Source organism: Callospermophilus lateralis, chromosome 5, assembly GCF_048772815.1.
Source record: "Callospermophilus lateralis isolate mCalLat2 chromosome 5, mCalLat2.hap1, whole genome shotgun sequence".
Classification (NCBI taxonomy): Eukaryota; Metazoa; Chordata; class Mammalia; order Rodentia; family Sciuridae; genus Callospermophilus; species Callospermophilus lateralis.
This window is the reverse complement of record NC_135309.1, coordinates 125390219-125462307: the sequence shown is the minus strand read 5'-3', so window position 1 is coordinate 125462307 and position 72089 is coordinate 125390219. Positions and strand designations below refer to the sequence as shown.

Here is a 72089-nt window from a genome sequence, read left to right as displayed (position 1 = left end):
AAAATACCCACTTTTAATGTTTTTGTTATACAAGTGGACCCAGATTTGTGATTAAAACTCGTCAGGAAAGCATGTGAAAAAGTGGTATGAATCATTACTGATTTCCTGCCTTGCCCCTTTCCAAAGAAACTCATCCTCCCTGTCCCCAAGTGAAAACACATAAAAAGTTGACAACTATAAAACCATGAAAAAAAAAAAAAAAACGGCAATTTGTTTTGGGGGGTTGTTTTTGTTTTGTTTTGTTTGTTTCAAATCTCATTTACAAAGACTTCTTACCTAAATGCTCATGTCACTGAAGTCCTTCCTGGAGGTACAACAGTGATTCATAGTTCAATATTGCTAGAGATAATTTTAGAAAGAGCTGCTTTTGTGTGAAACCTTTTGGTAGCTTTAACTAGAGTCTGGATTAAGAAAATAAAAGAATCAAGGATCTCAAGAGTTTTGTTTTTTTTTTTTTTTTTTTTTTACCTAAATTGCTATGGACCTACTGTTTGATGAAATCCAAGGGTATCTCAAGTAAAAAACGGTTTCAAAATTAATTAATTAATTTTAAAAAATAAAATTCACATAGTGTTGAAAGACAGCCCCCTTTTCAAGTCTTTGTAGTCAGGAATTCTTCCCAAATTAAGAGTCATCCTTTTGTCTTTCTGTGTGTGTGTTTTTTTTTTCTTTCTTCCATGTGCTCTGGGAATAGGGTATTGAATTCATTTTTCCCTGTCCCTTTAATAAAGTATCAGTACTAGCTATGAGCAATAGTGTGAAGGAAATGTCTGTCTTTGGCTTCTCTGTTCTTCCTTTTTGATATCTCCTTCTTCAACTTTATTCTCCCAGGAATCTAATATCTCATGCCAGGTCCTGTATTTGTTATCTATTACAATTTTCCCAAAACTCAGTGACTTAAGACAATAAGCACTTCTTATCTCACACAGTCTCTGTGGACCAGGAGTTTGGATGCGGTTTGGTTTGGTGATTCTACCTGGCAGACAAGACGTCAGTGGAGATTACAATCATCTGATGGCTTCCCTGAGGCAGAAGAATCCACTTCCAACATGGTTCCACACCTGCTAGTGCTGATTGTATGACTGGTGCTACTTGATTCTGTATGGCCACTTGAGTGTGTACACAGCATGGCAGCAGGGTTCCCCCAGGACGTTTGAGCAGAGGGCTCTCCTAGAGTGGGTAAGGCAGAAGACTGTGTGTCTTTGTGACCTAGCTTTGGGTCTTTTCCAGAATGTCCTATTTCTTACACAAGTAACCCTTATTCAAAGTGGGAGGGACAACACAGGGTGACTAACACAAAGCAAGAACCACTGAGGACCATCCTAGAGGTTACCACAGGCCCCAACTGCTAAAGCTTTACCCATGGCCTTCCTGCCTTCATCCTGGTCCTTCCCTCCAGATGGCCTCTCCAACAAAAGCAAATCTTTTATGAGCTTATTCTCTTCCATCTTTGTTCTTTACCAAGGGCAGCCATGCTAATCTAAGTTCATTTTCATTGATGGGTTTAGAGAATGTTGCAGGAGAAAGTGAAGCTTCAAGCACATATTCCATCAGAGACCAAGAGTCAAGTCCATGACTAAGCACTAACTCCAGGGGAGGACACATCAGGTACTCTGCAAGCCCATGGGGGAATGTCCTGTTACTTAGTCCTGAAAACCTCACCACACAGGCATATCCTGCTTCAACAACTCCCAAGTCTGAGTTTATAGGGACAATTTGGACAGTAGGATAATTCTAGTTCAACAAGTTTTCACTTCAGCTCTCAGACTATTCCTACACCTTTGTGTATCCTTAGAGCCTGGCAGAGAATAAGTAAGCATTCAATAAATACTAACTGAATGAAAGAAGAAAGGTTCATATAGACTCAATTTCTGAATAAATGATAGTACTAATATAGTTACACACCTGCTTAAAGGAACTCAATAAGAAAGGCTTCAATAAAGAACAAAGGAAAGGCAAAAGAAAAACTGTCCCACACACTTTAGATCAATGCAACACAGAATCAGACATTATTACCCTATGTACATATATGACTACATGACCAGTGTAATTCTACATCATGTATAACCAGAAAAATGAGAAATTGGGCTGGGGCTGTAGCTTAGTGGTAGAGTACTTACTTAGCATGTGTGAAGCACTAGGTTCAATCCTCAGAGCCACATAAAATATAAATAAATAAATAAATAATGTTGTGTCCACCTACAACAAAAAAAATTTAAAAATAAGAAATTATATTTAATTTATATATGATGTATCATAGTGCATTCTACTGCCATGTATAACTAATTACAACAAATTAATTTTTTAAAAAAGGAAGAGAACAACTAAAAGCACAGCTCAGAAAATTTTTAAAAAGCCAGGGATGGGATGACTTCATTTGAGTTATATCTTTGATGTTAAAAATAAAAGAATTATAAGCAATAATTGTCAGTAGGCAATTATAATTCCATTTACTGAATTTCTAAATTGGGTCATCTACTTTATCAATACCTCTGCAAACAGGGCTGCAGGACAGGTAGATATTAGGAACCTCATTTGAAAAAGAAAAAGAAAAGGCAGATGATTAGTTAGAGATGGAGAACTGGAATTCAAATCTGGGTTTGTGTGGCTCCAAAGGACAAACTTTTTCTCCAATGCTACACACTAACCTGTTTTTATTCAGAAAAAAACAGACTATTATTACCAGTGAAAATTAGTAATGGAAGTTAAGGAAGCTCCTTGGCTCCTCTACCTTATGCCTGGAATTATGTGTACAAGTGTTGTCAGATTGGCTCAGTGCAGTTACAGACTTGTCCAAAAGCCTGGTCTGTTGTAGCCAGGGACTTGATTTCAGCTGACCCCAGGACTTCCTTGAGAAGTTTGGGAAAAACATGATTAGGTTAAGGCTCAACTTGGCACTGAAATCTGTAAACTGTTGTGATCTGTACAGTTTGATTAGAAGAGTGAAATTCTTAAAAACAATAAGTAAATTTATTTCCCCCTCTGATGGTTTTCCTGTATACCACTATATTTTTTTAATTCTGTAGCAACATTCATCGCTGTATGAGAGTTCTAAGGTATAATAAAGAATTTTAATGAAAAATAAGAAAGTATCCTCCAGCCTGTAGATGCACCTATAGACCACAGGTTTAAAGAATGTTGGAAGCATAATGTGCTAAATACTATCATCTGATTACTCAGGGTTGAACAATACCAAAATTTTTATCAAAGATTAAAAAAAATGAAGAAATTCACTTCAAGTGCATTACCAGTAAACTTGCGAACTATTTAATCTTCCATGGCAATCAGTAAGAAATAGTAGCTTTTTATATCTTAAAATTTCATACCAAACTTTTCAAAGCCTTCCAGTTCTCTTCTTTGGATGTCATTGAGAATTTGTCTTAAAATTCGAGTTATATAAATTTTTATTAATGTCCACATTTCCTCTTTTTTTCTGGCATTTTGGAGAAAGCAAAGAAGTCTAAGATTTTCCTCCTTTTTTAATAACAACAGTTCTCAAATTTGATCATGCAATCAAATCATGTTAATTAAGACACAGAGTCCTGGGTCCCACCTTTGGAATTTCTGATTCAGTAGGGCTACAGTGGAGCCTAAGAAGTGACAGTTCAAGCAAATTGTCAGATATTGCCACAATGATCCAAGGATCACTTTGGAGAACCTCTGCTGAAGGACTTCATCTCTAGTTCAAGTAAGGAAGCAAGACATCAGCATTACGAAGTAAAGAGATTCTATACCATAGCATAGGATAGACATCCGCTCAGAGAAACAAGTAGTATAAGAATTCTAAGGATGGAGTTATGTCACCAGAAGGAGGGAACAGAAAGAAGGGAACAGGGGTTGGTACTCATAGAATGAGTAGAAGGAAGAGGAAGAAAGGCATTTCAGATCTATATGTGCTGTGTTTCACTCATCAGCCAACTCACTCTGAAAACATCTTCTCCACTGGCCAGCAGTGGCTGACGTATGTGGAAAGGTACATGGTGGGGGCTGGTGAAGACAGAGAACCATCAAATACAGACTAAAAAAATCCATAGGCTTTAAAAACCACAGAAGTGAAAGAGAAATGGTTTTAATGAAGATTAAGTTTTTTAATGAAAATTAGGAGGCAACAGCATACACAATTGGTTGGTATAGACGACGACTAGAGAGAGGGAGGAGTCCAGCTGGGTGATAAACACTGTGATCTAGGCCTGCAGTGATAAAAGCCAATGAGAAGTGGAGACAAGGAAAACCAGGAGGAAGAGATCAAGAGAACTGAGTTCCCTGATGTGAGGATTAATGCAAAGGAGAGCGGGGCGAGTCAAAGTTTACTGAGGTTATGAAACTTATGACTAGGAGGAAAAATGTAACAAAACATTTTACTCGGTTGGACCATGCCCAAGTATTTCTGCTGACAATATAATATCATAAGGTACTGACTTTTAGGGAGGAATGAGAGAGTCTATTTTGGCAAGTTTCAAACTTTCCCTAATCTTACAGGGTCAGGATTTCAAGTCTGAATCTCATTTGTGTCCAAACCCATTTAAACTCTTTAAGAAGTGATTTCCTGTTTTAAAGAGAAAAAATTGTATATTTTTAAATTATTCAAAGGGCTTAAATACTTCTTAGACATCAAACAACTCTTAAGAAATAATATTTTGATGATTTAAGTAAAATTAATCAAAAACATATGGATTGAATTTCCTTGCAAATACACATCATGTTTAGAAAGTAAGGGTAAGACTGCTTCAAAAAAAATGAGTTTGCTCTTTTATCAAACACAAAATGGATGAAAAACTCTTGAAATATTCAAAACCCAGCCAGACTTGTCGTACTCTGGTTTCTGTGCTGTTGAATATCAGAATCTTTCAGGCCATCTTACTTTTGTAATCAATAAATCATGACATGAATTTCCACAAGAGGTAATATTTATGTACTGTTTTGACATGTATATCTGCAAAATAAGGTAATGCAGTTGAACCAATTGAATGCTTTGATGAGAGCTTCCATACACATCCAAGAGTACCCATTGTCTGCAGTCACCTATGATCTTGGTTTTCCTATTTGGCAAGAGATGTTATTCTGAGTAAGCCCTCCACCCTGGGGAGCTACGGAGAAGCTGACTAGCTTACTAGCTGTGGCCCACAGAGCATCCCCAGCACCAGTCTGCATACACACACACACACACACACACACACACCACAGAGCAGCTTTTGTGATTACTACCTGCACTTTCTGATTTCCTTTTAGCACAAATTCGTTTACCCTCAACTTAGACTATGGTATTCGCCAGGCCCTCTACTTCCTGAATTCTTACATTGCATTCGTTCAAACCCTGATCCTCCTCTACAGAAACAGGTAACCACGGGCTATTCATTGGATAAACAAATCCATAATTTTGTCCCACCTGAGAAGGAACTTAGTACAGCACCCTTGTCATTAACCAAAAGAGATTTCCCCATAGGGCATAACTGGTCCACATCCAAACCAGAATTAGAGTTCAAGTCTCCTGATTTCCCAACCAGGCTTTTTGTTGTTGTTGTTATTTTGTTTGGGTTTTTTTTTTTTTTAACCATTACACTGCACTGTCTCTTACACTCCTGATTTTCACAAGTGACTCCCAAGCAACTGACCTTTTCTTTACAACAACAACAACAAAAAAAAAACTATTTCCCCAAGCTGATTGCTCATCATTTGCTCTCAATTTTCGGCAAATCTAAAATGTTTATGGTCAGTCTTCCTAGAGGACACTGCGGGCAGAAAAGGTATTATTGGAAGAAGAACAATTCCACCGTACTAATATCAGATTTCATGATTTTCTACTGCTGACTCAACTAATGTGGGAAGCCAGATCTCTTCTGTACAACCAGGTTCAGTTTAGGGAAGTGATTCGCCACTGTGGATGATTTTTGTCCCCAAGGGACATTTGTCAATGTCTGAAAACATTTTTGGTTTTTACAACTGGGATTTGCCACTGGTATCTAATGGGTATGGATATGGCCAGGGAAGCTGGTAAACATTCTACAATGCATAGGATTGCTGCCCATGACCAATAATTACCTGACTCCTAAAAGTCACAGAGCCAACATTAGGGCCATGTTTTAGAAGAGGGAAACTGTTGTATAAGTCTATTCAAGAATTTCAGTATATTTCTAGGTTTTTGAGTTTAACAGCTGAATCAGAGGGGTCTTGTAGCTTTTGTTCAACACCTATTATCTGCTAGGTTCTACTGCCAAATTTTTAACCTCATCATCTAATATCCATGTGGATGTTAGAAACATAGAATGCTGTGGTCTTGCAAGGTTCTTTTTGACAGTCTTGAGCCAGAGATGTTCCTTGGTAAGCTATATGACAGAAAAATAAAATGCTGTCCCCATTGGATGGCATGATGTGCCTCAACCGTTCCTGGGATCAACAAGAACTTTCAAAAGATGAATGCAGTGTCGGTGCCCTGAAGCCATCCAAGAACAACTAGACAGGCATCTGTAAAGAATTCTTTGCAAAGTGAAAAATGGCCACGTGGTTTCTTTTGTTGTTGTTGTTGTTGTTCTGCCAAGTGAAAAAGCAAACTATGTTTTAAATATTTCAAAAAAGAAAAGTCTCCCTTTGATACCTCGTCTTATTCACTTTTCACCAAAATGTCATCCTGTTAGTCTGAGTGTTATCCAGGACATATCAAAAGCTTCTTTTATCAGTGTTATTTCTACTTTGAACACATTCCTTTAATTTAAGTCAGTCTGACTGGTTTGTATTAAGCTATTGGAAAGGTTCTTGGGTTTCAGAATGATAGTAAATCCATAAAAAAGCAAATGGCTTTTCCATTTCCGGGAAATCTAATTAAATGCTGTGAGAACAAATGTGCTCTGGTGTGGTATATAATGGAATAATGTTGAAGAACTAATATTGGGTTTCTGTTGTTCAGTAAGCTCTTTGAACTCTGGAGAATGTGAGAAAAATTCCTTCTCAAGCCAGGGGATCTGGAAGCAGGGCGATAAGGAATGACAAATGCCCCCTCAAAGCTACTCCAGATCCTTCACACCATAGAAACTTAAATCAAATTAAGGGAAGACCTCCTCTACAGGGTCAGGTAATAGAGCTCTCCTACCAAGTGGCAAACTTTGTATCTCAGGGCTTTTCTTTCTCCTAAAGTCCCTACCAGAATCCTCAAACAATGAAAAATTATGTGCCTGGGATTTTAATTCCTCAACCCCTCCCCCACTGCCACCACCTCACACTCAACCTGACTTGGTAATGGTGGATGCCACCACAAGATGGCGGTCATAGTTTATGTTTATTGTCAGTGTCTACCTTGTGAGGTTCTGTGGTCTGCCACAGGAGTCTCCTGGGGGGTGGGGGGGGTATATATGGTGTAATAGAGTCTCACAATCTACATTAATGTATCTACATTAATGTCTTTCTTCTCAATCCACATACAGTCTAAACAAAAACAAGCAAACACAATTTCCAGACAAGTTCTCTTCTGAATCAGATTGCTGCTTATAAACCTGTTCTGTAACTGAAATTAGATGCCCATGGGTGGGGTTTATATTTTTACAAACATTAATATTATGTCTCAGAGTTTATAAGCTATTGCATGCATTATCATATTTCATGGTTTATCACGTTTCTGACTCCTTCCCCCTTCTTGAGAGGCCTTACTTAGCATAGTTACAGAGTCCAGGAGCAAGATTTTCTGTGCTTCTCTGTTCAGACTTGACCAATAAGTTGCCCACAACATTGCTTCTTTCTGGCCTACTTAACTGACCTTGTGCACTAAAAGAGAAAAGATGACTTAGTCTTCGGCTAGCCTTAATTCATGGGAGGCTCATTCTTAAATTTGAACTTCCCATCCTGCTTTTCACTTAAAGAAAGGAATCAATTATCAGTGACTTTTATACAAGGAAGTTGAGTTTTATAATTTTCCATAAAGATACACAAAGAGCAGCCCTCATCCTGAATTTACTATCCTACTAATTACTCAGGTCTCTATAATTCTACTTAATGAACTGCAGCACTGATGTATTAAATCATGTCCCTGGTAGATCAAACAGAGATCTCACGAATGCAGGCCTCTCCAGCTATGGTGTCCTTCTCACCTAAGTAGCATCCCAGACACATCCTGACAGTCTTTTTTCATATTGCCACTACGTCTGGTGGTGTGTGTCTGTGTGACTCTGCCTGAGTCGAGTATATCTACCTGAACATGTACAGTAGACAGTTGTAGGAGCTGCCAAAGGGTTCTAATCTAGTTAAGGGACAGCATCATTGCAAAAACACTCCATACTGAAAAACTAAATAACCTGAAAGAGCCTTTTCTTTGTTTGTTTTCATTTTTGTGGTGCTGGGGATTAAACCCAGGACCTTGCATTCCCAATCTAAGTCTTTTGTTTTTAGTTCTCTGGCCTTCAAAACCCATAACATAAGCAATAATTTATGATTTAAATAAGTAACAGGTCACATTTAAAGATAGAACAGTAAGTTAAAAAAGAATTACTAATCTTTAATATATTGTAGGTTTGCTACTAAAGAGATGAAATTTTGCACTATTTTCAATCTTTCTCAATCTGAGATGATTGATAAGAAATTGCCCATGACTCAATATTCTTAAGTAGGCAGTTTGTCTAACTTGACAGTTATAACATCTAACTGCATTTATTTTCTTTACAAACCTTCATTCCCTGCACAGGGCAGAGACTCTACATTATACAACTCTGAATTCCAACACCTAGCATTATGCCTGCACTGTGCCAACAGATGATAGATGTTTGTTGACTAAATTGAACAAATGACTCTGAAGAGCTCTTTAAAATTTAAAAATCAAAATTTATAAAACTGGGAAAAGCTATTTCAAAAATATTTATATTCACTAGACACATAAAAAGAAGTCCGTCTATGCCACATATTTGGGAAATGCAAATCAAAACAATAATGAAATGCTTTTTGATCATCAGATGACATTTAATTTAAATAATTATCTAAATGTTAAGTCTTGAAAAATGGAACAAGAATACTCAAATAAGTATACGTTGATTCAAATCTATCAAAAATTTTAAATGGGCACACTTTTTTGTTTTTTTGTCCTGAGGATTGAACCCAGAATCTTGCATATGCTAGGTGTTCTTTCCACCATTAGGCTCCTGTTACTAGGCTATCTATCCAGCCCTGACAATTCCATTTTGAGGAATTAACATGGAAGAAAAACTCAATAGGTGTGCAAAAGTAAGAGGTTCTATAAGGTATCATTTGTAATTGAAAAAAAAAATGGAGGAACCAATGCCCATTAGTAGGAGCAAGATAAATAAATGATAATACATCCCAATTACAAAGCACCTGAAGCAACATCTGAAAGAATAAGGTAGACTCCGTACTTGTTTTGAAAAACTTTTTAGTCTCATTAGGAAGAGCCAATTGCAAGTAAGGCCTAATCCCGTGGAGTACTTTGTTTTGTTTTGTTTTTTATTTTCTTTCTTTTTTAAAAATAAATGTTTGCATGCATATAAAGTAGACTTTTTATATAGAGTAGATTTTTTTGTAGAGTGCTTGCTGTTGGACACAGAGCAAGTCAAACAATCCTTAGGACTCCTACTAGAATATTTTCATTGACTACTCTCTACCTTGGTAGTGGCCCCAATTTTGTGACTCCCAACATCATGACTTCTCAATTCTCTCTTCCCTGTTTGTTTTCAAAAAAAGTGTGAGTCCATGTAGACATATTAAATACAATTATCTTTTTCTTTTCTCCTGTCCCCTTATAAATTAACTAAGTATGACCTGCCTTGCACACTAGCTATATAATGGTAACTGGGAACACTCATAATGGCTAGATAAATCAATGGGTAAGTGAATAAAACACAGCCTCCTGCTTTTTCCTTAGTGCCTGAATCTCCCAAGGTGTTAGCTGAAGGTGGGTTTTATACTTCAGCCATTGGAGGTGAGGAGGAGGTATTTGCATTTTAAATGTGAAACACACACACAAAAAAAAGGAATTTCAGCATGGAGTTTTATTTGCAACACACCCTCAGTAAAATATTCATTGAATGAATAAAATATCTCTGATACTGGAATCAATATGAAGATGAAATTTAGAAAAGCTTACTCTTCCCATTGTCTTTTTTAAAAACTGAGTAATTTAGGAACACATATTAAAGCTGGAAAATCACTCATAATCTACCACTCTTACTCTCTTCTTTCTTATTTTTTTCCAGTACTCAAGTAATACATCGATCCATTCCTACTTTAGATTTAAACCATACAGATGTTTGAATAAATAAAAATAAAAGATGAACAATATCATATCTCTACTTCCATTCTCTCACAGAAGAAACCATCATTCAACTAGACATATGTTGTTCCTAGTGCTTCCTCTAGGCATTTCATAGTTATATGTGCACCCAAAATCACAGTTTATTGATGTTCTGATCTCCAAGGGAAAGATGTTTCTAAGGAAATGACTCCGGGGCTCCAAAATTTGAGTCTTATTAATGGAAGACTGATGTTGGAGAACTGATATTATTAAAATAACTCATGGTAACTGAAATTCATACACGTAGGAATCATGCAATATAATAGGAACCACTTGTATCTGTGATCTCCCATTACCCTCTTGGAAAATTAGGCCTTACTATTTTCATCCTCAGAAAAAAATTCATTCCTTAATGGATAGGATTATATAAGAGCAGAGATAGGAAGTGAGATTGACTGATCAAAAGGTCTTAGGGTTGGTGTTAGGGGAAGCAGAGAGTAAGGGAGACACAAGGAAGAGGCATGCTGAGAGCTGGGAGAACAGGTGGGTGGCTAGCAGCCAGGCCAAAGAAGGTGGTAGCAAGGGATGGAGATATAAAATTCTAGACTTACAATGAGCAATGTGTGGCCACTATCGTAGAGAGGACACGGTGAAGAATAAGGTAGGAAAGAGGTACATTAAGGAGAAAGTCTGGGTTCCTAGGCTTGCTTGAGTGAGCAGGTGGTGGTAACTTTCACTGAGCCACCAAGCACTGGAAGAGAAGATTGAGGGGGTACAGGAACAGGGGTGTAGTTCTTGGGGTCAAACTGGAAATGTCAAGATTGAGTGGTCTTTGAAAACAAATGAGAGTAGAAGCACAGAAGAGCCACTAGAGCGGAAATGTGAGCACAGGAATCCCTGACATAATGTGTGGGTAATATCAAGTAGGACAGATGAGAGCTTAATAGAAACAGAAATGAGCAGTGGTCAATGGCAAGACTTACTCAATTATGACAGAACCAGATCTGGTAACCATAAAGTCCACTGAGATAAGGCCTAACTGCCCTCTAGTGGAATTTGAGCCATTTAAACAGCCTGCTGCAAGAAATACACCAAGCCAATTTTCACATGACTGTGAGCAGAAAGAGTGGTAGGCTTTCTATGGGGAAAAAATTATTCCAGGGCAAAATGCTTACCTGTCTCCACAAGGCTCTCAATAAAGCAAGGGTCCTCTATGAATGAGACTTTAAAATAGAGCTAATTAATAACAATCACTTTTCTTTAATTCAAATATTCAAAAGTTTCTTTAAAAAATTTGTTTTGTTTGTTTGGTTTCTAAATTCATTTACTGGCAAAACCTAACTTGACCTCAACTCATTTGGTGGCAAAAAAAAAAAAAAAAAAAAACCTGAATTTCCACAAAGCTATTTATATTCTTCGTTTATCCCCATAAGTGTAAAGGTCATACATCTCATTACAAAAACTTGATTGACTGTAGATACTGGTCCAGACCCAGATAAAGGTATTATATAACATGATACATGTACCTTATTGCCTTCCTAAAAATCTAAAATGTAAAATCTGAAATATATAAAAAATTTCAAATTTAAAACAGAAGACTCAAGTGTAGCCAGACAATTAAGGAGATTCAATGACAGAAGATATCCTGACATTTCAATTTTTAACCAAATTGATGTTCAAAGAAAGCAACTTACCACTGACTAAACAGAAGTATAAGTAGGCCCAAGTTATCTAAGATTCCACAGTGGTACAATTGGAAATCTTAGCAAAAGTCACAGGCAAGAACCACAGCTTGACTTCTCCAGCATTAGCCATTAAATGAGCTGCCACTGTCCTGATATCGTGTGTGTGTGTGCTCGTGCACGCGCTCCCACGAGATGTCTATGAATCGGAAGATAAGGATAGGTTGTAGATGTCTTCATTACCCCTGAGCTGCAAAACTGCTTTGGGGTCTCCAAGAAATAAACAATGCAATGGACTTAGTTAAAACTCTACAGCCTATATGTAGTTTCCTTCATCATATAAACATTTTTTTTTAAATTAAGATCACCAGATGAGGCGACACACACCTGTAGTCCCAGCGACAGGGGAGGCTGAGGCAGGAAAATGCCAAATTTGAAACCACCTCAGCAATTTATCACAAACCTTTCTCAAGATCAAAAGATCTGGGGATGTAGCTCAGGGGAAGATCACCCCTGAGTTCAATCTCCAGTACTGGGTGGTGGGGGGGAAATACACACACATACACACACACACACACACACACACACACACACATATACACATATATATATATAATTAAAAAATAAATAAATAAGATCAGAAAATCTAGATGAAAATTCAATACAATGATTCTCCCTTTAAAAGTACATAAGAAATAATAATAGCATGTTCCATTGAAACCATACCAAAGAAAAAAACACTGTGTGGTCTGAAAGGCCCCTCACTACTCATATGGGAAAATCTATGATATTCTCATTCCTTGTGCTCTTCTGATATCTGCATGGCTCAGGGCAAGAAGCAAGTCAGGGCAGAATGCTGTCAAAATTTTCTGGCTTTTCTATGTATATTAAAAACAGACTAGTTTAAAGTATGTCTTCTCCTGAAAAGCAATACCTTAAATTAATTTAGAATTGTTTTTCACATATTATTTTCACATAATGTTTACTCATTCCTTCCACATAGACATACTGTGTGGTTAGTAGGTACCAAATATTGTCCTAGAAGCAGTGAACAGAGCCCTCTGATTTCTTTGTGGGGGTAAATAGGCCAGATAGCATTATCCCCATTTTACACATCAGAAGACTGAGAATTTGTATTTCTACAGTAGAAGTAGAGCAGAAGTGGCCTGCAAAGCCCTCTGCGTGAGCCTCTATTGACGCTTGGCACTGCATGATCAGAGATAAGGCCTGGAACAGTTGCAGAGATGAGCAAAGGAGAGTCACAGGGCCAGCCAGGACACACACAGCCAACTCCCAGAGGAGCCACGAAGGAGGGCTTACTTAGGGAAAGACCATCATCCCCAAAGCCAAACACACCAAAATCCACATCTAGGTTATTTAAAAAATCTTTTCCTAGAACTAATGGAGGAATAATATTCATTTATAACAAATTTTCCTCCAGGACTTGCCTAAAACTGAACATTTGAAAAAGGTCTTCTACTAAAAAATAAGAAATAATCTCAAAAATAGTACCTCTTGATTTTACGGAACCCATTTTTTTTTTTCTTGCCAAGAGCCTTAGAGCATTTTGTGAAGGTACCAAATTTCCAATGAGTAGTAGCTAGATAGGAGGTGTTTCCAGAATTTCTTGGAATTTCCTGAAGAAAGATAAGGGTGATGAAGGGTCACCAAAGGCCACAGACACATTGTGTAAAGTCTGTATTCGTGCATATTTTATAGACAGGTATGGTTAAGAGCTAGAGATGTTACAGTTCTGTGAGCTTTTGGCTCTCAAGGGATTGAGACTGGCCAAAAATTCAGGTAAACAAAATACCAGCTGAAAACTCCTCTACAGGAATGCTTTGGAATATCACACCTGGATTTTGGCTCCCAGCCACCACAAACAGAGTATGTGGGCCTACTGGCATTGAAACAAGAATATCCATGGGAGATATCAGGGGAGTAGATGGCTCAGGGGCCTGATAATGGGATATGTTTTGTCTCTTATCTTCTGGCTCACATTCAGCCCAGGTGGAAAGTAACTAAAAATGGCTGCCTGATTGTGGCCTCCGGGCTGGGTCGTTTCTACTTGGGTCCTGGTAAACAAGGATCCACCTCCCTTGAACAAAAGGCCCAAAAGAGAAACTTGGAGCAAAAGTCTAACAGACCTGCCAAGAACTCAATGGGCCATAAAAAAAGAGAAGAAGAATAATAATGATAATAATACCAAAAGAAAAAGGAAACGGTGGGAAATAAAACCTCCTCACCTTAGCAGGTGGTTAGAAACTGGCACAAAGGCTGTTCTTGTGGTTAATCCATCTGGGGTCTTCAAGGAGGATTCATGGAAAGAAGCCATAAATTAAGGCATGAGAAAGTTACTAGATTACAACACAGAGGGCAACGTCTCTGTCTCACGTAACTCTCTAGCAGAAGATGAAACACAGCTTATTAACTGAGACTAACAGATTCCTGTTTGAAATTCCTTCATCAACTTGCCCATACACTTGTCCTCCATTTCCAACTGTCTGAGCTACAACCATCCTTCTAGGTCAGAGTTTCTCAACCTCAATGCTAATGTGGCTGGATAATTCTTTGTGGTTACTCTGTGTTTTGTTGAGTTGCACATCTGCCCTACACTAGATGCCCACATCAACCCTCACCTTCTCTGAAATCGTGACAACCCAAAACATCTCCAAGCATTGTCAAAATTGCCCTGTTAGGAAGCATTGCTCTCAGGTAAGGAACCAGATGGAATAATGAAAGGAATATGAGCTCTGTATCTAGTGGACCTAGTTGTGGGTTCTGATCTCACTTCTAGTCTACACAATTTGGGAAAGTTATTGCCCCAACTAGCTCCTCAGTGTCCTTGTCTGTGCTACTGCTAATCTGTTGGATGATGAAGATTGAATGAGAAACAACCTGGCACATGATGGGTGTTTGAGTTCCATTTTTCTTTCTTCCTGTTTCCCATGACTCTCTTATCTTAGAGACCTCTTTCATATCATTCTAAACTCTCTCCAATTCCTACTCTTTATTAATTCCCTAATTACTTTCCTGGCATGCCCCCATGGCACAGACACTGAACTGAAATCAAAAGATGTAGGATTATGCCTTAGCTTTGTGCTTCCTAACTACATGAACTTGAATGAGTTGTTCAACTTTTTTTTTTTTTTTTTTTGTCCCAATTCTCTGATACTAAATCGGTATCATCATGTTGCTATCTAAGGTTCCTACTCCCCTTCTCTGAAGCCTGACCTGGTCTACTATTCCCTTGTGAGTCATGGAAAATATGGGATTGCAGGCTCTATTTTCTTTATTTAATCAAGTTCATCTTATTAAATTGATTCTCAAACATTCCTGTACATTAGCTATCTTGTGATTAGTTTCAAAACAAAACCCAGAAGCTCAAGAAACCACCTCCAGAGAGTCCATTTAATAGCTCCAGTTTGGGACTCAAGCAGCTATCTTTTTCAAAAGTTTCCAAGACAATGCTGATACATAGCCCAGATTGAGATCTCAGGCCCTAACTCAGATTCTCCAACCCAATTAGTGCACCTGCCTTCCATTCTTAACTCGTGACTAACAGCATCCCACTTCCAAAGCTTTGCTTTACTGCCCCTACTTGGATTGCTTTCCCAACTTTTCTCATCCAGTTCATGGGGGTTTTTTTTTTCTATTTCAAAATTAACTTCCATTAGAAAGCTTTCCTTCTTTCCTTGGATACTGGGACTTGTTCACCTGAGCAAATACTTAGTGCATGTGTGACATGTGATGCTTGGAAAATGAAATTTATTTTAAAATAATAATAACCAGCAATCATAAGAGTATTGTACTTAAAGAAAAATATCCTGGAAAGACACAGGGTATCACAATTCAGAATATTAGTTTGAACTCTTGTTTAATTACTGTCAAACATAATTTATGAGCCAAATGAGGACCATACTGTGAAAATTGAAAGAAAAAAAAAACTACACAGTTTATCTTAATCAATGCACCTGGTTCACAACACTAAATATTAATCCACCATTAAAGAATGATTTGTTATTCTGGGTAGTATTCAAAAATTGTACTACATGTTCTGAACACAATTTCAAAAATGTTTTGAGCAAGAGCACAGTCATTGTAATCCATGTATAGTTTTCCAAGTTGATTACTTGGGTGGAAACTTTTATTTGAATAAACAAATTATGACACATTTGCTTTTTTAAAAGTTGTCATTGTGAGTTACAACATCCTAATACTTTAAGTTTAATTACTGTTACTAGTTTAAAAGCTATTTGATTGGAACAGTGGTTCTCAATGAAGGGACATTTGGAAATGTCTGGAAGCATTTTTGATTTGTCGTGACCTGGGGAAGAGTGTTACTGGCATCAGGAGGATAGAAACCAGGGATGCTGCTCATCTACTGCACAAACCAGTCCCCTTTCTTGCCCCTTAACAAAGAATTTTTTTGGCCAAAAATGTCAGTAGTGCCACGGTCAAAAACAGTGGATTAGATGTTTCCATGTCTCTATGGCACTTTTTCTTCTTTAGTTTGCTCTGTTTCCTCTCTTTAGTAGAAATTTATTTTTATACCACTCATTGTGGAGCTGTAGAGATAACAGCAATGGGAGAAATTATATATGACTGGCTAGCACACATGGCTTTATTTCATGGAATTTGGAAATTCCCATTAATCAGAAGTCATTGTCCCAAGAAAAAGGTATGACAGACAACAGCATACTAGCTGGTAGAAATCTCAGCTCTTGTCATTTACTAACTGTATGACTTGAAACCATTTACTTAACCATCCTATGCTTCAATTTCTTCATTTGTGAAATGGAAATAATATTATCTCTTCTAATTTTGTGAAGGTAAATAAATTATTAAGCATTTATATTTCATAAGTGTTGGATAATTGTTAATTATCACTATTATCACACCATCATTTATAATATACTATATAGTACCTTATACTTTAGTAATATTATGCTATAACAGTATATTATTACATTATCATTATTTACTTGTTCTTACAAGCAAATGTCATCCCCCAAATTAAAGTGCTGCTCATGACAGAGAATGGGAAGCCAAGTAAATGCATGATTAATATTTCTAGCAGCAGCTCCCAACCTCAGCTGGACATGAGAATCACCCAGGGAGCTGTAAAAAAGAAAAAAAAGAAAACTCAATGCCCAGGTAACACTCTAGACCACTTAAATCTGAAGTTCTGAAGTTGGGACTCAGGTATTTTCTTAAAGATACTCATGACTCCAATGTGTAGGTGTGGCTAAGGATCACAACATTCAAGTTTTTCAGAAAAACTATATCTTAAGAGGGGTGATAAAAACAGGTGTATTATATAAAGAAACCAGAAATGAATATTTTCTATGCATATCTCCAGAATTGAATGTAATAGATACAAACCACCTTTTATGAGAAAGACAATCTCATAAATATGTCATTAGTTTAGTAGACCAAACCACCTTTTATGAGATAGATTATCAAAAAATCCTTATTAGCAGAAACTTATATCCTACTGACCTGGATGTTGGTCTGTGGAACACAAGGATTTTCTGATTTGGGTTTGTTTGTTCTTTATTTTCACCTTCGCCTTTAACTTCAAAGCACATATAGTGTTCATTTGACAACCACTAAACCAAGTGGTTTAACATACTGAAAGAAATTTTCAGTTTGAACAGTTGCCTCTCCCAAGGCCTATTAAACAGATCAAAACATGAGCAAAGCAATTGCCACTCACTCAAACTAGGCATGCACCCACTGTGATGTCTTATAGTTTTCTTTCTGGATCCTGTTATGGGGCTATGTAACAATGCAAGACCACCACAGGCTAGGGAGGCGCTTGAATTATAACAGCTGTGGTCTCAGTGCAGGACCCGCAGCACACTGTGAAATTCTCCATAGCTCTGGATCATGAATGGAGAAACACCTGTGCAAAACAGGTTTTCTCTGATCCCCTAGAAAGCCCTCTATTTTATGCAGGCCCAAATTGTGTTTGTTGTTCTTAAGCCAGTTCCCTGCCTTGGAATTTAGACAATCATTCAACTGCTCAATTTCATCCCTCTAAAGCAATCCAGAGAGTTCATGGGAGATATATCAATGAGTCAGTTCATTCCTGCCTCACCCAACCCTTCCCTATGTGACTCTCAGGGCAAGATAACTTTTATGGAGATGAAAAAGAATATCCTTTGTCTACAACACATAAAGGCTTTTTATGAAGTCAAATCTTCCATAGTGTGGATGGCATAGGGGAAAAGTGAGGGAAGAATGTGATTTCTCCATTTCTGCAGGAATTACTCCACAAGTAAAAGAGGTGTACAATTGCCTGCCCCAAAGGAAATGGTTACCAAATTGAGGCGATCACTTACACTAAAAAATTTCTGTGGTTTCTGCTTTTAAGAAGTCAGAAGAATGTCATTCTTGGACACTACAGAAAACGTGATTAAGACAACTCTTCAAAGGTCCACAATAAGGAAAGGAAATGTCAGAATCGAATTTTCAAGCTCAATTATTCATCTCATAAATAAATTTTGAAGATGGGTTTGTCTTATGAAAGTTGAGAAGTACAGTGTTTAGCAATTATGCAAACCTTGAAAACTTGGCTCCTTGAAACCATTTCTGTTGGTCTTGGAATGCTCTCTGCATCCAAGTAGCTGACAAAGTTTTTTATTATTATTATTAATAACACAAGACTATAAGGAAGGTATGAGCTCTCTTTGAGTGAGTAAAGAGACTCTGGCTTAATTCCATTTTTCCAGTCTTACTATGGACCAATGGCTGCTGATTTTCTACTTGGATTTTGCTCTTGTGTCTTCTCTACCAAAAATAATTGATTCATCAATCCAGGATAAATTCAAAGTCAGTCCTTTAAGAATGCTTACGGAAATATTTTCACAAAAGAAAATCAGCTGAAATCTCCATACAGGATAATTGTAATAATTGTCCTCTGGGCATGCCTGGCCACTGGGAGTTCACCTACAGAATAGCTCATTGCTGTTTCACATCCATCACTAAGTGTCAGAGCAAGTATGCATCCCATGGAGACTTTTAATGAGGTTTCTAGTGCTCTTATTGTCTCATTATTTCAATCTAGTCCAGCATGCTAAAATGTGTGAAACCTTGCAAAACACACCTGCGAGGCCTAAGCCCTGCCCTCTGTGTCTTACATTTTCAGTCAGTAAACCACATTTCAGATATCTGACAATAAATACGTTTAAATGAAATGCTTACTGTGTGCTGAGCATTGTACTAGGCATTGCAGAAGTTTTAGAAGTATAAACAGGGCTGGGCACTGTGGTGCACACTTATAATCCCAGCAGCTAGGGAGGCTGAAGCAGGAGGATTGTGAGTTCAAAGCCAGCCTCAGCAACTTATTGAGACCGTAAGCAACTCAGCAAGACCCTGTCTCTAAATAAAATACAGAATAGAGCTGGGGATGTGGCTCAGTGGTTAAGTGCCCCTGAGTTCAATCCCCAGTACCAAAAAAAGAAAAAGTATAAAACAGGCTGTATCCTCATAGAGGAGTCAATAGAGCTGGGAAGACAAGATCAATACTAGGAAAGAGATTGGCAAGGACTGAAGGATCAGAAAAACATTCAGGAGGAGGAGTATGTTTAGTTAGACTGTGAAGGATGGATAAGATTTGGGAAGAAGGAGGGTATTTAGGCCGGAGGCTATGGTAAAAATGAGCAGGCAGAAGTGAAGATGGCAGTCTTGTGGGACTCAAAAGGGATTTCACCCTCCTTTTTTCTTTTGGTCGCATTTGATGCAGCTGATGGAGAAAAGGTCAGAATTATTTGAAAGAATTTTGCTTCATCAGCTTGGCCTTCTTATGCAAACAGAAAGACAGGAAACCATTGAGTGACGGAACACAGATAGTTCAGTGGGTTGGAAAAGTCTGTGTATGGAAGGAAAAGAAAAATGAATTGTAATTATAATACAGTGTATAAAGTGCTGCCATGGGAACAGACAGTTCTGGGCCAAGCCAATTCCCAGGAAATCATGTCTTCTTTTCCTCAACTGGGTGATATCACTCACACACACACACACACACACACACACACACACACACACCATATCCATCAAAAAGATCTGGTTCAAGTCGGCTGCCAATCACACACAATGTGAAAGTGAGGACTTCCAAGTTCCTCATCCTTCTTTCTGACCCTATACTTTCCTATGCATGTGCTCCCATGATTCTTATACCATGCCTTTTCTTTGTCTTCAACCAAAAATCCGCTCATGCTCAAGGACTTCTTGAATTTACTGCCTTGATTACAAATTTAGACAGTCATGAAGAGAGCTTGAATGCTACATACAGCACATGACCTTCCATCATCCAAGTGGATCCACCAGAACCCGTCTCTCCTTTACCTCCATGAAGTGAGCAAGTTCTTCATCTAGCTGAAAAGAACTCCATCCATATCTTTGAAATCTCATTTTATACTCCAAGCATTTTCCCAAACAGGATATTGACCTATCTAAGTGAATTCTAGTGAAGACAATTTTCTCCAACTCATTGAGAGTACTTTGGAGGCTATCAAGGGATAATGGAAAGAGGAAAAGGGAAGATGATACCTAAAAGGTACAAATTTGCTGGGTGTGGTGGTGTATGCCTATGATCCCTGTGGTTTGGGAGGCTGGAGCAGGGAGATGACAAGTTCAAAGCCAGCCTCAACAACTTAGCTAGGCCCTAAGCAACTCAGCAAGACCCTGTCTCTAAATAAAATATTTTTAAAAAGGTCTGGGGATGTGGCTCAGTGGTTAAGTGCCTCTGGATCCAGGGGGGGGGAAATGGGTACAGAATTTCAGTTCTGAAATAAATTCTGGAAATCTACTAGTTAACTTAAATTTTTCTAAGAAGAGAAATACTATTTTAAATGTTTATACTACAATAAATAATAATAATAATAACAGTAGTAATAATAATAAAATAAAGGGGGCAGGTGATGGCCTTGATGATAATGATGATTTCACAGGTATATCTTACCCTCAAATTCATTGAGCTGTATATATTAAACACAAGTTTTTATATGTCAGTTTTCCACAATAAAACGATTTTAAAAATAAAACTTTAAGTGAGGGTGAGAAGAGGAATATTAGCAGCCTCTCACAGCTCTTTACCAAATTCTCCCTTCAAGGAAGAGGTAGGGAGAAAACAAAGCATATGATGACTTGTATCCTTTCCCTCCAGATTATGTCCCTTCTTCACTCCATGGCCCTAATTTCCCCCATCCTTCTCCTAAGGCCTCAGAGGAAGCCAGTCTCTAAAATTGCTATTGGGATCCACTTCCCGTTTCCCCTCTTCATTTGTTTCAGCCCAACCACACAAGGCCCTCACTAGCAGCCAAGGACCCTGGAGAACCTAAAGGAAAGAGTTCTGTGAATGCAGTTAAGATGGTCCCCAGAAGTGGTTGGAACCACCAATCTAAACCTTGGACACATTATCTTTACCTTCAGAGTGAAGAGACTTCCCTGGATCTCTGAGCCCCACACAAGGAAGGGATTTTTTTCAGGTGGGCACCCTGCCTTCTGCAGCTCCTCCTTCTAGGGATTCTTCCCCAAAAATCAAAGGGCTAGGTGATTTATGAACATTTTTCCTCTGGTGCTGGAGTAGTTTTCCTCTCTGGCTCCTTTCCCACTTGCTGACATTCGTTTTCCTACTAATAGGAGTTCACTACAAAAATGTTACTTCTCTCCATTATCAAAAACACACTGCAAACGAGGAAGTCCTGAATATATTCTTATATCTCTTTCATTGACAGAATCCAGTCTTCTTTGTGATTCATCATATTTCTGACTTCTTTCTGAAATAGCCAATATTAAACAGTGCATTTTCCCCAAAGACTGTATTGTTTATCTCAGCTTGGTTTCCACAACTTTGCTCTAAATTTAAATGGAATTTCCAAAATCATCAAGATTTTTGGCATCTCCAATAAGCCCCTAATGTCCCAGCACATTGCACCTAAAGTTTGCAAGTCATAAGACTATATTCCTGGTTTATTCCTGGTTTAGTACTGCCCCATAATTCAAGTAATACTGGACAGACCCCAGAGTAAAACAAAGATGTCAAATGAGAACTTGGAAATATGTTTAAACTTGAACCACCCTAAATTCTATAGACAATGACAAAGAAAGCTCTTCTGTGATTCCTGCCAGTGCTCAGAACTGGCTTCCTTGACCTTCTGCCTCTGTGCACCCACACATCAATCCAGGAAAGAAAGCAAGTCTGATCACTTGTTTCTGCAAAAATGACTTATCACACCTAAACATATTTTCACTTTAGAAACTTTAGGAAAACTTGGGCACAATCTCATAGGGAAGGCTAATACCCTCCTGTTCATGTATGGAGCAAACAGCTTAGCAAGTCAAACTACCAATTGAAGGTCTGTTTAAAATAATTTTCAACAGTGATATATATATATATATTAGATATTATTCAGCCATAAAGAAGAATGAAATTATGACATTTGCCAGTAAGTGGACCGAACTGGAGCCTAATATGCTAAGTGCAATAAGCCAGTCCCAAAAAACTCAAAGGTCAAATGTTCTATGTGGATGCTAACATATAATAAGGATGGGAGAGGGAAGAATAGAAGTTCATTGGAGTAGACAAATGGAAATGAAAGGAAGGGAGGAGGATATGATTAGGAAAGACAGTAAAATGAATTGACATTACTTTCCTGTGTTTGTATATGAATACATGACCAATGTAACTCCACATTTTGTACAACCACAAGAATGGGATTCTAATTAGAATAAGTTATGCTCCAAGTATATATCATATGTCAAAATACACTCTACAGTCATGTATATCTAAAAAGAACAAAGAAAAAATCATCTTCAGCATCAACCAAAATTAATTCATTTTTTTTTCTTTGTGTGTGTGTGTGTGTGTGTATATGGTGCTGGGAATTGAACCCAGCCTTGTGCATGTGAGGGAAGCACTCCTCCAACTCAGCTATACCCCCAGCCCCAACCAAAGTTAATTCTATCTTGTTGATTGCACCAGTAACTTTTCATTTCCTTAATTCTTATGTTTCTGGCTTGTCGTTGTGTTTTAAACATCATCTCATTCGTTTTCTTCCACTTTGAAGAACAGCTTTTATTTCACCTACTAGTTTGTAAACTCCTTAAAATTAACAATGGGATTTTTAAATATCTTTTTTTGTTCTTCCCATAATTTCTATTAACACAATGTGTTTCACTCAATTGGTAAATGTTGTTAGTGGAGTGACAACTAACTAGGCAGGAGTCCGGCTGAATGTAATTTGCTTTGAAATATATGGACTTGTAGATTACAGGAACAATTAGAAAGGAGGGAGTAGTGCACTGAGAAGTCTTCAAAGAAAATGATGGCAAAGGAGGACACATCAAGGAAGGGAGTTAAAGAGAATAAAAGAGTAAGGAAGCAGAGACAAAGGCCCTTTGAAAAGGAAACAAGGGCATATGATAAATTAGTGAGGGAACCTGAGCTCCTCCCAATGAAAGCACATAGGGGAAAGAGTCCTGGTCCAAATATTTTCAGCTGGAACCAGAAAAGAGAAGCTTAATTGGGGATTGAATTTTCATGTATTATGTTGGACCATATGATGTTGCTAATATCCAACTGTTTTTCACCTGTGGAAATAACAATGCCATATGATTCAACCATATCTAAATAACCAGGGAATTCATTTCATGATTACTCAATTTGAGGAGGATGGTGGGAAATAGTTGTTGGATTCATGATTCATCTACTTTGTTGTTTTGTTTGCCTAGTAGTTCAGAGTCAATGAAAATACAAGCAGATCCTAAGCAAATACTAAGGTTAGCAGTAAAACATGACAAAAGCAACAATTTACATTTATTTACATAATTAATATTTACATATATTCAAATGCCTACTTTTTTATTAATTGGGCATGCGCATCGTAATGTGTAATCAAATGTACTATATGATAGCCTCATAATTATCAGGAAAGTGGTCATTAGAAAAGCCAAGGAACTTTTTCTTGTATTGTGTATGTATCCCACACATGTCTAAGATCTATGGAGAATAGAATGGAAAAGATGTCACAGTTGTCATTCAGCCAAAGGGCCAGAAAATAAAATGACAACTGAGTCCTGTGTCAGATCTTTTTCTTGCCCTAAAATGAAAATAATGGGAGTAGGAGTTACTAAAATTAGGTGTTAGAAAACTAATGGAATCCATGATCAAATGGAAACACGATTCTTATCAGAGGAAAATATTTCCCATGAAAGCTGAAAAATAGACATTACTCTTCAACATAGCTCATGGGATTCTGCGCCAGTGTGTATAAAGAAGAATAATATCGTAACTATATATATGGCTGGCTTAAGAATTTATGTTGCAACTTTACTTGCTCCAAGAAATGACAAATTGAGGTTCAACAAATACAATAATTTTTGGTCTTTGTTTATTTCTTTTTAAAAGAAAAAGAAATAACAGAAACTTCACAGTTGGGAATAGCAAAATACTTCATGGATATGGGTTTTATTGCAAGCCATGCGTCTGAGTTAAAGATGTTAATGCTGAATTCGCCCACCGAGATCAAAACTCCTACAAAACTCTTCCAGCTGCAGTATTTATGGCTCCAGGTTTTGTTTCAGAAAGTGAGGAATATGTTCCAGGATTATGATCTTACTTCTCTTTCTTGCCTGTTGTAAGCATAACTGTAGTCTGCTCTTTTAATGCAATGGAAATATTCAGTTGGCATTGTTTTTCCCAGAACCAATGGAAACACCTGCTTCCAAATTAATTTATAATCTATTTTACACCTATGGCTGCAAGCCACATTCTAGCTTATTTTTTTAAGAATTTTTTGGTAAAGCATATAAGAAAGTTTATAATGTCTGTTTCTTCTCTTTTTTGTTCCTCATGACATAATGTTGGCTTTTACACATTTCATTTTATGTCCAGCTTTTTAAGATGTTAATAATATGTAAAGATATGTGATATGTCGGAATATATGTGAAATTTTTTCTGAGTCTTTCAAAGCAGATCCCAACACAGATATTGTACACTACACATACTTTCCTTGAATCTTGTTCCCAATTTCTTCTTTTACCCGGCCAGACTAAACCATGTGGTAAAGTATCTCTCGAGTTACTTTAACAAAGAAATCTGAGTGTGCCCACAACTTTGCTAACTTCAAATATGAATGATTCACTTCTGTAAAAATATTTATTTCCTCCTTACATTTTATGGTAAGGTAAAGGGAAGAAGTGTTTAATACGTCCCAGATGATCCTGTGAAAGGGGGATTATGAAAATCTAAAATTTAACTACTGTTTCCTTGACTCTCCTTTGTTCTGTTTATCAACTACAGAGGCACAGATTTTCCCAAGATAATATTGAAACTATTTTAAATGTTCTACAAAGGAGAATATGGGGTTGATACATGCTAATTTTAAAATATATTTTTAAATATTTCATGAAAGTAATTATTCTTTTCTCACAAAAACAGAACTGAATCAATTTTAGTAATGGAAATATCTAGTCTGATGATAAACAGGCAAATAAAATCAATGTCATCATATGGCCCTCAAACATCTGTCATTGTTTGTCCAAGAATGGTGATATTATATCACTATGTGTAGAAAAAGCAAAAATTAAAAATTTTGAAGTTGAAAAAGTCTAGTCCTGAACTTTAGAGAGAAAAGGGCAGAGAGGAGGATGGGAATGGAAGCATTATTTTCCATTGGCAAAACCTGAACTTGCAAATCAGGGGTAATACTACTCAACCATTCCACATTCCCAGACTTGGGATGAATCATAATCCAAGAGCATCATGACTAAAGATGATCACTTGCTTCTTTCCATTACTGAAAGGTGTTCTGTGTAGTATAAGGATACAAACAAATATTTGCTGTCTCTTGGACATTGTTTAAAAATAAGAAACTTTAGTTGCAACCACTGTTATCATTTGTGATTATTTTAATTTCCTTAAGAGTTAATGAGTAGGAAAAAGAGGTATATAGTTTTCTAAATTATTGTCTTAAAGGCTATGACTAATATTAAATGTTATTCTTTTTTCTTGTTATATTTCCATGCGATAGAATGCACTGATTTTTACAAGAGATCATTAATGTTTGAGTCTTTTTGTAATGTGAGATGTAGGTCACAAACACTTAAAGTTTCAAGGATTGTGTTATTGTTGTTGTTCTTCTTGTTGCTGCATCACTGTTGTTTATCACACCAGCCTGCAAGTTCACACAGGAGTATCAGCAGAGGCTGTCTTTCCAATTCACAGAGGAGGCTCACAATCCAATCCCTCTGAGTCCTAGAGCATTCTTGCTTCATTTGTCTATCTTAGCAATCTTTTAAATCAAAAAGAAAAAGAATCTGATGCAAATAACAAATATATGGGCAGCCAGAAAGGGATTAGTAACTTTACTTTATAAAATAATGAGAGTCATTGCCTAATTGGTAAGCCATGCCCTTCAGACGACAATATTAGTCACCTATTTAGTCCTTTGGTTCATGTGTTGTGTTTGCTTACTGATTTTTCCCTGTCTGAAGAGGGTGTTGTTCACGCTACACTGTAGAATCTCCGTGTTGGCACTACAGTACCAACAGCCATGTAACTACAGAGGGTAGGTGGGTGGATTAGCAGTGAAATGAACATTTCTACAAAGTCTTTAATATTCTCAGGGTACTTTTGGTTTGGGAAACTGTCATCTTAATGGTTCGTTTTAGTGTTAGAGAAAAATAAATTGTACTTCGGTTACCCATTTTTAGCCAACAACATGGTTCACGGCCATAGATTGCCAGCAATCTTCCAAATATTTGCAGGAACTATCTTAAGATGTTAGCAGAGGAAGATTAAAACTGTTGGTATAGGAAGGCAATATTGATGACTCATACCTTTCATTAATCACCTACATAATAACAGTGCAAATACCCATAAGGACTAAGATTTTTTCCTTCCTGCCTGTCTTCCTAACCCAGTTGATATCATAAATACTGTTTCTCCCTCCCTGGGTCTTCTTCCTCCTCCCAAGCAAGGAATTATCCTAAAAGCAGGCAGCCTCCAGGGGTAAGTCCTCAGGGCTTATGGAAATACCTGTTTTTTTAAGTGATCTCCCAAAATGGAAGCCTCCATACCACAGCTGTGCTGGTGGCTCCCAAATCTACATGTCCAACCCTAACATCCCACAGGAATTCTTGGCCTACAAAAATGCCATGATGTGTCTAAATTCCATCTTTCCTGAACTAGCTTATTTTCCAGCCCCCCTACTTCAATAATTTATCATCATAGCCCTTTCCTCTACTCTCCCCAACTCATTATTCCAGTTCTTCCCTTCATTTTTCTACAAAGAACTTATCAGCAAATGTGCAGCATAATTTATTACAAACCTTGGTGGATCTATGAAAAGGACGCACTCCTGGTTCCATGAAAGACATTTCCCACTGGCTTCCAAACCTCTCCTACCTTTCCCCTTTTCCTATGAGGTTGAAAGGTTTCCTTGTTTATGTTTTTTATTATTATTATTATTGGTTGTTCAAAACCTTACAAAGCTCTTGACATATCATATTTCATACATTAGCATACATTAGCTTCAAGTGAGTTATGAACTCCCATTTTTACCCCAAATACAGATTGCAGAATCACATCGGTTACACATCCACATTTTTACATAATGCCATACTAGTAACTGTTGTACTCTGCTACCTTTCCTATCCTCTACTATCCCCCCTCCCCTCCCCTCCCATCTTCTCTCTCTATCCCATCTACTGTAAGTCATTTCTCTCCTTGTTTATTTTCCCATTCCCCTCACAACCTTGTTTATGTTTTTATTTTCTGTTTCTCCTTCACTCTAATATAAGTTTCATGAGATCAGGGGTTTTCAATGCTTTTATTTACTGTAGCCCAATATAGAGAACAAAGCAGTTATTCAATAAATACTTCTTGAGTAGATGGAAGTATAAACAGACAACAAAAGAATAAAACCACAATGTTACAAAACCTCTAGGCCAGAAAAATTGGAATCATATTTGAATCTGATCTCATATCGACCCTGCACATCTAATCAGTTACAAAGTCCTGTGATTTGTCTTTTCAACATTTCCTCTCCAATGAGTCCAAACCCTAAATAACTCATACATAGATTTAAAACAAAATTCTCCAGGTTCCATCCATTTCAATCACTTCTTATAGATGAATTTTTCTAAAACCCTCGTTTTCATCAATCTACAGAATTTAAAATCCTCCGTACAGCTTTCAAGCCCTCTATAACCTGATCCCTGTTACCTGCTGCCTTTACTGATGATTCTAATTTCCAACTGCCAGTCATTTTGCCTTCTCATCCACTGAGGCTGAACCCCTAACTAACTCCCTTACACGTAATGTTCTTTTCTACCTTTATGCTTTTACTTGGGATTATTTCTACTAACTAAATATCCTTTTTCCCATTTGTTCAAATCCTATATATTTTTTGAAATCTAATTCCCTCTAGTTAAATCTTGGTAGGTCTCTGCAAAGGGCATACACTAGCTACCCCTGAGGGATTCTCCCATCAGATCCCAAAACTCTCTTACCTTTCTCTGTCTCCTGTGGTATTAGGAGGTTTATTTTATCAGCAAACATTACTGTGGGGTGGACTGAGTCCAACAGTGGCCTCTTTAGCTGAAGCTCCAGCTACATGCCCTCAATGTTCACCACAGAAATTATTTTCTTGCCTCTGACTTCCACACCATTGAAGAAGCATGTCAGATGAGTGCCTGGCCCAGGCCAGCCCATCCTTCCAAATGTTTTGTCTCTGGCACAGAGACATAACCTGGTCACCGAGTTGTTTTCTGACAGTTCCATGACACCACTGCATCTGTTGGCAAAATAGGCCCAGGAGGGACAGTGGAGGGGCTTTAGTCCATAGAGTCTTATGCAGCCCAATCCTGAAGACATCCACAGATGAAAACATCCACAACAGCAGCACAGAGAAGAAAGAAAATGGTAAACACCATACATAGAAGAACAGTGGTTAAGGCAAAGGTGATTTTAGTGAGTACACAGAGGATGCCACAGACATTTTCCATAATAACTGAGGAGGTCTTCAGGAAGAGCTAGGATATGTCAATAAAAACAGCATAAGTACAGAACCAGGAACACAATGATACTGTTTATGTGATTCCTACTTTACTCCTTGGCTCCGAAACTGAGAAAACAAGGCTTTTGTGGAAAATAAAATAATCACATCTACCTCAAAGTGCTCTTATAGAACTTATAATATGTGGATAGTATAACCATGAGCCTGGCACACAGTAAGAGCATTATTGGTTTTTGCCCAATCAGTCTTCCCAACCATTCTTTCCCTCCCCAAAGCAGCCTCCAGATCTTCCAAGAATTAATTCAAAAATATTCATCAGGAATTTACTAGGCTTTGGAAATCCAGTGGTGTGTAAGGCAGAAGAAATTTTTCATCAGATACTTGGGCACAGATCAGGTGCTTAATAAATATCTGTGCATTGACAAAACCAATCCCCAATGGTCCCATCCCAGAAAACCCTTTACTGGAATCTGCATGCTCCAGAGAGCTCTAACAGGGATTTTCTGTCACAGGAAGTAGCAGATGATGTTATGTTTAAGGATAACCAAGAGATGGAAATAAAAATAGGTGTCCCGGGGAAAAGAGATTTCTAAGAGACTTAGCTTGAAAATGAATTGCTAAAATGTCTCTGTTCATCAATTGAAAGAAAATCTGGTAAATTCCAGTAGGGATAATATTAGCATTTACCATACCAAACCATGCCAAATTCCATCATAAATCAAAGTTGGAAATGGTCAAATGAAAATTTTTACTACTGAGATTTGTCACAGTTATGTGTATATCATTCAGCTTATACAAGTTAATTTTCCATCACAGTTGATATAGATTCACAAGGGGTCAGATAAAATTGGATTACATTTTTTAAAAGGATATTGAATAAAACAGAGTCCCATATTTTAAAATATACCAAATGTTAAAATATGTCAACAAATTGTTATAATAAATTATAAATCTAAGATTTTAAACTGTTTGGCACAATAAGACCCATAATATAAAACCACATATTCTTGGGTCTCACATTTCCAAGGAAACATTTTCTCAGTTAGCAAACGCTTATTCAGTGCTTGCTTACCATTTAACATTTACCCTCTATTGTCAGGAGAGATGATGAAGACCAAGATGAAATATGTCATATGAAGTCTATAGATTATCGTGGTGAAAGATGAAGAAGTATAAACAGTATGACAGGAGTGGGAAATTAAAGAACTGTAAAGGGAAGGTGATAAAACAGTGTTCCAAGAAAAAAAAAAAAGTGGTTCTTAAATTAAGTCCTGAAAAATAAATAACATTAATTGGATGTGGGTAGAAGTGAAAATAGAAGTGCAACCTATCATAGCAAAGAAATATAAAGCAGTAGCAGATTCTGGGAACTACTAATAGTAGCTATGTATGTTCATCCCAATAGGTAAATCTACCATGAGACAACATTTACAATAAGAAACAAGAAGGGATAGGGAAATAATTCAGTGGTAGAGCACTTGCCTGGCATGCTTGAGGCCCTAGGTTCAATCCCCAACACATGAAAGAAAGAAAGAAAGAAAGAGAGAGAGGGGGGGGGAGGGAGGGAGGGAGATTGATAAAAAACAAGAAAGTATTATCTTATTTGACCTCACATTTCTAATAGAGTCCTTATCAATAACTATTTATTAGATGAATAAATTCTTAGGAATAGACAGGCCTTAAATGATGGATTTTCTATGTATGCTAAGACTTGATCCCAGTAAGGCTCCCTGAAGGATTTTAATCAAGAGTCGCCTAGGTTTGGATTATAGGAAGTTCTGTGAGCAGTTCTGCCAAAGATGGACTGGGGAACAGAAAGAAGGAAAGCAGGGGACAGGTTGGAAATAACTACAAGAAATGATTAGTCCTGGACCAAGGCATAGCCAAGGTTTGGAGGTGAAGGAACAATTGGAAGAATCATTTGGGAACTAGAGCAGATAGTGTCGCATGACTGTTTAAATACTGGCAGTAAAATAAATAGGGCAGCCTAGGATAGCTCCCAGATGTCTGATACTCGCCAGTAGGAGAATGCTATTGCCATTCGACAATGTTAGAAATATGAACAAGTATCTTCAATGAAACTGTTTATTAAAAACACATTCATGTGCATTCCTGGACCAGATATGAAGATACATGCTGAGAAAGTTGGGATTATTTTTATGATTTATTTTTTTCACTCACAGAATATTTAATAAGTTCCTGGTCTATGTCATCCACTATGTTAAGTGATCATAGGGGACATAATTTCATGGCAAAAAGCAAAATGGCCCCTCCCATCATAGGGTTTATATATTTGTATGGGAAGAAATTATTTGAGGCTTTAAAATTCATGTCAAGGAGGTTCTTAAGAGCTGTGGAGAGCTACAGAAGGGTTTTAAGAAGTGAGGGGAGGAGGTGACAAATAATATTTGTACTTGAGAAAGATCACTCTTGCTACTGTACTAGAAGATTCACTTTGGAGGACCTTACAGGGTCCAGGTCAAGTCAATTGGACCTTATATTCTAAAGAGCAGAATTCACCAGTATGTCCATCCTGGTTACTTTGTAACGACTTTCCATTCTTACAGGTCAGTGCCTTATATTTTCACTATAAACCTACTGTTAAGAAGGTGGCAGTGGAGAAAGAGATGTGGCTTAAGGAAGTTTCCAGAAGGTAGAATTGACAACCTTTCAGAATGCCACAGGCTCTACTTCCTCTGGCTATTAACCTGTGGTGGGTGGAGGAAGTGAGGACATCAGAAGGATGTCCACTTGGCAGCCAGGAAAATCCATGTTGTGATGCCCCTGATCCCCTTGCTTATGTTTATTCAGCCCCCAACTGTCTCTTGGCCATCTCTATCTCCAGGAATAGCACCACTTAGTTTTTTGGTCTACAAATGAGGAAAAATGTACATAAGAAAGTACATAATATTTCCAAACTATTTCCAGTCTATTCTGAGGCAAATTATCAGTTGCTTCTTTCCTGGCAGAGAGAGGCCAAAGATTTGTTCAATGGTGCATTTAAAACATGCTGTTCTGGTAACCAAGTGACCAGACATGAGCCAATTGTCCTAACGCAGATTCATTGCTTCCTCACTCTGACTTGTGTTCCTTATGCTATTTACAGTAGCCAAAACAAGCAGAGCAAGTCAAACTCACCAATTTGTTGCTTATTGCAACTCAGCTCAGATAAAAGACTCAGCTGATAGGGGGATAATTAAACCTTTGTTCTAAATGAGCTTATGGGATTATCTCTACGTTTTAGTTTTCCATGCCATCTTTGTCCCTAGGTGCCAGATATAATCCTATGTTGGCTAAAAGTGGGAGTTGGCAAGCAGGAAAGTTTTGAAGTATAACTAAGACAAAAATCTATAGCCAGTCAATATATTTGTATTGAGCAGCTGCTTTTTGGAAATCATTGTGCTACCTTAAGCTGTTATACCCTTGGGAAGCATACCATTTTGATAATAAAAAACAACACATTTGCTAATTAGTATGTGGTCTGCTTCAAATGAAGCACAAGCAGTAAGTCTTTATGGTGCTGAATAGAGGCAGAGTTTGGGGAGTTGTCAGGAACCCAGGAATAGAGCTGCCAGGGACGGGCAAGATATAAAAAAGTTCAAATAGAATATAGTTCAAGGATGAACAGAGTCCAGGAAAGCAGAAAAGAAAGAATGGAAGTTTGTTGTTGTTGTTGTTGTTTGTTTGTTTGTTGGCTTTTGAAAGGTCTTAGAGATTTGAGGAGAGATTGAGGGTGTTTGTTCATTTTGTTAGTTGGTTGGCTTTCAGGTATATTTTATCTACTTAATTGGAATGTTTAGAAGAGGAGTAAGAAATAGAATGAAACAGCCTATACTTTCTACTCTGGCAGATAATTTAGAATCTTAAACATTATTTTTCTAATTCTATCAAAGACTTCTTCTAATATTAGCTCCTTCCCAACATTCCTAAAGGCTATGAGAGGTTCTCAACCCTAACCTTTATTAGAGAGAATAGAGGCAGAATTTTATAGAAAATGCTCCACCATGTGGCACCATTTTGAGAATCCGTGAATCAGAACATTGTCCAAGAAAGCATGACAACATGAAAGCAATCAGAGTTTTCCGGGTATAAAAGGTTTAGGTTCATGCTGTAGTTTGAAAGTTCCAAAAGTAAGGAAGAAGAGACTACACCAGAAACACAATCCTAGGGGTCTCAGAGATGAATGAGCCAGGGACATCATTGTCTATGGATTCCCCAAACTACACAATCCTCAGGCAGCACCAAATTGCAGAAATTACCAGCATTGGAAAGCATATCAACAATTGTGTTGGTAGCAGAACCAGGCCATAGCAAAAACCCATAATATGGTAGTGGCTCCATGTCTTCATAGGGTAGAACTAGCTAGGACATTCTGAACTGGTCCAACTGAGACAACTGGGCTTAAACTCAATAAAATGGCACTGAAGGAACTATGCACTTTTCACCAAGCTTGTACTTAGAGAGCCCACTTCAGCACTCAAGTGAAGAACATCAGGAGTCTGGTCCTAAGAAAAGACCCTGCCTGTTAGTGGGCAGTGGACATGGCAAGCCCCTGCATCACAGATCCCATTTCTGCTCACTGGTCCTATCACTCTTGGGTCATGTGTCTGGGTCTATATACACAATCTCCCACTTCTCTTAGGACCACAAACTCAAGAAAATCTATACAAATACAGAGGAAGAAAAAAAGCATTGCGGGCTACAGTAGCATGGAAAAATTCTCAGACAAAAATAAGATGAATACCACTAGCTGCCCCCTGAACATCCATCATTACAGGAACTGTTGTTCATCATACTTCTATATCATCCAAGAAATTTTCACAACTCTGTAACCGAATTTTTGTTTTCAGAGGTACCAACAAGTAGTAAGGAGACGGTTCCAATCCTAGCCTGAGTCTGAGACCCACTCTCTTTTCAGTAAACTCTTAAGCTTCAGTTCAGGGGAGATACTGAAGCCCTTGGTATGACATTGGGAAGTAGAGAGAAGGAAAGGGCCCAGGTGAACCAGCGGAAAAGCACAAGGTCGGTCTGGATTAAGAGAAAAAGACAGGAGTGTTGAGGGTACAAGGCAGTTTTTGAGCATCCACAATAAAGAGAAAAGGACCTGAAGGTCACCATGTGAATGGTCCAGTAGACTTCAGGAAGATAAGGAAGAGTGGGAACACGGTCCAGGGAGAGATACTAACACAAAGAGAAGTTGGTAAGTGTCCCGGGGCTGGGTTCCAACATGACAGGCATACTTGGCTTGAGAAACCGGAAAGTGCCTGAAAGAAGAAAGCCTGGATGGAGATGAAAGGAAAGAGACAGACACACCCACCTGCTGGAAAACAGAAATGGACCTACAGCAACAGCAGCTGATACCCTACAGTTTCAAACGGGTTGAGCTCTAACACAAAGGAGTGACAGATTGTCAGCAACTGTTCTCAAAAGAAAGCCTATGATCACAAGGCCCAGGACATATCTGGATCTACACCACATGTCACTGGGGCCAGCACAAATGAAAAGCCTCCACCCCTGGGGGCTCAGTTAAGTTGATCTCTGAGAATTCTTTGTTTTTCATGCATTCTTGTGGTCTAGCACTGCCATTCCCCCCACCCCCACCCCCACCCCCCCAAAAAAGGTTTTCAGGTCTCCCACTTTCCCATAGGGTTAGTCATAGAGCCCTGACCAGAGCCAACACTGTCTCCTCCAGGGACTAGCCCTGAACAGGGTCATGAAAGAACCAAAATTCAGATGTGGAATCTCCCGCTCACCTCACCTCTGCCTCTTCCCCTTGTCTTGGCATCCCCTTCCATCTTTCCTTCAGTGTCTACCTTTTATTCCAAAGAGTCTTGCTGTCAGAAAGCTCTTGGTATATCATTCCAGAGTTTCTAGAACATCATCGGATCTAAGAATCACCCTGGCTCACCCATCTCCCTACCTAGAGAATCTGTCTGAACTGGTCCAGGGTGGAGCCCTTAAGTCTGTTTTTTTTTTTTACCAGAGTCTCAGGTGATTCTGATGGAGATGGTCCACAGGTGGAGAAACTGCACAAGGGTAGGTGTTGATAACTAATGTATTCATTGATAATGGCTGAGATTTTAATGATAAACTCTTGACTGGGCAATTGTGTATCTCCAATGGTGGAATGCTGACTACAGAATGGGTAGATCAACTCTCATGTTCTTTTATTCAACATCATTCAGCCTACAAGAAAGAGATGATGCAGTTCTTCTGTAGAGCAAACATTTGGCATTACTCCACTGATCTTACAGCTTTAAACATAACCACCGTAGTCATTAAAAGTCATGATTTTGATATCTATTTAATCATAGAGAAGCTATTTGCAGAATGTTACAAAGTGAAAATAAAATTACCAAACCATGTTTAAATTATTCATCCTGTAAATAAATAGAGCTCATACCAAACTCTGCAAAAGGGAGCTACTTACAGGATCATAAGGTTGACCCCTAGCACACACCTCCCTGGCAGATGCTCCGCAGCTCTTATGATGCCTTACTTATTTCTATGTTGATTATCAGGATAAATCAACATCATCATTTGATTATTTTCAAGCTATCTATGCAAGAATATAATTATACAGAAAACAGAATTTATCAAATTTAATCTTAAAGATGTACCCATATTTCTCAGATCATGGTCAGAGCCAAAGATCAAAACCACAGTAACCATAGTAAATGACCTTATCTTTATTCTCTACAGGCTTTATTACTCTAAACTTTTAATTTTTATTAATTTTATCTTTAACTATAACTTTTGTGTGTGTGTGTGTGTGTGTGTGTGTGTGGTGGTGCTGGGGATTGAACCCAGGGCCTTGTGCATGTGAGGCAGGCACGCTACCAACTGAGCTATATCCCCAGCCCTGACTATAACTTTTTTGACACACTGATAAGTACCTTGGACTCACAGTCCTTATTAACATGATCTAATATTCAAACTGAAAGAATAGTAAAATAATGAATGAATATGTATTGCCGGGCACGATATGCAATCCTAGCAGCTAGAGCGGCTGAGGCAGGAGGACTGCAAGTTCAAAACCAGGCTCAGCAACTTAGTGAGGCCCTAAGCAACTCAGCAAAACTCTGTCTGTAATAAAATACAAAAAATGGCCTGGGGATGTGGCTCAGTAGTTAAGTGCCTGTGGGTTCGATTCATTACACCAATAAAAGAATATGTATCTTACAGGTCACATTTGACCTGTACTTTTTTTGTTTTAAATTGCTATTCCCATCACTGCCTCAGAGAAATTTCAAAAACACTATGGATTTTCATGCAACCCTTAACCCTAAGACACATTTCTTGAAAACACACACACACACATACACACACACATACACACACACACACACACACACACACACACCTAAATTTCAATAAGCTCCACTAGAGGGCAGTTTTTCAGGTTCCTGCAAGGTTAGAATTTATCGGGGAGGACTACTTCTGATTGATTAGTTTTCCTTTTTCAAATATATCCCATTAATTGAGGTAAAAGGAGGGCATCTTAATTCCAAAGGATATATTTTCAGTTCTACCTGTCATTGATATAAAAATTTCCAAATGGCTATTTTCCAAAAACTTCTGAAGATCAAGAATATGAGATGCATGTTATCACATTCACCCTCAAAGCAGAATTCACTTTTTAAAAAGTTATTACTTTATAAAACTAATCATGAGTTGTTTAATTTTGGGATCATATGAACAGAGTTAATGCATACAAAGTAAAGGGGCTGATTACCCTTTAAAAATAATTTCTCAGTTGAGTTCATTTCCAAAGATATTGATACTTTAAGAGCTACCCCTTAATTGTTAGACAAGTTGTAAAACACTAATAGAACTTGTTCCTAAAACATTCTGAGAATGAATGTTTACAAATCCAGGAGGTTAGGGTTCCAGTTAGGGAAGCTAGTAGGGAAACAAAGGGCAAAGACTTTGGAACTTACCTGTTCTTTCCACACAATCCAAAGAGCTAACTACATACAGGGCTTTAAAAGATGCTGGAACTCTCTAACAGTATTCACATTTGGGAAGGGAAACTTTGCATAGCCTCTACTTGCCCACAGTATCACAAATAAACCTTTAACATCTCTTAATTGAATCAGGGTTCAACAAATATTTATTCATTACTTTCTATGTGCCAAAATGGTGTAAAAGAGTCAACAATGCACTTACAGAACAAAACTGACCTCATCCTCATCTTCAATTGGTTGGGCAAGAGTCTGGGAATGTGATCAAACTAATTTTCAGACTAACCATCAATAAGTTTTTTAAAATTACTTTTAAAAATGTTTTATCCTCTTGGAAGTGAAATTAATTTCTACAATGTACCTTTGCTTGAACATTGAAAGTTTATTAAATCATGACCCCAAAATTCTTATTCTCAAGCCATTTGCTTCGGGGAAAAGTAATTTGACTATCAATGGAGATACTATAAAAATGAATTGTAAGAGGGATTTTAATATATTTGAAAAGAACTATATAGTATCATACAATTATTCTTCCCAACATTCAGGTCCTAGGTCATACTTCATCTCACAGTTGAAATCTTTCACAACTACACTAAACTCCTACCAGTCAGAAATAATCTTTTTTCATCTTGGGGCTTTGGAGTACCACATGTTGACTTGTGTAATGGGTCCAGGTGTACAGTGCACATTTGTTTACTTTTTAATTATTATCCAATATTTTAGAAGCAGCCTAATTCAGTGATTAAGAGTGGCAGCTCTGCACCATTTTCTGGAGTTGACTACCATCTCTGCGTCACAGTTCCTTTGTGCCTTAGTTTGCTCATCTATAAATGTATACATACAAATACAGACATTTTATGTATAAATCAAATACATATATTTTATACATAAAACTAAAATGCATACATATGGATAAAATAGTTCTACACATGGAATTATTGTGATGATTAAAAATACTACCATGTGCTATCACAGCTAACAGGAGCCTAAGGAATTACAATGAGTAACAGTAATATAAAATCCTGCATGGATCATGGAACAGAAAAAAAATTTAAATAAAAACTATGGAAATTCAAACAAAGTATGAACTTTTGTTAATATATTGATTTACTAATTGAGCCAAGGGTACTAAACTAATATAAGGTGTTAATAATGTAGAAATTGAGTGTAATGTATATGGAACTTTCTATACTAATTTGTAACTTTTATATGGATCTAAATCTATTCTAAAATTACAAGTTACTTTAAAAGTAAAAATTTAAAATAGAAAACTTTTAAATATTACTATAGGTAAAGCATTTAAAGGAACATATGTCCTAAAGTAGGCACTCAAGAAAGGTAAGTAGCAATCCCAGAGACTCAGGGAGCTGAGGCAAGAGGATCACAAGTCCAAGGCCAGCCTCAACATTTTAATGAGGCCCTAAGGAACTTAGCCAGACCCTGTCTCAAAATAAAAAAAAAAAATAAAAAAGCTAGGGATCTTCCTCAGTGGCAAAGCATCCCTGGATTCAATTCCTGGTTGCAAAAAAATAAAAAATTTTAAAAATTAAGTAGCAACAATTTAAGTAGTACAGTAATAATAGTAGAAAGCCAACAAAAGACTTTAAGGATTGAATATCTTGCTCTTTTTACTTTCTATTTTGTTTTTGTTCTTCCTTTTAGGTGTTTTTTGTTGTTGTTGTTGTTGTTGTTGTTGTTACAATATTTAGCAAAAAACTGTAACTGTAAGTAAAAATATTATGTGAATTACATTGTTCAGTATTATATAGGAAAAAGTTTAGTGTGTCAGAAGCGTTATTATTGTAGAGTCTTCTGGTCCTAATAACAAGTGATATGATTTGATTCAGTAGGCATGCTTGAAACTTCAATGGCATCTGTTTGAGAAGGTAGGAACTTATTCCATAGGTTTATAAATTGTTTTCATTTCTGAATTATAATTTTCATATGTACTTCATAGTAACAAGTACAGATCTACTCATGCTTTATGACTTTTAATGGCTTTGCATTATCTATAGGATCAAGCCTAAATGTCTTAAATATGTCTTTCTAAGACCTGCACAATTTAACCTTTCTAGATTCATCAATTTCCTGCCCTTCACTCCTATGTTCCTCAGCCTTTATGTTTTTCTTGTGCTTTTGACTGGAATATTTATCTTTTGATTCTTCTCTTAATAAAATAATTCTCATCTCTGAAGATCTTTTCTATATGTAATATGCACTTCTGTTTCTTCAGAGAGAGCTAATTACTAACTCGTCTATCCCTCTATAGCATTTTAACCATAAGTACTACAAAAATTATAATCTGAGGAAGGTTGATACATATTCATCTTCATATTTATCTTTTAAGTTGGATTTACTTATTTCAAATGATTCTCCCTTGTAAACACAATGGCCATGATTAGCAAAGCTAACAGATCCACTCAGATTATGTTCCTATCTTAAACTCCCTTAAACATCTACATATTGTCTATATCACGCTGTCAATTACACAGGCTTAGGCTGTTCTGGGAATAATCCATCCCTGTTTCACATCTTCACTGTCTACTTAATTAACACTCTTGAAGGAATATGATTACATTTATTTCCTTTTGTTTTCTTGTGAGTCCAAAGCACAGGTCTCAGCAACTGCATACAATGAAGAGTCATATATTTATGAGTATGGCAACCTTCACTTTTTTTCAAATATGTTAACCATTAATATTTATTTTCTTCAATTTCATTTCCAAGAATTGCCAATACTCAGATTTCTCTCACCTAACCAAGAAGCTACCTGAATTATCTTTTTATCCTTAAGCAGCTGAGATCCCTGAAAAATGTGACTTCACTTTATTTAAGGAGTTGGCTAAAGACAGTTAAAATTGACAAATAAACATATTTTTTCTTTACAAAATTTAATGTACTGATTTCAAAACTTTAATACTGAAAATTGGAAATACAAATCTCTCCTTAACCTCCAATATAGCAATTTATTGCATAATATATAAAACATCTCATATCTATACACTCCAAATTATCTCAGATATATTAATTATGTACTTTTTCTAATTTTTACACACACAAATTTGTATTTCAACTATTCTACTTAACAAATAACAGAAATCTTCCTATGTATTTATTCTACCTCTAATTTTTATTTTGATCAAACACTATAAACCTATTTAGAAAGAAAAGTTTTGATAAGAAACAGAACTCTGAATATGGAATATGGTAAAGAAAACAAGTGCCCAAATTTCACATGTGTCTTACATACATACTTTGTTCCTTGATAAAGCAAGGGGGCCCAGTTCTGTGGCATCAGAGATGATCCTCAAAAAGCATATGATTTAATTTCTGAACTTCAACTTAATTCACTTGATTTTTACATCTTTGCTACTATAGGTTCAATGTCCTGTGAAGCTCAACTCATACTCTTACACCAGATCTTTAACAAGTAGGTATCTTGACAAGAGAATTTCCCTAAACTCCTAAAATTATGCTAAAGCCAGCATGTTAGATTCTATGGCAGACTTTGCTAAAATTATGAAATCTGCTCTCCACCACCAGTTGAATTCGGGTACATCTATTTGTGCAGTGTGCTAGACAAAACCATGCTTCTAAAAGCCAGAATCAGATTATGCCCAGCATCCTCTTAAAAATCAAGCCAGCACAGAAGGCAGTATCATGTGATGTTGGTGCCATCATTCAGGAACTTCTATATATTCTGTGACTCTACTTCTAAACCCAAAGCACAAGAAAATACATGTGGTTTCATGGGATCCTGTCCTAGATGATGCAAAATCATCCCAACACAAAAATGCAAATCAAACCCAAGGTGGTGTAGCAACTTTCATGAGGGAAACCTCCAGAAGTCCTTTGGGGGAGAGAACCAAATGCAAATTCAATCCCTCTCCTAGGACACTTTTTCAGAGATTCATGGGCAGTCTAAAAAAAATAGAACACTTGTTCAAGAAGCTCCTTTCTAGTGACAATTATCCCCAAAGGGTGTTGCACGGAGCTGAAGTAAATCTCTACACTATAAGTATCTATTCAAAATAAGAACGACAGTAACTTGGACCCCTACCCATTTCCCCCAGCAGTCACCACAACATCACTCATGGACCATAATTGACAAGAGTGGAAACAGAGAGTGCCAAAAACACAGACCCGGAATGTAGTCACTCCATCAGCATGTAAGCGGTGCTCATTGAATCTTTGCCCCTGGACATGTGCACTAAACCACAGCAGCTGCACCTACCACAAGCCAAAGAGCTTGATTAGAAGCAGGGCCAACAAAAGAGAAGCAGGAAGAATGTGTAGAAGCTGAACAGTGAGCAATGTGGCATATATTTTGACTCCTTAGAAACCATAGAGGTCAGCAGATCGATACTGCTGTTAACTGTGATTGCATGTAGCCCCAGAGGTGAAGAGGCAAAGCCACCAACAGTGTCAGACAGCCAGACTACATGTCTACCTAGACCAGATTGGACTGTGTGTCATCAATCAGGCAGCTTTGAGTGCCTCCTCACACACGTGAATAGCAATACCATCAAAGCAGCACCTCCAAATACCAAAGTCAAAAAATAAATACTTCAACAAGAAGTATAGACACAGACCAAGACAGGTCTCTCTTGAGGTTTGAATTCTCATCATATCCTAAAGATGATTGATAGTGATGGTGCTGTGGTTAATGCACATTACTGAAGTTCCCATCCCTTTCCCAGTATACGTTTCAGATTCCCTTGATTATTTTCAGCCGTTGCAAATGTTATTCTTCCTGAAATCCCCATCCACTCTCTCAGTTGCCTCTGCTAACCAGTGGTTGCACTGAGCTCCCTTTCATTTCTGTACATGTTGCATGTAAGCTTTCATTGTTCAACTACCTGAGCATTTCTCCTTTCCCTGGAACCCTCCCCCACCAGTCCACCAGACTGTGCTTGTCTATCAAGATGAAAACAACACTATGACACTCGGAACAAACTTCTCCTGTCAAATGCACACAGGGGGCCCTCTGTTGCACAATCTGCACTTGTCCCTCATGCAATAGAGATTCAACTTGCAGATATGAGATCCAGACTGCAGATCAGTGGAGAGACTGACTTCTGCCCTTCATATGGCCCAAAGAATACTTATCTCCTTATTTCCAACTTCTTCTCAAGTTGCAGCTAGACCTGGGGAGATGTAAATATGTAAGTAAAACCCATGACCATATTCGCAGGCTATCCCTTTCAAAATGCCAGCACTTTTCAGTTGCCTTATCCCAAGATGATTCAACTCCTTATTCATAAAGGGCCAATAGCAAGAGGAGGCAGCTGAGCATGCAGGGAGGGCTGCAGGAGTTACCGCCAATATACTGATCTTTTTGTTCTGACACATTGGTGTGTGGGTTTGGGCTGTGGGCAAAGTTTCTATGTGTCTCTTTCTTGCAGCCCCAGGCTATCCTAAATCCATAACTCTGCTGGAAATAAAATTCTTTCTGGGGTAGACATAACATAGGAAACTTAAACAATTGTTGTCGGTGTTTAATATTTATTGAACACCCACGACTGGACCAGGCACTCTACCGAGGTATAGCTCACATCTTATCAGAACTTTTGGGGAGGAAAAAAAAAATCACTTTGACTGAAAGCTAAAAGCTGTTTAGCCATTGTAAGGCCAACAAGAATACACATTCCTCAAATATCTCTATTGCTTCCCATAACACAATGCAATTTTCTGCTCCTTCCATTATGAATAGTCATTAACATAATATACTCTGTGAGCACATCTCTATAGCACTTCTTTAAATATTCAACTAGGCCTGCCAGAAGCTTGGGATGGAAAACATTACCATGTTAAAACCTAATTTAAAGACCCTTTTTTCTAGAAAATGTACCATATAATTGGAAATAAATTGACTCGTTCTCAATTTGTACAGCGTTAGTCTTCATCTTGATTCCCCGCCTTTGTTTTCCTCAGAACACAGGTCAGTGCCTTTGTTGAGCTCCATCTATGAAGGCTAAGTCCACCCCATTTCCTGAGATAGTCCTACCAGGAAAGAGCAGTACACAGTAGTCCTAACCCCATCATTCTTCCAGAACTCAGGAACTGATCACTTTCCCTGGGCCCAGGAGCCTGGCATCCTGTGCCTTCTTCATCAACAACCAGATCTAGAACTCTGCCTGATGCTCAGTCCTCACTAAGATCCCTGAGTCTTGTCTACTTCCCAACAGTCTTCCTTCTAGAAGCTGCATGTTGGCAGGAATCCTGAAAAGCGAGAAGTGTTTCTAACTCCCACATTTTCAAAAATAACTTGATCTCTGTTAGGGAGATTCTGCCTGCCTGATTGCCCTGACATTGGTGATTGTCTAAGTCACTGAGTTTATACATGGAAAAAACTATGGATGGATATATACCAAAACATTAATCATTGTTATCTCTATGTGGTAAGGAAACACATGATCTCAATTTTCTGCTTTATGTACTATATTTTCCAAATGTTCTTCAGTGACACATATTTTTGTTTTGTTTAAAATTTGACCAAGACATACCATTACCCTTGCCTTGTGTTTCTGCTTCAGTACATTCTTTCTTCTCTTTTCCAAATCTAGCCTGATGAAAAAGAGTTTTCTCTCCACAAAGAAGGCCAAAATCTAAAGACCAAATTCTAAAAGAAAGTACATTTTTAAAATTCTTAAAATCTTTTGTAACATAAAAAAGCAAGGTTTTGAGACTATCTTTCAGAGCATTAGGGGAAAAAAATAAGTGATTTCTTAATGATTTAAAAAGTCAAAATTTTCATGGTGCCATATAATTATAACATAAAACTATAAGGAATAACTATAAAATAAAAAATTATGCCGTGGAGACAAAGCCAACCTACCTTTAGCTGTGTTGTTTCCCCACAGGCCACCCACACAATGCTTTCATTGCAAGACTTGTATTGCACTTCTGCATTGATGGAGAGCTGCTGTCTCATAACTGCAAGGTTTTGATTCTACCTAGGAAATGTGTTTCCTTATAATATGTATTATTTATATTGTACTGCAGGTTGTATACGCCAGTTTCTCTATTGTGTCTATCAGTGCCAAAGTTCACTGCTGTGCATTTGAATTTTGTTAGTTTGAAATTTCAAGTTGCTGTTATTTACTTCCTCATTATAAGATCTCTATATGAATTTAGCTTCATGGAGAATTTACTTTCAAAATTCAAAAGAAAAGGAAAAAACACCATACAATACCACTTTACACCTCATAAGATGATTATAATCAAAAAGACAATTAATGACAAATGTTTTTAAGGATATGGAGAAATCAGAAGACCCATACATTGCTGGTGGGAATAGAAAATGGTACAGTTCCCAAATTAATGTTTGGAAAACAGTTCAATAGTTCCTCAAAAATTTCAGCATAGAGTTACCATATGACCCAGAAATTTCATTCCTAAGTATAGGCCCAGGAGAAATACAAATTACATGTTCATACAGAGACTTGAATTTGAAAGTTCATAGTAGTATTGTTCATTATAGCTAAAAAGTAAATGTCAATCAACTGATAGGTTTGGAAAATGTGGCACATCCATACAGTGGTGTAGTATTCATCAATTAAAAAAAAAAAAGAAAGAAAGAAAGAAAGGGGCTGGGGTTGTGGCTCAGTGGTAGAGCATTTGCCTTGGATGTCATGAGGCACTGGGTTCAATTCTCAGCACCGCATATATATAAAAAATAAAGGTCCATCAACAACTAAAACAAATAAATAAATAAATTTTTAAAAAAAGAAAGAAAGAACAAATAGATACTGTAACTTAAACCTTGAAAACACAGGGCCAAGTGAAAGAAGCCATAATCATAGAAAGAGGCCACATGCTGTATAATTCCATTTACATAAAATGTCCAAAATAAGCAAATCCATAGAAACATAAAGTAGATTAGTGGTTGCCAGGTGTTAGGGGAAACAAGGAATGGGAAACATGAGTATAGCACCTCTTTTTAGGGTAATAAAATGTTCTGGAGCTAGCTGATAGTGATGGTTATACAACTCTGTGAATATACTACAAAATATGAAATTGTACACTTTAAGAGTACATTTTATGTATGTAAATTAAACCTTGATAACATAATTTTTTAAAAAATGAAAATATCAATATAAATTTATGATTTTCAAAGGGCATGTTTCCTATCTTTGTTCATTAAAATCTCCTAGAAGCAATGCCACTCCAGTTGTAAGGAACATACCTTGCCCCCAGACTTTGACCTCTGATAACATTCACAATTAAAAAAAAAAATCAAGTACTTCCAGATAGAAAGGTTTATTCCACACTGGGGACAACAAAGAGATAAGGTCAGTATAGGATAATATGAGCCAGAACCCAACTAACTTTCCAAGACTGACAGGTTTGTTTGACAAGGATACAAAAGCTACCTTGAAGGAATTTCTGCTGGCCAAAATTATGATGAGTCAGACAATAAAAGAACAATGGTTATCGTCCACTGAAAGTTTATGACTATCCATTACTCTTTGAGGGAAAAAAAAGGAAAAGAAAGAGAACAATCACAAGCCTTGTTTGTCAACATCATTTGAAACAGTGATTCAACCAACATTTTAGTTTGAAAATATGTAAGGAGGAAAACATTACCTACTTACTTATCATTTATGATAAGTAGGTAACGTTTATTACCTTTTATTAGATACTATGTTTCTGAGCACTCAAATAGCCCCATTGGTAAATATGCGTATATTTATTATATATTTTCTTACATATTATATGGCTCTTCCTATATATTTATATGGATGTAAAACTGTTTACACACACATACATGCATATATATCCTCTCTAATATTTGAGCATAGGCCTGAAGGAAGTGAGGAAGCAAATCACCTATGAATCTAAAGGACAAGCTTTTCAAGTTTAAAAGACAAAGCAACAAATGCAAAGTTTCTGTGGCAGAAGCACACTTTGGAGATCAGTGAGGTTACAGAGAAAGGGAGGAGAATGTAGATGATGAGGCAAAAGATTGAGAAGAAATTTCTATGAACTCTGTCTGGGGCTAATGAAAAAGATCCCTCTAAGTCACCTGGAAATGAGGGTCTATTTTTTCCTCCATTAGTATATGTAACTACTTCCTACTTCCCCTTGATCACCTTTATCTTTTAGTCTAATAAGGACAAACATTGGTAGATGATACACTTCCCTATGGTGACCAAGACAGACACTACTATTTGATTATGCTTTAGAAGCCTTTTATGCTCTCCTTGGACAAATTTACCTATATCATTCTTGTCCTGTAATCTTAATAAACATAAGCATGTAATGTTTGTCCTAATTGAGTCAGAAAGTCTAAGTTGTCTAGAGAGAAATACATAGCTCAGTGGCTTCACTATCTCCTTAAATTTGTTAGAAGCACTTTACTTCCTCTTAGTAGATTCCTCAGAAAGCAAAGCCTGAAAGAAGGCGTAAGTGAAGTATATACTCTTGATTGGAGTGTATGGCCAATATAGTGAGGGATGGAGGAAAGAAGAAAGGGCAGCCAATCTGAAGATACAGTATTGAAATGGCCACCTTCACTGTAACTGGTTGTTCAACTGCACAAAATAATCTAAAATTTTCTCAGGAAGAGATACCAGGTTCGTTGTTCTGTAATATGGTTGATATTCTAAATTTATTTAATTACTTCCTTATGGTATAGTTCTCCTACCTGCTGAATTTCCTAGGAAGTTAGAGATAACATCTTGATTAGATTCAACTTACACATTTTTTGATAGAATTCATCATGAACAAAGTTATTTCATAGCATCCCATCACATCAGGACACATCTACAACTGGTTGCATCAAGGATACAATGATTAACCACTGGATTGGGGTGATGATAGCAGCCCAATCCCTTCAGGATGTCACTGTCAAGAGTTCCCTATTGAGACAACAGTCATCCGGATTACTTTGAAATGATACAAATTTCAATTCCTCATCAACCATCCTCCTAAAGGTTTTCACATCAATTAGATTTCAATAAGTAATATACACACTCAATAAATTTTGCTCAATGTATGAATAAATGTCAGAGATAGTTTGGAATGGATTTCTCATTTTCCACTCTCCAGTTATTAGATACTCAGTGGCCTTCTGAGACTGAGATTAGTCTACAAAGACAAAGAGTCCCAAACATTTGTGTATCCTGAGATTGTGCTTGGGCCCCTTTCATCCTATGGTCGTGTAAGTTTTATATCTTGAATTGTTATCCTTAAAGCTAGTGCTTAGAAAATACAAGGGAAAACATTAATTTTCTTGGGTATTGTCTTATGAAACAACCATCTATCTTCATTCATCTAGTTAATTTGTCTCAAACCACTTTGTCTTTGGGGTCCTAATTGGTAATACCTAGGTAGAGTTGACTGTTTCCAGAATCAGAAAGTAAGACTAACTGTGTAATCCATAATGAATTTATCTGTAAAGGTAAACCAGGCAATTTAGGACATTCAAGAATTTTTAACTCCCACAAGCTCCTTGAAACCAAGTCAAACTGAAGCTTTTTCCTCCTCTATTTTTGCCTGAATAGGAAAATTGAACTACTACCCACTCACTTCTTTATAGCAGAAACCCAAAAGTTGGCCTTCTTTCCCCCTCTTCCCTCATTGCTCACATTCAGTACATTCACAGAACCTATTATGTCGACCTCTGTAGCATCTTCTGAAGACAGTCCTTGCACCAGAGCTGATGCCTTACTATTATCTCTTCAGTTGACATGGGATGTGTTTCTAAATGAAAGGGTATAATGCCTTCCATTGCTTATGAACATGGATTTCTTCTGGAAAACCAACAAATCCAAGATATTTTTAAAAACTTACAATAATCTAAACCATCAATTTCTCCATTATCCTCAACATCAACTTGTCTTCTCAAATTTAGAGTTTTAGCCATTACTAAACTTCTTTTGGCTCCCTAATTCCTTTCTTACCTCCTCGGCTTCACAAATACTCTTGCCCAAAGTACCACATTCCCTTGGCAACACCATATATAAGAGTTCAGTTAAATGTTCCTGCATCAAGATGACTTTCCCAACCTCTTTATCATGATTTATCATACTTATTTATTTGCTATCTGCCTTCCCTTTTATTCAAAATCTCCAATAAAACTACAACTAGATTTGTCTTGTTTGCTTCTCTATTTCCACCACAGGGTATAGAGAACATAATAGATGTATTATGCTTACATGTTTTATCTGCCTCTACTGAAAAGACAGTAGGAAAAAAATGTTATCTTTGAAAGTATCTTACTTTATCTAGAAGATAGTAGTAATTACAGAGATATTTCTTTTGCTTATTATTTCTTGGGAAGCCAAATTACAATTCTTTCTTAAAAGCTGGGCTGTAAAGTGCTCTGACTTAGCCTTGGAGAAAGATCTAGGAAATGGTCATAATAATACCTACCTGGAAAAGTAGTTAAGAAAAACAGTGATGATATATTTCATGTGTCTAGCATAGAATAAGCACTCAACAAATGGCAGCTATTACTGAAGAACAAAATAATAGATGCATATAGGATGTGTGTGTGTGAGTGTGTGTGTGTGTGTGTGTGTGTGTGTGTGTTGTACTCTTTATAAAGATAACTCTAATGATGATATTGGTTAATTTTATATGACTAATATGAAGTTATACAATAGGAAGAATTTTCTCAATAAAGTCTAAGAGGTTCTTGAAAAGCAAGTAGACTGATCAGAGTGTACAGGCAGAATAATCACCCATCTAGCAGCTCAACCTTTCAAAGTACCGTGTATTAATCTGGGATCTGTGAAACTCTACAAAATGCATACACCGACACAGACATGTGTATAAACCCTTCAAAAGTAAACATAGACTGGGTCTGATGTCACACACCTGTAACACCCCGCCCCCAACAACAACTGACAAGTTTGAAGCCAACCTGGGCAACTTATCTGAAACCCAGTCTCCAAAGAAAGAATGCTAAAGGGCTGAGGATGTAACTTGGTAGTAAATTGCCCCTGTGTTCAATATCCAGTACCAAAAAAAAAGCAAAATTCTGCATGGGTATATGTGTATGTGTGTCTGCATACTATTCTGGGCTGATGGTCCATATATTTCAATAGCTCTTCAAAGGGACTGGGAATGAGAAAAAGAATCACTGCCTAACAGTTTCTTCTGGAAATCTGGTACTCTGGCAAAACTGAGAATGTTGACAGTGTGATGGCTGTGTCATCTGGCTGGCCAAAGCAATGTTTTCTGTTAAAGCAAAGATTAGAAGTCTTGGGGCCAAAATGATCTCAACTAAATGGTTCTTCTACACTGTTTCCATCTGCCGAGCATGTGAGCCATTAACACACGCTTCCTGTTGATGATTTTCATATCCTTATTTGCAGGGAAATTACAGAAAGAATTATTTATCTAATGTATTGGAAAACTAAATAAATGAGCCTCCTATATATACTAACAACTTGATATTGCTTAACAGTAACTATTTATAGAAGATTAAGCACACATTGAACAAGGCTGCCTAAAAGTCATTCATCTACTAGATTTCATTATGTGTGTGTGTGTGTGTGTGTGTGTGTGTGTGTGTATATATATATATATATATATATATATATATATATATTTCTATTCTAGTCCAAAAAATAGCAAAGCTCACCATGTGTTGAAATAATTTATTTCAACACTTAATGCATCATCTGTCCCGTATTTCCACATGTTGTGTCATCACCATTTGACCTCAACCCATTGTTAAATATTTAATAGCACTGTTGGATAAACAATACAAAGTATTGCTTACTTTTGAATGTGACATTTACATAAAAAAATAAGCCAATACATGCTGCAAAAGGTACAAGTTTAGACTGTCATACTTACCCTTCTGGAGTGTGGAAAAAAATGAAATATAAGGGGAAAGAAAAGGGAGGGTGAATGAATAAGAAAGAGTAATGACAACTAAAAAGATGTCATAACTCACCAATAAAGAGTAAAGGCAGAAAGTAACTGCCACCCAAATGTTGGCATAATGGAAACTGCATGTTTCCACCTCTCAAAACATACACACAGTAATGGATTGTTTTGAGTAAGAATCCCTTTTACGAAAATTATAAAATATTATTTAAAAGAACACAAAGCAATAGAGTATCAATTTAACCCCCATAAATGTAAATCTCATGGTGATAGACTATTCATTGAAAAGAGTGACTATAGTAAAAAGAAACACCCAATAAAAGGTATGCAAGAGATTTTGATGAGTTAGCACAGCACTCCTGGAAACTGTGCTCGATACTTCCTTTTTGACTGACCATAGCGGGTAATCAGAGTTCGGAAGAATGAGAACAAGTATCAGCCTTCATGAGGAAATCTTTATAATACATTGAGTTCCTTTGAGTTATGGACCTGAATACTGCATATAATAATATTCTACTTTCATATTTGTTTTTCAATAACAGCCAAAATACAAAACTGACCCACAAACCATAGTTAATAGAAATTAAAGAAAAACTAAGTAATAAAAAGCAGTATATGTTCATGGTTTTGAAGAGTCAAAATTGTTAAAATGTCAATTTACTCCAAGTTGATCTATCCCAATCATAATCTCATCAAACTGTGTAAAAATAAATAAAACATAAAAAGTTATATGGGAAAGTGACTAAAATATCTAAAGTAATCTTGAAGAAAATTAGAAGAATAAAGAAGAATAAAGTTGTAAAAACTACACCTCCTGGCTTTAATACTTACTCTGAAACCACCGTAATCAAAATAGTGTGAATCTGGCATAGGATTAACAAATAGGCCAATAGAACAAGTCAGACTTCGGATACAAGTGTTTTTGTTGTTGTTGTTGTTGTTGTTGTTGTTTTTTAACCTGGTGCAAAAGCAAAATGCAAATGGATTTGAAACATATTTCTCTTTCAAGAGTAAGGACCATTATAACTCATTCTGCTAATATTAAAAAAAACAGACTGGGTAATTATAAACTATGGAAATTTGCTGCTTACAGTTCTTTAGTCTGGGAAGTCCAAGATCAAGGCACCAGCATATTCTTTATCTGCTAAGGCTCATTCTCTGCTGCAACATAGTACCTTATTAATATGTTCTTTCAAAGTAGAATGGTGAAAGCAGAAGTGGAATCCCTTTCCCTTAAACTGTTTTGTAAGGGCTCTAATCTCACTCATAAGAGCAGAAACCATGAGGGTCCTAATCACCTCCCAAAGGCTCCCCCTCTTAACACTATTACCTGGGGATTCCGTTTCAACATATGAATTTTGGAGTGACACATACATTTATTTAAAGCATATCAATGACTGAAAAATCTACAAGGCTACTCAATAAAATGCTCCAACTCACGTCTAACTGTTGTGAATTTTAGGCATAATATTTCACTTTTTAGGTGAATTAGGCATCAGAAATGAGAAAGGATTCAAGTGAAATTAAAAAAATGAGGATGACAACATCATGGGTGATCAAATGGCAATTGTATCAACTATGGCTGGCAATAAGGAAAACATTTAGGTAAAAACTATTAAGTGTGTAAACCATTTCTACTCCATGGAAAGCTAAAGTGAGGTATCAGAAACCAAAATATACAAAGTTAACTGCAGCATACCAACTCACATTAGGTCAATGAATAATCCAGGTTCTTTGACTGACATATTGTTTTGAACATGGGGTGGGGCACAGAACAACAAACGCTGGTTTGCTTTCTCCACACTTTCCATGTAGTAGAAAGTGTAAATGGAATCAGAGTAAAAAGTGCTAAAGGTCACACACTGATATTTTCAGTCATACCTAAATATGAATTATTTGTATTGTCAAAGTGAACTGAAACACATTAGAACTTTACATTAATCCAATATAACATTTCTGTCCTGCGGCATAACTGGAATTTTTTACTAAGGTTTATTTTACTTACTTAATTATACTGAACTATATATGCTGACATGGTTAGTTAAAATTGACTATGTGCCACATATCTTAGCTGACTTCTGAAAATCCAAAATAGTTTTTAAATTGGAGGGGAGAATAATGCAATTCAAATGTTACACAGAAGGAGATAATACTGCTATTACACAGAAAGGGCTGTCTCTGACCAAAGCAACACTGAAAAGAAGAAAAATTGTTTTCATAATATTGTATTTAAAAGTACATATTATAATTTTTAATAGTTCTGGTTTGCATATCTTCAATAAAAATTGCCTATATGTATTCACATTTCTTAACCAATTTTTTAGTTTTGCAATAATTCAGCCAATTCAGAACTACTTTTCCCCAGCCATCACTTATTAACTGTGTTTGTACTTAAAAGGACAAAATCTGATTTTTAATTAATTTCAACCTGCTTCTTAAATGGTTAAATACTAGTCTTTAATAAAAATTGATTATTTGCATTTAAAAACTTATTTATTTTGCAAAACACCTAACTTAAAAAAAAGTTTGGGCTTGGGTTATAGTTCAGTTGATAGAGTACTTACCTCGCATACACAAAGTCCTGGGTTCAATTCCTAGAACCACAAAATAAATAAATAAATAAATAAAAGTTTGACTTTTAAGTCAAAAAAAATTATCAGTTCATAACTTCCAAAATTGCTACACATAACTCATCCTCTCCTTTCATATTCTCTTTTTAGGAGTTGAAATTAACCAGGTCCGTTTTGATCTCAAATAATTTCATATTAATTCAATAGCTATATTGGGAGCTAGTATGAATCATTTGCTAAATTCTAATATTTTAAATTTATAAACTTCAGAAGGAAGATATCTTTTGAAGCTGACAAAAAAAAAAAATCAGAGAACAGAAGTCTTTTTGTGTGCTGCCCAGAAATTCAGTTACAAAGTGGTCCTATTGTGTTTCTCATAATTTACATTTACTTTTTTGGCAGAGCAGAAAGGAAAAAAGTAAGAAGTCAAACTTGGAGGCATATGACAATTATGAAAGACAGCATTTTAATTTTAAAATGTCCCCTTGACATTTAGATACCTACCAACCCAATATTAATACGTATAGGAGATAAAACAGTAAAAGAACTAGCAAATCTTTCTGTGATGTCACCAAACGGGTATACCAATTTTTACCATAGAAATTGGATGTATCTCTTGCTGATGCCCACAGGAGGCCTTTATAGAACCAGTATTGACCTGGGTCTCATTTCCTCAGATATAACCAGAAAATAACCTGGGATGACAAGAGTCCTGGTGACCAATCTGTGCAGATCGGAGCAGACATTCTCCCAAACAGATCAATACTATCCAAGGTGCAGCTGAAAAACAGGATGGGCTTGTATCATTAAACAAACACCAAGCTGCTTATTCACAAGGGTAAAAGCAACACAGCACTTGTGTTTTCCACAGTATGTTTGCCAGTGACCTCAACCCTGACCCACAGGGCCACCCTCTCTAGGGCGAGAAGTAATCTTGTGTTGGGTCTTCCTCTGGTACCAAAGGACTCCTATGAGTGGTGGTTTTTTTGTTTTGTTTTGTTTTACAATGAAAGCTACTCCGTCTGCTTTGGCCTAACCAGGACAATTACATGATGCCAAAAATGGGAGTTCATAACCCACTTGAATCAAATGTATGAAATATGATGATGTCAAGAGCTATGTAATGTTTTGAACAACTAATAAAACAAACAAACAAACAAACAAACAAAAACAACTAATCAATGCATGCAGTCAATGTATAAAAAAGCTGCTCTGATAATTTGATATAAAAGAAATAGAATTTTTACTTTTTATCCATTTTATAATTATGCAGATACATCTTGGATTAAATTAACTTAGATGTTTTATGACATTTTTTTTTCCTATGAAGTACATAAAAGGAAATAATTATCTGAATAAACTAAATACTTTTGCTCAAATATCCAGATAAATATTCTTTGATTAACTCCCCAAAATTTCTTCTATTCCAGATTTCACCTAGCCACAGAGGATCCTCCCCATAAAAAAAAGTAATACTTGTGCATACTTGTATGACCTTTTTTCATCCACAGATAACATGTAAATGAAGAAGATTTAATTCTAATAAAAACATGGAAAGTACATTACTATTTTCATTGTTTGGGGGTATTTTAAAAAAAAAAAGAAACTTCTTATACTCTTTAAAAAACAATCTTCCCTTGAAAAGTATTGAGAAAATAAACTATGGCTTAACATGTAACTCATATTCCTCTAAGCCAAATGACTTCTTATTCAACTGGGCACAATACAATATAAAAGTTTTGTATGATCTTAGGGTAAAAAGTCTAAGAAAAAGCTTTTGATTTGGGTCCTTCCTGAGTCTATATATATATATATATATATATATATATATATATACACACACACACACACACACACACTTAAAGAGGGATAAATAGAAAATCCTGTTAATTATGTCTGAGTCCTAAAAAAAGTTATAACAGCCATTGGTGGACATAAGATCCAATCATCAACCATCTAAGATCTTTTATGCATTTAGATTGCTTAACGTATTTTCCAGCCATGGATATATGGTTTGATAAATCTAGTTAAAACAAAAGGTTTGACTCTGGCTGCCAGTAAAAATCAAAATTTGTATGGGGGGGCGGGGGGGGATCAAGTAACAATAACTGTTAGCTTCCCCCTTCCTTTTAACTAAGCTTTCCAAGGCGGCGGCGGGGTGGGAGGTGTAAAAGTTTTGAAGGATAGAGAAAATTCTCCCTCCGGCAGATCACTGCATAAGCACCATATCTCTCTCTCTCTGAATAAAGAAGAAATAAATTCAACTTTGGAACTATGCCATTAAGTGGCGGCTCCTGCAAAGGGGACAGTTTGCTATTAATTGTTAATGTCGTCTGCCATTAGAGGGCACTAAACAACTCTACATTAATGCATTGGAGGGAAGAGAAAAGGAGACGGGAAAAGAAAGAGGGGAGGGAGAAACGGGAGGGAGAGTATGGGCAGAGCCGGGGTAGAGGGAGGGAAAAGAGAAGAGGAGAAGGAGTAGGGAGAGATGTGGGAAGAACTGGAAGGATGGGAGGGGAAGAGAAGTGAGAGAGACAGAGAAACAGACTAAATGAATCTGGAAAGATTAAGAAGGATGTGGAGCCCCCAGAGCCGTCTGAAGTGAGCAAAAAGCCAGCCTCCCCCGGCCGCCCGCGCCCCTCCCCTCCCGTCCTCACGACGGTAATTATAAAGCGAAAAGCGGCGGCGAGGTCACCCGTTTTTACCAGCCTGCTGCACCGAATGCGCGCGGTGCAGGTGCGGCGGCCGCGGGGCTTTGTGATTCATGCCCACTTTCAAAGGGGGGCTTGGGCTCGTCTGAGAGGCACCCAAACAACTGTCTTCTAATATTAGCACGGCTGTATTTCGGGATCTATTATAGTCTGTCCAGACAGATCCCATTGTAATGGGATCTTTTATTAAAAGATTAGCACTATCTCCTGCAGTTGGTGGAAAAAAATCTGTTATCACTGAGTTATTTGCAGTTGTGGAGGGGGTGGGAGGGAGTTGATGGAAGATGGGGGGTGGGAGGGCGAGAGGAGGACTGGGGGAGGGTCTGGCAGGGGGAGGGGGCTGGGGGAAAGAGGGCCGGATTTGAAATCCGTAGGAGAACAAATCCCAGTGACCTGCGAATGTCCAAGAATTTTGTCTGCATACTTGCTGTCTGGTGTCGTTCGGGCTTCAGAAGAGAAAAGAATAGAAATTAAAAAGGCAGCTTTGGAATAAACAATATAGCATTTTCCGTGAAGTAATCGTTTTATATAAAAGGAAATATCGCCTCCTCAGTTTCATTCAGCGGTGCCAAAAATGTTATAAATGAGAGACCCGCCAACTTTCAGCGAAGAATGCCAGGCACTGTACTTAATAAACTGAGGCTACAGAAGTTCATTATCGATGTTGCAATCTTTTTTATTCAGCGAGGAGAGAGAGAAGGAGAGAGAGAGGGAGGAGAGAGGGAGAGGAGAGAGGGAGAGAGGGAGGGAGAGGGAGAGAGAGAGAGAGAGAGAGAGAGACGAGAAGGAGGAAGGAGACTGGGACGAGACCAAGACCCAGGACAGAAACTGGGGAGTCACGGAGCTGGGAAGGAGGGGGGCAGACCGCCTACGTCGGCGCCCCCGCTCGGGGCTGCGACTCCAGACACCGCGAAGTGAAAGGGGAGAAAAGAAAGGGAGAGGGCGAGACTGTGACTGTGACGGGGGGAGGCCGGGTCTGAGGTGTTAAACATTTTTGTTTGGTTCTGACTAGTGGAGAAAGAGGGCCGCGTCTCCGCAAGGGTGGAAGGTGTCAGGGCTGGGGTTCTCAGCAACAACTCTGGACTTGGGGTGGCCGCAAAGTCTGCACGCACAGATCCAGACACAAAATTCGCCGGGTCCCGCGCCCAGGCTGCGGGAGCCTGGAACTGCCGCGAGGCCCGCGCGTTGAGCCCTAACCCGGAGCGGGATGTTTCAGCAGCTCCGAGCTCTCCCGGCGTTTGCAAAGTCTTTCTGGAGCCGGGGAGCGGAGGGACAGCGGTGAGGGCACAAACTCCCGGGTTCCCCCGGCTCTGCCGGCCGCCTCCTTCAGCGCCCCCGCCGCGCCCGTCCCCCCCCCCCAACACACACACACACACACACACACACACACACACACACACACACACACTCACACGCCACCCCGGGCGCGCCGGCGTTGCCTGCGAGCGGCGGCGTGCAGGACTGAAGTGGGTGTTCTTCCCCACTCCCCACCCCCGACGCGTCGCCCCCACCCCCCGCGCCGGTCGCCTTCCCCCCTCCCTCTCGCTCCTACGCAAATAAGAACTCCGCGATTCCCCTCCTGCTGCTTTGATTTCGAGCACCTCCGACAGATAATTGGGAAGGGTTTCCAGAGGTGGGAAATGTCACCTGATTCACACTGAACTTTTAAAAGCTCCCCACCCCCAAGGAGCCGCGTACACCCTCGCTCGCGGCCGCCCTCCCACAGCCCCACACACTGGGAGACCGCCCACCGCAAACCGCGGAGACCCCCGTCTAGATTTAAAGCGCGGCTGCGCCCGGCTTCTGACGTCCATTGAATCGCGCGGGCGGCCGGCGGCGAGCGCGGGGCTGCGCCGGGATCGCTGCGCCCTCCGCCGCTCGCCTCTGCGACGCGCGCCGCTTGCCCGAGCCACCCGCCGCCGCGCCCGCTCCCCGCGCCGCCGCGCTCCTCGTCCCGCGCCTGCCCCCAGGATGGTCCGCGCCAGGCACCAGCCCGGCGGGCTTTGCCTCCTGCTGCTGCTGCTCTGCCAGTTCATGGAGGACCGCAGCGCCCAGGGTGAGTGAGGGGGGGATGCGCCGGCTAGGCTGGGCAAAGGGCAGGGGATTCTACTTTTCTGTCGTCTCCACTTGGTCTGTTCAGAACAACGCTGCTCTTGGAAGATGTTGGACCAACTTAAGAGACTCCGGGATGGAGAGAAGTGAAAAAATTGAAGGCAATGACACTTTAGAGCTAGGAAAGGAGTTTGCAGCTCGATTATCCTTAAAAAGGGAAAGGGAATGAGCTAGAGTCTCTCAGTAGTTAAGTGTTAGATGCTCCAAGTTCTGGCCACGGTGATTTTAGATGTTATCTCTGGTGGTTGACTCTGAAGAGAGGAATAAGCAAGCATCAGTAGCCTGGAGATTTCAATAGACCCATTTGCAATCTGACCTATCTTCCTCTCACATCTTTTGGTGACTTTAAAAAAATGACCTGGGGTGGCGAATAAGGAAGAAATACCAAATTTTCTTGCGTGGCTGGAGGACGTGGTTTCAGAAACTTTGCCCAAACTTGGAAATGTGGGTGCTGAAAATTTTAGAGGGAAGTAGTTTTCTGCTTAGTGGATGCTCCTTCCTACCCCCTCCCCCAACCCCGAAAAAAAGGGCCAAATTATTACCCCGAAGTATTTTGAGTACTTTACAGTTTTTTTTTCCCCTTTTGCCTCATTGCTCTGTTAACTTTCTGTTCAATAGTGACCCCCTAACAACTGCTATAGATTTTGACATAAATTAAGAGGAAATTTCTGAAGTTTATCTTTTAAAACTTGACTTGTTTTATTTCAATTAGTCTTTGGAGAGAATTTTTAAAATAATGATAGTAGCAGCTTGCGGTCCAATTATTGTTAAAGTTGCATTGGTGATTCATGAAAAGTCCTCCTGCCCAAATTATGAACATTGAAAAGAGGGAAGAGGGGAGAAACTATTTGCAAATATTTCTTGGTAGGTATGAGGTAGGTCTATATAACCATGAAGTGGTTTAGAAGCACCCACCCTTTAACGAGATACTTTCCCAGCTTTAGAGTTAACATTTTGTGCGTTGTAAACTGCCATTCTGGGCACTGCCCCTCACCGTCAGTCCCGCACCGCAGGGGTCTGCCCGCCTTTCGGGTAGAGGTGCTGCCTTGGGTGCTGGGAAGGTGGGCGCCAGGGAAAGCAACCCTTGGAGATTTCGAAAGATCGAAGCGGCTGCGGTACGCTACGGGTCTGATGGATTGCAAAACGGCCCGTCGGGCGGGCTGCGCCTCGCCTCGAGGCCGCTCAGGGCAGCTCCAGGCTGGGCCGGGTTGCTTTTTGCTTTCATTTTTCACAAATGCCTTTTCTTGATCTGTCCCTGCATGTCTCTGTCTCTGTTTCTTTCTTTCTCTTCTCTCTCTCTCCTCTCGTTCTCCTACTTTCTTAACCCCTGTCACAAATAATTCCCTTACCGCCTACATGAAACCAACATGTAAAAACATCCGTCGCATCCTGTTTTTGTCAGGTTCTTTTAATCTGCTCTTCCAGTCGCTGCAGGTTATGAAATGGGACGAATAAAAGTAAACAGTCTAGTAAAAGTCAATGCAAGCTGCACGTGTTGTGTCTGGGTCACTGGTAACTGACATTGATATGGCTAGGGCGCTCTGGCTTCTCCCTCTCGCCCTCCCTCCCTCCCCCTCGCCCACCTCCCACCTTGGTGAGCAGGGCTTCCTTTCACCCGGTTTCTCACCTCTCCACCCTCTTCAATTTATTTTCTGCTTTTCTCCCCCGTCTGTCTGTCTCTGTCTCTCCTCCACTCCCACCGCACCCCCTCTCTCCTTGCTTGTCCCCTCCCCATCTGCCTGGGGTCTTCTTTGCTCCCTTGATGGCAGGCTGACTCCCTCCCCTTATCCCACTGCTCACTCATTCACCTCCCCACCCCTGTCTCTTCACAGCTGGGAATTGCTGGCTTCGCCAAGCCAAGAATGGCCGTTGCCAGGTCCTGTACAAGACAGAACTGAGCAAGGAGGAGTGCTGCAGCACTGGCCGTCTTAGCACCTCATGGACAGAGGAGGATGTGAATGACAACACGCTCTTCAAGTGGATGATTTTCAATGGGGGTGCTCCTAACTGCATCCCCTGTAAAGGTAGGGCTCTTCCTCCCCAACTTTCAAGCCCTCAGTAGAGGGCGTCCAACTCTCAGCTTCAGCACTAACTAGCTAGGGCTTGGGACTAGGAGAGCTTTGTTGGTGGACTCTCCCATTTTTCCCCCAGCTCTCATTAGCTGGGTCAAATCCAGCCTGTTACATGCTGTAGGCAAAACAAGGTCTGCAGAGGTCCCATGTGGTGGTAAAACCAGCCAACATGTGCTTTTTGAGATGCAGGCTGGTCCAGATCCACAGTCCTCACCCCTTGTCCCCCTCTGAGTCTTCTAGGAAAGGACTTGATGGGCCCCTCCAGCACAACCAGGGTTGCAAGATTTCGCAAGGCTTGTGCAGCCCTCCTGGCTGACCTGGCCACTGCCTGACCCCGGTTTCTAACTGTGCTTCTCTCCAACTCCTAGAAACGTGTGAGAATGTGGACTGTGGACCCGGGAAAAAATGCCGAATGAACAAGAAGAACAAACCACGCTGCGTCTGCGCCCCAGATTGTTCCAATATCACCTGGAAGGGTCCAGTCTGTGGGCTGGATGGCAAAACCTACCGCAACGAATGTGCACTCCTCAAGGCCAGATGTAAAGAGCAGCCAGAACTGGAAGTTCAGTACCAGGGCAAATGTAAAAGTAGGTCCCACCCTTAAACAAGACCCCTCCTCCCTTCAGTGTTCTACCTTAAGTTGACACTCTGGAAGACCCCTGTGGAATAGGATAACCCATAGTAAGATCCTAATAATAGCAATAATGATAATAGTGATACCAAATAAAGGTATCTTACTTCTAAAGGGTCATTAAGTTTGCTGAGGGAACCAACTGAGAGTCATATATGTCCTTTTGAAAACTACCAGGCTCCCAAAGTACCTTTTTGTATGTGAGGGGCAGGGTACTAGAGATTGAACTCGGGGGCATTCAACCACTGAGCCACATCCCTACCCCTATTTTGTATTTTATTAAAGACAGGGTCTCACTGAGTTGCTTAGCACCTCGCTAAATTGCTGAGGCTGGCTTTGAACTCGTGATCCTCCTGCTTCAGCCTCCTGAGCTCCCCAAAGTACCTTTTGAAAGCTGAGGCTTCTCTCTCATGATTTCCTTGATATTGCCAAATTCTTACTGCCTAAGGACTAGAAAGTGCCTATTGAAATGTTTTCTTTCTTTCTTTTTTTTTTTTTTCAGAGACCTGCCGGGATGTTTTCTGTCCAGGCAGCTCCACATGTGTGGTGGACCAGACCAATAATGCCTACTGTGTGACATGTAACCGGATTTGCCCAGAGCCCACCTCCTCTGAGCAGTATCTCTGTGGGAATGATGGAGTAACCTACTCCAGTGCCTGCCACCTGAGAAAGGCCACCTGCCTCCTGGGCAGATCCATTGGATTAGCCTATGAGGGAAAGTGTATCAGTAGGTATTAAGGAAAGAAAAGAGATAATAGAGGATTGAAAAAGCTAGTTCTGTTATTAAAAATGTGAATTTAACCATTGAGTAGTCCATGACTTCCCCAAATGCATAGCTTCAGCAGAGCAAGCAACACTTCCCAGTTTGGGTAAACTGTTTTGACCACAGCATTCCTTGTGGAAACCATTGTCTTCTGGAAGCAATGACATATATATTCAAATGCCAGCAGGAAGCAGAAAACAATATTCCATCTTAGAAAACTTAGAACTACACAATCTTGCACATTTTTTGAAGTGCTAGACTTGCTAGAAGCAAAAAGTAATTATTTAACAGTTCTTAAAATCTGTTATCAGATTCCAGTAGTTGATGGAATTCTTGCTTTTCTAAAAGATCCCACTTGTAGGAAATAATCAGATGCATATTTAACTGTGAAATCCTGTTCCGAAAAATATTGTTTTCATGAACTTCTGTAGTAGTTCATGTGGGTGTAGTAGATCATGGTGTGTGTGTCTTTGTGTGTATTTAATTATCAATCATTTTTGCATTACATTTTCATTATCCCCACGAGTAAGTAATAAAATATAAATTATATGTTTATATTTATTAATAGGGAACTAGAAAAATAAAAGGGAAATGGGACAATCAGTTTACTCATCACAGATGTATTATATCCTAGAAGCAAAGTCCTGTGAAGATATCCAATGCAGTGGTGGAAAAAAATGTTTATGGGACTTCAAGGTTGGCAGAGGCCGGTGTTCCCTCTGTGATGAGCTGTGCCCTGACAGTAAGTCGGATGAGCCTGTCTGTGCCAGTGACAATGCCACCTATGCCAATGAATGTGCCATGAAGGAGGCTGCCTGCTCCTCAGGTGTGCTGCTAGAAGTAAAACACTCTGGATCTTGCAACTGTAAGTGCGATTTGTAACCTTGGTGCAATTTAAGGCATTCCCAGGCAAGCTCTAGGGAATGGACACTTGAAAAGCACGCAAACCTCCCCACATAAACCCATTTCTGTGTAAGTTAGGTAGCTGCTAAATTTCACCAACAATTCAGTGATCCATAGAAAAAAATTCTCCGCAATGTTTCCTGACTTTTAGGACTTACCTGATGATCATCAATTGCATTGCTCTAAAAACCTGTTTCCAGTTGTTTGCCCCTAATTCTTTTGCTGTAGTAGTATGCTTTGCTGTTTGCTTCATTAACACTTGAATCTAAACTAACTGCTTCAAAAGTTATGTTTTCCCCCCCAACGACAGCTTTATATTATCACACAGGGGCCACTGCCTCTACTAACTCTGAATTAAAGACCCAAAGCAGTTATACATAGAACACGAGCGCTTTTTATCTAATTTCAGGAATCTGCCCGTAAAACCTGAGCCATTGATTCTTCAGAACTTTCTGCAGTTTTTGACTTCATAGATTAATGGGTTTTTTTAATTAAACTTATTGCATAAAAGCAGATGCCAAAAAAAAAAATCTCACTACAAGTCACATAAAAATGCAGCGTTGTAATATGGCTGCATCAGAGGGCTTTGAAAACATACACTGAGCTGCTTCTGCGCTGTTGTTGTCCATATTTAAACAACAGCTCCCCTGTATTCCCCCATCTAGCCATTTCGGAAGACACCGAGGAAGAGGAGGAAGATGAAGACCAGGACTACAGCTTTCCTATATCTTCCATTCTAGAGTGGTAAACCCTCCACCAGTGTTCAGTGTTGACATAGCCTTTGGGCAAAAAACAAACAAAAACAAAAACAAAAAAAAAAAAAAGAAAATATATTGTCCATACTGTAAATAAGTGTATGCTTATTTATTTGGGGGGAAAAGTATACATTAAAGGACATTTGTCCTAAACTCTCTCCCAGGCCACCTTGTTACTCATTGGGCACGGAGAGGCGGTCATTGTGAGGTCTACTGGATGAGGCCCATAGTTGAGACTTGTAGACATTTATTTATACTGTGTCATGTTTTATAATTTATACATAAAATGTCTGGTTGACTGTACACCTTGTTTTTGAAGAAGTTTATCAGTGAAAGGAAGAGCAGTTGTTATTTATTGTGAGGTCTCTTGCCTGTAAAGTAAAAGCTTTTTTTTTCCCCCTTGTAAACCATTTGAGTCCATTCCTTACTATCCATTCACTCATCTGTCTCCCTTCATTTCACTGTTGTTAGATTCTTTTCCACTTTTAACAAACTTGCATGTCAGTTTCTGTCATGTTTATTTATTGGATTCTCTGCTGCCTGATCTGTACATACATGATCCCTCGGGTTTTGTTTACAAGGAATCTTGACTGACCAAAAGGCATTATAACTCTGACTCAAATACAGGTACAGAGGAAAGGCACCTTTAAGGAAATTCCTTCATTCAGTTCTCTTGTTCCTATGAAGACTTTTATAAGTGGGTGAGAGCAATGTTAGACCTCTAACATCCTTTTAAGAAGTTACAGATCCAAAGAAATGGAGTGATATGGGTGTCTAAAGGAAGGTGAAGGCTACACATTCAACCTTTTAGGTGTTTCCTTTACGCTAGTCGACTGTACCTTTTAAATTAGTTTTTTCAACCAATGTGTCACTGAAAGTCCTATCAAAGCTTTATCAGTTCAAGTTTCTTGCTTTTCATAATACTTTTTTCTGATGCAATTTTATATTTTCAAACATGGCAAGTTAAATATAAATTCATTTAAATATATAGTTTTGTACTTTTCTACCATGTAAATGTGCAATGTATATAAAAGTTATAATGTGTATTTGTAAATAAATGATGAGTGAAAAAATAAAAAAATTTTAAAAAGCCAATGGTCTCAATTCCTGTTGATTCAAAAGAAGATATTTGGGCTTCTAAGTAAAAATGTATGTGAAGCATTTGCTATGGGATATGGTTATCATTGGAATTAAGTGGCCAAGGCAATTGAGTCTCCAAAATGGGGTAGTTACAAATCACTTAAGTGGACCTAGAAAGATAAAGGGATCTAAGGTCCCACAACCCTTTTGCAAGAGTAACATATATGTGGGACTGGGCTTATGGCTCAGCGGTATAGTGCTCACCTCACACGTGCAAGACCCTGGGTTCGATCCTCAGCACCACATAAAAATAAATAGATGAACAAGTGAAATAAAGGTGTTGTGCCCAAGTATAAAAAAATATATGTGTATGTATATATATATAGATAGATAGATAGATAGATAGAGAGAGAGAGAGAGAGAGAGTAATATATATGTGTCCCCAGCCACAGAAGAAAGACACTATCAATGTGGGTCCTCCCTATACCATACCTAACGTTTCCATTTGAAAATACCATCTTAGCTGCTTGGTGCCACAGCCAAGAGTCCCCAATATATACTATGGTCCTTAACTAAATAAAATAGCCCATGGATCTTTACAAAGCAACATCACAAGGAAAAGTAAAAACAGGTCAACAATATTTAACAAGCACCTTCTTGAAATCAATTGCAGAAATGGGTGTTATAGTATTGGAATTCTAGAGACTGGGTGAGATGAGGATGAGTGAAGGTGGATTTCTACAATCTAGTTAATCTTGATGAAGATTAAATAATGACATGCAAAGTAGAGGAAAGGCTGTCAATATTTTGCAGTTTATGTTATACATTACTAAAGCCTTGGAATGGCATTTAGGGCATTAATCAGGGGTCCTTTAATACATGGCAATATATAGGAATACATAAGTAGATCATCAACACAAATTTCCAAGTTGTTGTGTGCTACTTACTCAAAGCCTAAATATATTAAAACAGCAAAGTGCAAGATGAAAAGAAGTGAGGAACAGAATTGGGAAGGAAAAAGCAAAGAGTCAATGTTACCAACACTGCTAAACAAATATTCTTTCTTGAGCAATGCTAAAAATTATTACTAAAGTTCAATAGCTCTCAACTATGGCCTCCAAATGAGAGATTTAGTGGAGGAGGAGGAGGAAGGTCTTTGGTAGCCAGAGTTTATTTAAATGATTAGGAGCCTGTAGGGTTTTGTTGTGTGTTAGCCCTGTGTTCCAAGAAAAAGGGGAAGGAAGTGCAGAGAACAAACAGGTTGCATTAACTACAAGAAGAGTTGTATCTTCTCCAGCATGAAGGAGCTACCTATTTGCCATTGAGGCTCTCAGGAAAGAAAGAAGGGCAGGCAGATGTGCTTCACAACCCTTCCTGGAATTGATTTGTTGCTTGATCTTGAGATGCTACACATGCTTTCAAATTGCCATCATTGATCAGAGTAAAAACATCAAATTTAATAGGCATAGATATGTGTCTTGGCAAGCAGGAGTAAAAAAAATCAACAGCTTGCCTTTTAAATAACACCCAGATTATTTCTTTAAAATTTTATTCTGTATTTGTCAGCATCAATCATTCTCCTAAACGCTAATATCTCATTTTCCTTCTTGGAGTTTCATACTTGTGTAGTAATCTTATTAGTAGTACCCAAATGTGTGTGTATGTGTGTCTATATGGTAAGTCTTTCCACATGCTAGACAAATGGCATATCATTGAGGTATATTCTCAACCCTTTAAGTCATTTCAAATTAAAATTAATATCATTAGGTAATTTGATTGCTAGAACCTAAACTATGTTTCAAAAGGTCAAATTCACTTAGTATATAATGTACTTAACATAAGTAGTTATTACTCACTAGTTTTTAGTCACTAGTTTTTATTAATATGACTCATATTAATCATTATTGGGAACTATAAAATATAAAATGACAATGAAAAATCACTCAGAAGTCTAATTTTCATCAGATGTGACCTATATTAAGATGTATACTATATCAGACATGGCTCAAGTATGGCAAAAATATAACTTAGCAAAATTAAATGCACCCTCTCATGGGACACCAAAATGACTCTAGACTAAATTATTTTAACTATGCTATGAATAAAAATATCGGGCCAATTAGCAAAATCAGGATACCGTCCAAAGATTAAAGTATTGCATCAATGTATTGCAAAATCAAAGTATTGCAAAATTTGCTGAAATTGATTACTGTAGTACAGCTAGATAAAAGAATATACCTAAGCCTGCTACTATGGTACATGCCTGTAATCCCAGCTATTTAAGAGGCTGAGGCAGAAGGATCACATGCTCAAGGCCAAGTTGGGCAATTTAGCAAGACCCTGTCTCAAAATAAAAAAATTAAAAATACTGGAGATATAACTCAGTGAGAGCCCCTCTGGGTACCAAAAACAAAAACAAAAAAAGAATAGTCTTAGAGTCAGGAAATACCCACTGAAGTGTTTAGGAAAAAAGGTCAAAATGTTTATAATTTATTTTTTAATGATTTTTTAAAATCACATTATCACATTTGCATGTGTAATATATTCGAAGAGAGTAAAAAATGACACGTGTTAACAATAAGGGCAACAGAGTAAAAGAGCTATGGTTTTTTTTAATACTATTTTTTTTTTTTGCAACTTTACTGTAAGCTTGAAAACATGTACAAAATAAAAAGTTAAAATTTTAAAAAGTTGACTTCAAGAAGAGGTACACAGCACACTGAGTGCTCCTTTTCATTTTCTAGGGAAGTGAGTGAAAAACCATGTCACACGACCAAAAGACTGGGAAATAATTCCAATTATTCCAATAATTCAGCAAATCTACTCAATGAATCAAAATTGGAGTTGAGAGAATTCCTGACAACTAAACCATACCCAAACTGAGAAACAGACTTTTCCTTTCTGTAACCATCATAAAATTAAGAGTGATTAAGACCCTCCAAATACTCAACACCCCCATTCTCCCTACCACTTGCCATATATTTTTTGACAAGTCATTTAATATCTCTGTGCCTCAGTTTCCTCTTCGGTGTAATCAGACTAATGGAAGTGCCTCCCTCATAAAGATGTCTTGAGAATTAAGAGATAAGGCATGTAAAGTATTTATTTAAAAGCCTGGCACATAGAAAAGTCAGTATTGTAATAATTGTTATTAAGAAAAAAAAAGTGGTATTGTCACCAGACAAGAGATGATATTGGAAAATGGTCCGAGGAGTTGCTGGAGTGGGAAGACTCAACTCAGGACAAGTGGGGTGCTTGGTGTGGAATAGAAAAGAATTTCAGTTTGCTCCAGTCAGAAACAAATAGAGATTTATTTAGGAAAGCAGATACTCATTCTTCTTCCAAAACAAACTTGGTGAGGGTTAAGGATGGGAAGGTATGTAGGGATGACATCAATCTGGTGGTCACAGGATGGTTTATGATGGTCTAGTCATTCTCAGGATTCTTAGGGTGATGCGATTAATTTTCATTATCTGATCAGTTGATAATACTAGAAAGGCCCCTCAATTATAATTTTCTTAAAATATCATACCTCTTTTTGTTTATTCTGCTTATTGGTAGACAATTAACGCTACACAAATTTTCACAAGTATATGAACTTACAGTAATTCTAAGAATTATAGATTTCCCAGAAATTTGGGAGTGACAAGCCAGGAAGAAGAACTAATCTAGAGAATGACATGACTGGAAAAGTATAAGGGACTTTAAATTAAAATTATATTTCCTCATCCTTCCTTTATGTCTCCTTTCTACCTACCTATTCCTTTTATTTCTTCTATTCTATCTTAATCGCCCTTAGGAACTGTAAAATATAAAATGATAATGAAAAATCAATCAGAAGTCTAATTCTCATCAGATGTGACCTATATTAGGATTTTTACACACTATATCAGACATGGTTGAGAGAATTCATCAACCAAATTCTACCTTGAAAGTGCAATTGATGAGCAATTATACCAACTGAAACCAGAAATAGGAGTGTAAACCATTTTTAAGTGGAAGATAAATATAATTTTAAGGTATTATGACCATATTAATATTTAACAAAACTTCACAAAGTTCTAGGCATTACAAGAAACAAGTATAATTCAAAGAAACAGGTTTGGACATATTATTTCTCTTGGAAATTTTTTAAAAATTCACTCAGCCGTCAACATATCCAAAGCTACAAACCCAGTAGCACTTAACCACCGAGCCATATCCCCAGTCCTTTTTATTTTTTTGTTTTGAGAAAGGGTCTCACTAAATTGCTTAGGCCCTTGCTAAATTGCTGAGGCTGACTTTGAATTGCCTCAGCCTCCTGAGCCATCAGGATTACAGGCATCTGCCACCACACTGGGCCAAAATATGCCTTTTGTTCTTTCATTCATATAGCCAATAAAATTCCTGGTAGTAAGATAAGTTACATCATTCTTCTTTAATTTTTATATAATTTCCTACATGAGGACTATAGATCCCTAAAGATAGCAAGAGAATAAATTACTTGCAAATATCAAAAATCTTAATATAAATTGTATAATTATCAGATATTAGAAGATTAACATGTTATTTAATTAATACACTCATTTTTTTTGCAGGGCCAGTGGCACACACCTTTAGTACCAGAGAAAAATCTTTTATGGTGAAATTGACAGGAAAAAAATTCTTTCATTGAAAAGAAAATCACAATCTCCCCTGAAATGCTCAATAACAAACCCTATTTTAAAACATTCTTGCCAGGCATGGTGGCAAACTCCTGAAATTCCAGCTACTCAAGAAGCTGAGGCAGGAGAATTACAAGTTCAAGACAAGCCTCGGCAACTTAGTGAGATCCTGTCCCAAAATAAAAAATAAAAACAGCTAGGGAGGTAACTCAGTAGTAGAATACCTCCGGGTTCAATCCCCAGAACTGAAAAAAGAAACAAACAAAACAAGTTTCATTTATCAAAGAAGATTTTTCGAAACCTGGTCCTAAGATTGACACATTTCTGTTCTTCCCATTCCATTTTCCATTCAGAGCACCACACAATCCTTCTTCAGCCAAAAGTTGTCATGTAAATAGACTCTAGGCATGCTTGACCCATGTAGTCAGCAGACCTGCCCAGACATGTCCAAATCCCAGCTTCTGTTTTGCTGGAATCCCCCCATGAGTACTGGATGGTCCCTGGGGTTTGCCGTCCTTGGACCTCAGATATCTTGGCTGGTGCCATCAAGATTCCTGTGGCAGAGTCCTTCAGACACTTAAAAACATATTCTCTGGATTAGACCAAATGTAGTCCTGGCAGAGCTATAATTTGTCATTTTTCTATTTTAAGAATATGGCCAAGGAACCAACTGGCAGTGCTGGGAGCCAGATATACTCCCACCAAACATCTCTTGTATTCTTTCCCTGAGGACTCAGGACTCTAGCTGCAGAGTGAATATGAGTCTTTCTCAAGAATATTGGCCCTAGCAAGAAGTTAGAGGCAAAGGTCACAATCCCAGTGAGGAAGAGAGGGCTCTACATTGATTACAGTTTAAACATTTTTTTTTTTTTGATAGATTTCTATCTTTTGCAGCACCAAAAAAGAAAGTCAATGGGATGATTTCATGATCATGGTATATAGCCCATAAGTAGTTAGTAACAGCAGCCAAAGACCAAGATAAAGACAAATCTCTAGTTTCTTTACATTGCTGTGGATTTAAGGCTCAACTACAGCAGGTAACAGAAGAATTGGATTTCTCAAAAGGCAGCGTACCCGGAATTCCTAAGGTAAATTCTTCTACAGGATCAGTGCCCCCAGAGAAGTCATCAAAATGGGCTTAAAACAATTTATTCATTGGGCATGTAGTTTTTTAAATTCCCAAGTATAAACAATGCTGCCCAGGTATAGTGTCTAGACCAGCAGCACAAGTATGGCCTGGGAACATGGTAGAAATTTATGTTCTTGAGCATTACCTCCAAACCCCTAGAACAAATTCACTGAAGGCAGGGTCCAAGTACCTGTGTTAAAACTCCTCTCAAGGCAAAATTTGAGAACTACTTTCTAGAAGTAGTTTCAAAGCCTGATGTTCCAATTGTAGCCATGGATTCATTCCCCTGGGAGAATTCCTGGTAGAGCTCCAGAGGAGACTAATCTCAAGAGATGCATTTCATGTACATCTTGGTTCCATTTCCCCCTCTAGTATTTCCAAACCCCTTCTATTCTCCTAAAGCTATATATCTACTCCCACTTCCCTCTATGTCAGGGAACCTCAGATCATCTACCAAACTAGAAATGAAATAACTTGTCTTCCTCCACCACCATCATTAACCATAGTTTGCCCACTATTTCTCATTTCCTTCCATCCAATCACAGAGAATCTTATTTTCATATCTGTTTTCAACCACATCCCTCCTTCTCCAGAAATTCTCTTCATTAGCAGCTTTTCCTCTTTTGATTTTAACTTCATTCTCCATAGAGGTTTTATTCATTGAGTGTGTGTGTGTGTGTGTGTGTGTGTGTGTGTGTGTGTATTTTTTTAAATAACACCATAGAAAAATAATATAATCAGTAAATTTTACCTAATTCAATTCAAAGCATATATGTATATATGCACTTCAGTCTTGGCTAGACCTTTTTTAAAAAAAATCCTCTTATATCTCACTGCGGATGAAACCTTTGGAATAGTCTCCACTCTCCATCTCTACCATCTCACCTCTCTCTCATTCTTCAGTCCATGGCAATTTGATCTTTTCTCCTACTGCTCTTCTGAAGAAGTTTGACAAAGGTCACCAATGATTCCCAAGACACCCAGTACCTGACTTGAATTTTATCTGATTGCACAAAACTGAAAATATTTGAATTGATTTATAACATTTAAAAATTAGAAAAATATCAGCCAACAAGTCTAGATTCTACTTTCTCTTGAAAAAACAAAATCTGAAAACAAGACATCGCTGAGCCTATGATGCCACACAGGCACAATTGCCAGAAGCTAAGCAGATAGCAGCTCTCCTTCAGATGGGATAAACTCTCCCTAGTTCACTGTACTTGTTCTCCCCTTGTCCTTCAGCTGATTTGCTTCATTCATCCACATTACCTGACTGCCCTGTGTAGGATAAGAGTTCCACTCTTCACTCTCTTGCTTTTCAATCTGTACAGTCTCCTGTATATTTCTCAATATTCCAATCTCTTCAAGGTTTTAACTACAATCCATATGCTCATGAATGCAGATCTCTGTGACCAACTCTAATATTTGATTGAATGTCACATCACACCTCCTCTTCTATAACCAGGAAACCGCATCTTACAACAGATCCATGGAACCTACTGACCCTGCTGAAAGGAAGGATGCCCCTTACCTTCTTGTTTTCTCACATAGATTTCTTCCAAATCAAAATTATAGAAGTACATCTGATTGGTGAAAAGCTGGGAAATGCTGAGTTCTAAGTTGGGAAGATGGAATTCAGCAGAGAGAATATAGGATTATAGAGAGTATGTCCCAAAGATCTTAGCAACCACATGACAGGTCCACACAACTAGATAATCCAAATAAAAGATAGGTATAAAGTGGTTATAAGTAGAACTGAAAATGGCTGCAGCCAAAGGAAGATTATAGAATTCTTCAACATCAGCAAAATTCGTGAGTATTTTCTCAGAAGTGCTCAAGAATTGGGAAACTGTTTCGAATCTACTCCAAGTCAAAGGCTCCCTCTAACAAGATGGCAGCCTCCTGCATTATTTCAACACAATTCAGAGGTAAATGGAGGAAGCCAGAGAAATAGAGTAGAGAATGGCAGGAAAACAGAGAAAGAAAAAAATTCCCAAATATGAACCATGGGCAATGAGCATTTTGCAGAATGTTGTACAAATGAAAGTTTCCTGAACTCCAGCCTCAAGTGAATCAGTACAGGAGCTAGTGTTTACAAATACATCATTTCAGAGTCTGAACTTAACCTCAAGCAAAGGCTGGTGGAAAACTAAGCATTCTTGGATGATAATAATAAGGACCCTTAATAGAGAAAGTCAGATCTCCAACACCAATGACATATGCTAGAGATCTACGTGGTAAAAGAAAAAAAGGACCAGATTAGGATGAATATTTTTCCTTCATCAATAGCTAGGGTTGGAGGTATTTAATACAGACTAACATAGCATTGTTGGAGTTATTTTGTTTGATTGGCTGATTGATTATTTAATCTGTTCAAAACTTTCCTGAAGGGATTTATATTTTATGGGCCAAAATTACACCTAAACAAAAATCCACTGATATCATTATTTATATTTTATCAAAGTACTTGGGGAATCAATTATAATTCTTTCAATGAACTCAATATTAAATTTATGCAAAGTTTTAATCATCAGAGAGGAGGCAAATAAAAACAAATTTATGTCAATATGTAGTAAGTCAATATAAAATTGAGAATTTATCAGAGAAAGATTATACTTTTAACAATTTGCCCCAAAGTCCAGAATTAACAAATATAAAAAGACAAAAAAGATTAGTGGCTCCCAGGGACTAAGGGAATGGGGGAGAAATGGTGAGTAATTGCTAATTCTTTTTAGGATGGTGAATATATTTTAAAATTGATGGTAATGATAGTTCCAACTCTGTGAATGTAAAAAACATTGAGTTATAGATTTTAAATGGATGGAATGTATGGTATGTACATTATAGCTCCATAATTTTGTTATTTAAAGAAATTATGTGGGGAGGGAAAGAGAAGGTACTGGAGAACAACAGTGATAAAATCATGTTATGTGACAATATGAACATGGCATAATGGATCCCCTATTTTGTATAATT

At 38.0% G+C, this 72089-nt stretch overlaps 1 protein-coding gene across 3 annotated transcripts; it reads left to right on the top strand.

Moving 5' to 3' along the window:
• The first annotated feature begins 56571 nt into the window (after positions 1 to 56571).
• On the top strand, positions 56572 to 63356 carry Fst (follistatin). 3 transcript variants are annotated; one of them, XM_076857294.2, is made up of 6 exons: positions 56572 to 57081; positions 58970 to 59161; positions 59578 to 59796; positions 60343 to 60567; positions 61241 to 61468; positions 62172 to 63356. In XM_076857294.2, the coding sequence occupies exons 1-6, from the start codon at positions 56997 to 56999 to the stop codon at positions 62252 to 62254; spliced, it is 1032 nt and encodes a 343-aa protein (XP_076713409.1). In that variant the 5' UTR covers positions 56572 to 56996; the 3' UTR covers positions 62255 to 63356. The 3 variants fall into 3 exon arrangements, with proteins under 3 accessions (XP_076713409.1, XP_076713408.1, XP_076713410.1); XM_076857293.2 differs by having other exon boundaries at positions 61238 to 61468; XM_076857295.2 differs by having other exon boundaries at positions 61238 to 61468; positions 61916 to 63356.
• The last annotated feature ends 8733 nt before the right edge of the window (positions 63357 to 72089 follow it).

Excerpts from the sequence above, each read along its gene's own strand:
- Fst (XM_076857293.2), top strand. The coding sequence starts at position 56,997 with ATGGTCCGCGCCAGGCACCAGCCCGGCGGGCTTTGCCTCCTGCTGCTG. Across the intron at positions 59,162-59,577 it reads TAACTGCATCCCCTGTAAAG|AAACGTGTGAGAATGTGGAC; the intron begins GTAGGGCTCTTC and ends TCCAACTCCTAG. Across the intron at positions 59,797-60,342 it reads GTACCAGGGCAAATGTAAAA|AGACCTGCCGGGATGTTTTC; the intron begins GTAGGTCCCACC and ends TTTTTTTTTCAG.